The 64656-nt window shown below is 49.4% G+C and overlaps 2 protein-coding genes across 11 annotated transcripts; both read right to left on the reverse strand.

Annotated features, from left to right (window-relative positions):
- Window positions 1-26521: 26521 nt before the first annotated feature.
- On the reverse strand, window positions 26522-43738 carry KIF23 (kinesin family member 23). Of its 5 annotated transcripts, XM_037395217.1 has the most exons (24): window positions 43608-43729; window positions 43441-43510; window positions 43171-43299; window positions 41996-42101; window positions 41161-41297; window positions 40387-40496; window positions 39622-39792; window positions 38624-38665; window positions 38087-38199; window positions 37822-37943; window positions 37170-37272; window positions 36787-36866; window positions 36582-36701; window positions 35891-36050; window positions 35193-35360; window positions 34810-34967; window positions 34232-34405; window positions 33359-33532; window positions 32669-32974; window positions 30516-30746; window positions 29435-29517; window positions 29063-29141; window positions 28874-28944; window positions 26522-27315 (listed from the first exon to the last, which is right to left on the reverse strand). In XM_037395217.1, the coding sequence occupies exons 1-24, from the start codon at window positions 43616-43618 to the stop codon at window positions 27300-27302; spliced, it is 2934 nt and encodes a 977-aa protein (XP_037251114.1). In that variant the 5' UTR covers window positions 43619-43729; the 3' UTR covers window positions 26522-27299. The 5 variants fall into 5 exon arrangements, with proteins under 5 accessions (XP_037251114.1, XP_037251111.1, XP_037251110.1 ...); XM_037395214.1 differs by lacking the exon at window positions 32669-32974 and having other exon boundaries at window positions 33353-33532; window positions 43441-43507; window positions 43608-43738; XM_037395213.1 differs by lacking the exon at window positions 32669-32974 and having other exon boundaries at window positions 33353-33532; window positions 43608-43726.
- Window positions 43739-45648: 1910 nt separating this feature from the next.
- Window positions 45649-59993, reverse strand: PAQR5 (progestin and adipoQ receptor family member 5). 6 transcript variants are annotated; one of them, XM_037395692.1, is made up of 9 exons: window positions 59733-59993; window positions 59273-59350; window positions 56087-56319; window positions 55687-55814; window positions 55336-55541; window positions 54549-54675; window positions 49492-49588; window positions 48864-49005; window positions 45649-48236 (listed from the first exon to the last, which is right to left on the reverse strand). In XM_037395692.1, the coding sequence occupies exons 3-9, from the start codon at window positions 56135-56137 to the stop codon at window positions 47989-47991; spliced, it is 999 nt and encodes a 332-aa protein (XP_037251589.1). In that variant the 5' UTR covers window positions 56138-56319; window positions 59273-59350; window positions 59733-59993; the 3' UTR covers window positions 45649-47988. The 6 variants fall into 6 exon arrangements, with proteins under 6 accessions (XP_037251589.1, XP_037251592.1, XP_037251591.1 ...); XM_037395695.1 differs by lacking the exon at window positions 59273-59350 and having other exon boundaries at window positions 59870-59993; XM_037395694.1 differs by lacking the exon at window positions 59273-59350.
- Between the last annotated feature and the right edge of the window lie 4663 nt (window positions 59994-64656).

The following is a 64656-nucleotide window of genomic DNA, read 5'->3' on the forward strand; positions in this document are numbered from 1 at the left end:
GCACGATGATCTTCAGAGGCTTGGCAGAGACAGAAATTAAGGACTTGCCATCACAAACTGGAGAGTGCATCACTCTCACCCCATCTGAAGTGGCTCAGAGAAGCTGCAACTGAAGGTCTCGCATGAAAAGTGAACACCATGCGGGTGCCATATTTTTGTAGGACTGTACATTAAAGACAAATCAGCCCCAAAAGGCTCCCCTCAACCATATAACCCACGGCCCATCTTCCAGCACAGCCCAGAAGAGGCACCCGACCGCCCCACACAGACCTGCTCCCCACCAGCACGGATCTTCCAGGCTGCCCAGCTCCACCAGAATTGCCAAAACAGGATGAAGTGAAAAGAAAATACGCAAGTTCAGGAGAGTTAGGGCGGGGATAAACCAAAGGGAGACCAAGGGAGGGTTCATGCTTGGGGATAAGTGGTATAATCAGGAAGGAAATTGAAAAGGAATTCCTTGGAATAGGCGTGCTGCTAATGGGTTCCCTCTGCACCGCCAGAGCAGAGCCTCTCCCCATCTGGATCCAATGCCAGCGTTATCCCAGCACGGGTATGTGTCAGAGACAGCAAACTGCACCGAACCGCTTTGTTTTAGTCAGAGAAGTGAGCTGCACCAGCAAAAATTCAATTGGAAATTAATAAAACTGCTGGATCCCTCCAGGTTTAGCTGCAGCTCGCGGGCAGACGTGCCGAGCAGCGCGGGTCAGCGGCAGGACACCGGCAGCAGGGGCTTCCAGCCGCTCTCCCGCTGCTGGACCCCGGCCTCGCCATGCACCCGCTGCCCCTGGGGAGCTGCTGGGGTGCTGGGTGCAGCGGCACCCGAAGGGGGTGCCTGCAGTGGGACAGGTGCCGCGGGGATGCTGCAGCAGGCGGGGTGCTGGAGTCACCCCCAGAGCCGCGGCAGGGTGCGATGCGGGCTCCCCGCGGTGCCCAGGCTGGCAGGCACCCGTGCGCCGCTGCTTTGACACTCACGATCCGGGCAAAGCCGTGCCTCTGCCAGAGGTAGAGCCTTGGCATTTGCACAAGAGCAGCATTTCTAGCAGCAAAATGGCTGTTTTCCAGCATGCCATTATTTCTATTTTATAATGTTGCACAGCGGCCAAAGAATGGATCCGCAGAGTCTCTTTGGCACCAGGGAGGTTAACATTTTCCTCTTGGCACTTGTGCATTGATAGCTGTTAAGTGCAGGCTGCTCCTAGGCCAGAGATATGCCTTTCAATAATCTCTTCCTTTACCATTTCAAAGCCTCGACAATAAGTATTACTTCCTGGCAATTCCCGTTAGCAGCCCAGTACGTGCTCTGCCTGTGAGACAATACTCTCTGAGCAGGAGAAGGCTCTTCGCTGGAGTCTTGTTGTCGTTGCTGCTTTTGTGGTAAAGGCAGAATTCATCTGCTATTATATTTTCATCTCTTTGTCATCTGTTGGTATTGGAAAGCGTGCTCCCTAGGCTTGCTGGACACCACATGAGCTAGTTAATGTTAATAAAAGATTAAATTAACTACGGGATCAGCAAGGCTTTCAAGAAACATATAACATTATATTAATCCCAGACATACAGATTATTACACATATTACTGGATTTAAATATCGAATTGAAACTAGAGAAGGAAAAGGACTATGCAATATCTGAACTATCCAAGCGTGCCCATTAGCCGGCGAGGAAATAAATCCCCTCAGCCCCTGACGTTCTTGCCACTGGAGGAGCGGGGGCCAGAGCGCTGCGCTCACAGCCAGCACTGCACAGGGAGAGCCCTTTGTCTGCCATTAGGCATCGATCCAGCCCTTAATGAGGTCAACAGGAGGCTTTCCATGGGCTCCAGCAGCCTTTGGAGCTGCTCCTTCCTAACAAATCCAAAACCAAGAACCCTTAGACAAGCACAGCTTCATCAGTGGGGCAATTAAGCCCACGCCGGGAGTGGAGGAGCTGCTGCTGCCACCACCACCAGCCCACCTCCCCACAGGTGGCCAAGCTGGGGAGGACAAGCATCCAGGACCAGCATCCTTCCTCCCTTCACCCAGGGCTGGCGGCGAGCATCCCAGAGAGCATCCCAACTGCTCTGTGGGAGGAACAGGGCCAGGACGAGGAGGAGGAGGAGGAGCTGGTGCAGAGCTCTAGTTACAAGCTTGGTCCCACGTTAGGAGCCAAATCTTGATATCGAAAAACATCTAGTGCAAAACCAGCACGACACAGCTCCGAGTTAAATAGAACTCCCTGCTGCCTTAGAGCCACAGTCTTGCGGGGTCGTTCCTTGCGTTTCATGGCTTGGAGCCCTGGCTTTATTCTCGTTTGCTGTTAAGATGGTATTTCTTCTAATAAGTCTTATTTCTTCCTCTGGGCTCCCCAATGGCTCAGCCGGAGAAGCACCTGGCTCCGCACACACGGCTGGCCCAGCCTGAGCCCGTCTCCAGCTTTGCCTGCACGTTGGCTGCTGGGGGTAGGATATCCCATGAAAGGGTGAGGGAAAACGTTACCCAAATATCCACATTTACCTACAGTTATGGAGTCCTGCCTTCCCTTCTTCATGGACCACTGAAGTCAGACAGTAGCCAAAAGCATCACAAAGTGGGGTGGGGTTTCCCACCCCCCCCCCTCACTATTTTGGCTACAACTAGTGCATAAAAGATATCCAGAACATTATTAATACACCAACATTTTTTTCCTGCTTATTGTTTCAAACACACAGAATGGAGGAAACAGCATTCGAGGCTGGATTTTTGGGGGTGTAAAAGAAGCCTGATGGAGTCAGTAGGGTGAAAATGCCGAACACGCAGAGGCAGGAGGAGAGACCTGGGCTGGCCAGCACATCTTGGCCGATTTGAACGCTGGAGGTGAGCGATCGCCTTTTCATGGCACTGGATCAGCGTGGCAATTTCTCCGCCAATGAAAAAATTAATGTTGTGAGCTGTAAATGAGCTGAAACTTGGTGGTGGTCCAGAAGATGGCTTTCCATCCTTTGCCTGTGATGGATTACCCGCACAACTAACAAACAAGCATCTAAACTCCTGTGCCACACTGACATCTTATGGAAAAAGCATTTGTTACAATTGCAGAGCTGCAGGAGCTGGAGAGGCGCTTAAAGGACAGATTTTCAACATAAAGGCCTGAAATTTGTTGCACAGCTTCTCCTGACAAAACTGTTTGTTTGCCATGGTATAAGCTGTACAAAAACCTATGAAATCTGTCTGCAATTAAAGCAATATAAGGGAGACTACGGGTCCCCTCGCTGCCTAGTGCAACGTGGAGGAGGTCTTATAGCTGCAAACCTAACGCTTAACCTCCGGCTTCACTTGTTTCTCATCATTTTATATTTTAAAAATTAAAAAAAAGCATTTGCAAAAGGGTCTTTCAGTGCACTGACCTCTGCAGGAAAATACAAAATGAATTCGCTAGAAATTCATGAAGGAAACAGGAGGGAATCTTGAGTTACCAGGCACAAGATAACAACGTGCCATGGACCTTCAGCACACTAAAGCCTGCTGGCAAACAGCCACCGTGTCCTTCGCTCTGTAAAAAGACTGCGTGCGAGCAGCATCGCCAGCATGGGGGAGAGCTGAACATCACCAGGCTGCCAGTTTGCCCATCACTTTTTATAACGAGGAGATTTTTTTTTTTGCAGGGGAACAGGAATAATCTCACTGCAAGTTACGGGGAAGCTTATCTGAACCGCTTGGATTGCTTTCAAGATCACAGCTGGTGAGTAAACAAAAACAATTCCCAGTATTTAGCAAAACTGCTTCAAACAAACATCACAGAAAGCAGCCCTCCAGTTCACAGATAAAATGAGGATGCATCACCCTCAGGGGAACGCTGCCCAGCCACTTAGCCAGCCCTCCTTGCCCTCAGACCCAAGCGCTCACAAGCTTTAATGCCTTTTACCTCCCCGCCCTGTAGCAGCCAGGCACAGAGGTGGGCGGGAGGGGGCTGAGCCCCCTCCTGCAGGCAGCAAATCCCGGGGGGGCAGCTGCAGAGGCAAAGGTGCGTGGGTTGGGGTTGTGGAGATGAGAATCAGAGGGATCCTGACATGAATTTCCCTTCCTTCAAAGCACTGAGGTTTCAGCCATCGTTTCTTCTTGCACAGAACCAGCAGCCAGCTCCAGCCTTTGCTCCGAACCCCCCAGCTACACAGCTGCTGGTGGGACATGAGCAGCCCCTCACCGCCACCGCTCCCAAACGGGGGTCTGCAATCCACCTTCTGGAGCAAGCCTGGCTTCTGCAGCCAACCCCAGATTCACATGAGATGAATCCTGGGGTGTTCCCCAGGCCCCAAGAACATGCACCCCCAGATCACCCCCTACCAGCCACCTGGAAGTTCTCCCTCGACAAACCCTCCTCCCAACAAAAACTGACAATAAAAGCTTTGCTAAAATCCTGGCCCAGCTCCAACACCACCTTTCCCCCCCCCCCCCCCCCTCCTTTTTTTGCAAATGACTGCTGGGAATTAATCCTCCCAGTTACCTGCTGCGGCCACGAACAACAAGTGTCCTTTAGATAAGGTTGCTGCCACTTAATTAGCTAATATTTGCACAGCGGCAGGAAGATGTAGACAGCTTTCTCGGTGCTAAGCATCACTGTTAGGTGGGGGATGATCCATCGCCGCTCGGGCAGCAGCAGCATAGGAGTTGCAGGTGGCTGTGCTGTCTGCTGGCACCAGTATCACCCAGGAAGGGTGCTGACCCAGCAGGCTCTCCCAGCAGAAAGTTACCTACAGAAATTACATATGCCCTTTCCAGAGGCTGTGCCCAGCCATGCCCAGCACCAGGGCTCATCCTTCAAAAAATAAAGGGAGCAAGGGCAGATTAAACACAGGCTTACCAAGCCACTTCCATCCACTCAGCACCGTTGCTCACATACCTATGGCATTTCCAGGGACATCTTTGGGCTCTGCCTTAGAGAAAGAGATGATGAAGTTCAGAAGGATGCAGCTCAAAGGCAGGAGGATGCGGAGGGAGCTTCATCTCTCCCCAGACCACAGCACCAGCCCTGGCAGTGGGATGCCACATCCACAGAGCATTGCGTGTCCCAGCCCCACTGCCCACAGCAGCTCATTGCCAGAGCAATGATGTCAGGTGCAAGGCAGCAACACTCCTGGGACCTACAGCACAAATCCCATCAGCAGTGCCAGCCAGCACTGGTACCAGCACACCAGTTAATACTTCGTTAGGGACTGATCCTGCAAATATGAAGAGGAAAGGAGCAGAAAGTGAGCAGCACCAGCACTCTCGGCACAGGGATGCGGTCACTTCCCACGGCACTGGCTGTTCCTCCCTGCCAGACCATCACTGCTGCAGCCCTCAGGTGCTTCCAGCATCCGTAGACTTAGCCCCCAAGCCATTACTTGCCTTTCCTTTTGTTATTGCCACGATAACATTGCAGGCCAAAACTTGAGGGGACCGTAAACACCGCAGAGAAAAGCTGCTCATGGTAAGGCAGTCATTAAAGGTAGCCACGGCATCACCCACGTCACAGGGAGAGCAACAGAAAGAGACACACATGTGCAGAAACCCTGAGAGACAGCAGTCACACGACTGGAGCGTGAAAGACGATGGTGAGAAATCTGGGCTTTTCCCCTGCTTTGGCCCCCAAAGGGAATATCTAGGACACACTTACTGACTCAGTTTCCCACGTGCATAAAGCTTTCTCGAGGGAGCCCCATTCTCCAGGAGCAAAGGCTGCTCCCACCTCCCACAGGGATCACAGGAGCTTCAGAGCTTGGGTAATGTTCCCTGCAGAGCACAGAAACACTGGTGTAAAAGCATTAACAAGGCCATCATGTTTTTAATAAGAAAGTTAAAGAGTTGGCTTGTGGCTACCTGGGGTAGAAAAAGCTGTGCCAAGCTCCATGCCATGAGCTTCTGCTGCGTTTCGCCCTCAGCTCAGCAGAATCTTGTTCTTGCTGGCAATGCCAGAGTGCTGAGCAAATGGGTCTGGGTTGGGTTTTACATAGCAGAGAGCACTGGCACGGGGCTGCCTCCAGCAGCTGCGAGTGCTGGGTTAGCAAAGCCTCATTGTAATTGATGTGCTGGTTTGGGAACCCACAGCCCTCCAGGGAGCATGTCAAATCCACATCATCTGCCAGGTCTTACTGCTGGATCACTGCCGGGATCGCTGCTCACTTGTTTATCCCCCTGCCCACCAGCTAACCCACCTTGTGGGCTGAGATGGAGTGGTTTGAGGCCATTGCTGGGGAATTTCCACATCCTGTAGGAAACACACATGGACTTTTCTTTGCTTCTTTTGGGATGTCCTTTAAAGGCTGTCAGCCCTTCAAAGTGCCACTTTGCACCGGTTGGTGCAAAGGAGAAGGGCTCTGTACGTCCAGCTCACCAGCTGGGAAGCCATGGACCTCCCAGAAAAAGCCCCAAGGGATCAGGGCAGCTATCCTGCTGCCATCCAGCTGCCACGTAGCTGGCAGGACATTTGCTTGATGCAGGATGCTGAGTTTTGGGGAGAAGCGCCTTGTTCCTAAGGCTGTCATGTGGATGATGAGCACTACTATAACACCTGAAGCCCTGCAGCCCCTCCAGCACCAACACAATTTCCTTTCCCAAGTCAATGAGATGGTAAACCCATGTTCATCCACATCTGGCAAGCCTCCTCAGGTCTCCGCTCCAGCCCTGGCGACCTGGGATGCAGACATTCACCCATCCCAAAAAGGAGGAAAAAGAAAACACATGCAGGTTTCCACCCCACTGTGTGAAGACGCTTCCTGGCCCCTGCCAGTGCGGGTCCCTTTATAGTGATGCTTCGCTTTGTCTGGAGCTCTTGACAGGTCCAGATGGGCTCCATGTTGACACATCTGGAACGATCTACAGCACCTGGATGGGACTCAAAGGATGGTAACAGTAATTCAGCGTGACGTGGAGATGGGGTCTGGCAAACCCACCCTTACAGCTGCTCATGAGCAGGAAAACAGGTCTGCAAGGAGGGTCCCATTCCCACACCCCCACGGGAGAAGCATCAACACCCCGATTAAACAGCAGCAGCTCACACCTTGGCTGCATTAAGGGAGTGATGGAAAACACGCCTTTACTTCCGAGCACCTGTCCAGCATCCCTGTCTCACCAGGGAGCCTGGGTGTCTCCTGGGATGGTGGACACGAAGCGCAAGGGTTGGTGTTAATGTCCTGGCTGGGCCAGTGCCCTCCCTGCTGTGGGTTGGGAGGCAGCAGGACGAGCAGCCCTTTCTCCTTTTGCTTTTTGCCAGTTTTGTTTCTGCAAGGTGCTGGATTAGCAACCCGAAGCCAGCGAGGACCGGTGACAGGGTGGCAGCTGCCCAGCTCCTGCCTTTCCAGCCGGTGGCTCCCAGCTGCCGACACCTGGCTGTAGGTGATTAGCAGAAACCATCAGCCTTATTTCACACATTTTAGTCAGACGCTGACGACTTGGGGTCACAACCCCTCGCTAATGAGAGGGTTTGTGTGCCTGACCGATGCCCTGAAGCACTTGGTCCCTCACGATGCTTATTATTTCTACATGAAACTGATGCTGTGTGAGTTTTCTTACTTTTGGCAGAATTTCCTCCCTGTAAATACCAGCATTTACCAAAAGCGTTCCCGAGTGCAATGTACCCAGCATGGCTGCAGCAGCACCTTGAAGGAGAACCAGCATCGCTCGGTCGCAGCTGAGCCGAGATGCCCTGTCTCTTTTCCCTGAAAACACTGGGAGAGATTTTTAGCTCAAACCCCACGACCATGAGCAGCCTCGGTAGTCAGCCACGGAGCCTGAAACCCCTGTGCCAGGGATGGGGCAAGAGCAGCATGGGGGAGAACCCAAACAGCAATGCAGACCCCAACCAGCAATTAGTTATCTCCTTAGGTAGGCTGTGCTTTGCCAGCACTTTTGAGCATCTCTAACTTTCAGCTAAAACATTGCAACACCTATTTATAAGACTGGGGACTGTAAAAACCTAAATTCAAGCCCTGGAGCAGCTCAGCCAAGGCAACCACTGAATGCATTAGCACCTCCCTCTCAGCCAGACCACACAAACCCGGGCTGGCAGCATCTCCCCAGCCCATAACGCACTGACCACACGCACCACCTGAAAAGGCCACACTGGCTGCAGGATGCGAATCACTCCCCTGTGCTGGGGATGCAGCACCATGAACCCAGGAGCACCCCATGGAGCCTCACACCATCCGTAAGGGACCTGCCACCAAAGGCAGGCTGCAGCAAAGCATCTCTCTGCAGAGGAGAACCATCCTGAGCCACCAAGACCCGGCTGCTGCTCCCGCGCAGAGGGGTCCCTCCAAAGCACAACTCTGCAGGATTTTTTTAGCATGGGGCCACACACTTATTGGCTTGCAGTTTAGATGAGGCTGCGCTCCTTCAATGTCCTTTAAAGCACTTGCCTTCTGATTCGGAAGGGAGACTTGAAATGAAAATTAAAAGGCAAACAAAACCAGTGTCTCCACTTAAAAGCCCTTTAAAGACTTGGAAATGATTAATGTGTTTAAACTATAAACTGTAGTTGTTTTAAGAGGAGATAAATACAAGATCAAGATTTTTGACTGCACAAACAGTGCGAAAGCGTAAGTAAACAGCTGTGACAAGTTTAGCGCTCTCGTGGAGACGGAGTTCTGCAGAGGACGTGTGTGCTCCATGCCACTGCTGCAGGATTTAAAGAGGAAGCATCAGGCTGACATCAAAAAGACTGATGTGCAATTAAGCTTTTCCTTAGCCGGCTGCACTGGGACAGGTCGGAGCACCCTGCTCATCCCGGGGTCTGGGGCAGCAGAGCAGCTGAAGGTAGTTTTCAGAAAGAAGAAAGCAGAGCAGCCACACTCCCACTCTTTGGAAAGGTTGATGACTGGCAGAGCAGAGCTGGCACAGAGCTTCACTATTTGCCTGGGGGAAAGGGTCGATGGAGATGGACAACGTGCAGGGCGGCACCGGCATGCCTAGCTCAAGGCAGAACAGGCTCCTCTCCCAGCTCCCCAGGGAAAATGTCGCAACACCAAGATTAGTGGAACTTCTGCCCAAAGAGTCATTGCCAGCTTCTCCTTGCAAATCCACCCAAGCAAACACCCTGCTCCAGGTCTTGCCAGCACTAGTTCCACTCAGTCGGGGATAAAACCTGGACCAGGGTGACAGAGGAAAGCCACCTCTGCCTGGCACCTCCTGCCATCACACCAGGGGCATTTGCCTGGCAGGGGCTGGAGGGCAGGAGGTGATGCAGGTAGGCAGCAGCATGTCCCCTCTTTGATGGGAGCATGATGGCAGAGCTGCAACGCGCAGACGCATCGGCACATTCTGCTAAGCAGCTGCCAAGGCTGCTCGTCACCTTCACAATCAAACAAAAGGCACCACAAGCCAGGGAGGTCCAATGGAGGGCTGATGGACTGGAGATGTGGTGGGATGGGACAGGCAGAAGCCCCTGACCAGTGCCACAAGCACAACCCCACGTCCCCAAGAACAAAACACATTCTCAGTGGCACTGGTTGGTCTCTTTTGTATTAAATAGGCACCTGAGACAGAAAAACGTGTGTGTCTCCCACGTAGCCTTGGTGGGACCCCACTGCTCTCCTCCCCAGCCTGGCAAGCAGGAAATATTCCCCCCAGCTCTGGCAGATGGCGAGATATTCCAGGGAAGGAAGAAGGAAGAAGGAAAACAAGCAATAACAAAGCCATTTCTGCCACAGTTGAATAAAGACCCCTGAACTCCCTCCAGAAAGGGGCATCGTGTCCTCCAGGCTGGCAGCTGAACTCCGAGCCTGCTCCTGAATCATCTGAATCGCCTCAGCACCAGCTCCCTTGCTGCCTATCTTGTTCCGTAATTGAGAACTGTGCCCTGGAAACTCCGGGATTTACATTCCCGTCTTGCTCAGTATCCTGGCACAGAGATGCTGTTTTGTTCCCGGAGCCGCCGTGCTGAGCTGCTCGCCCTGCTGGGAGCACAGAGGCAGTTTTCCCCTTCAACATCTGAAGAACCCCTCACCCTCTTTTTCCCCCCTCAGGAGAAGCACTAGAGCTGCTCCATTTAGCACAGCCTGCTCCCCACGCCTGCCGTCCAAGCCTCGCCTTCTGGAGGTCCCGGTGTGCTGCGTTCATCCTGAGCTGTACCCAGGCTCTCCGGTTTGTCGTATTCTTGGTGATCCAAGACAGAGCTGCTGGGACAAAGAAAAGGCACAAAACATAAAGACCATCAGGTCTGAGCACAGAGCAACTCCTTTATCAGCTTTATCCTAAAAAGCAGGATGCCGTAGATGAAGACGGAGCCCGTACTGGAAACCCCAGTTTCATATGGGCTTCATCCACGCAGCCCATAGCGACATCCCAAAACGAGACCAGTGGGAACGCTTTTAGGCACCAGAGAATGTGTGCACACACACGGTTGCAGGGAAGGGGCTGAGGCTTGCTGTGCAGCAGGAATAATTGCATGAGCATGGTGCGAAGGAGGTGGCAGTGCCTCAGTGCGTGGAGGAAAAGGAAAGCAAACAAACATCAGAGAGCAGGGGAAGCAAAGCGATGCATCGGACTTTTCTGCTGAAAGATTCATGTTGAGTTCAATGGGCCATTTAGCAGGTAACCGTCACTTCAAACAACACGGATTATTCAGACAACAGGAGACAAGCCAGGGTAATGCTGCTCATAATCCTGTGTATGTTCAAACACTTTGACGGCTAGATAAATAGACTATTTAATTAAACCAACAAGTCATCGTTTATTTTCACATCACAATAGGTTAAATGACTTTTTATTCCCATTTTCCATATCAACAGAGCAGACTTTTTGGTAATAAAAGCTAAACTCTAATTAACAGCTGGTGTGGTTGTACTTGGCAGCATTGTGAGTAATTCAGTACAAAGCAAACACATTTACTACAAATGGCTTTTGATTGCAGAGACCAAGGTAATGGATGTTTTGCAAGCGGGTGCCAGCTACCGCCTGGTTATTGTTTCAGAGGCCTTGCGACAGGACGGAGGGTGAGGTCAGAGCGGGCATTGTCCCGGCCAGGAAGATGGAAGTGGGAAAACAGCTAAAGAATTTATAAACAGGCCCTGGGACAGGGGCAGCACCCATGGGTGCTGCTGAAACGCCTCTTGGGGAGGGCGGCTAGAGCCGGCTCTGAGCACAGTGGGGTTTCAGGAGCCCCGTGGAAGGGGGCTCCCATTAAGAAGTGAAGACACTAGGACGAGCGATCATCCCAACCTACCCGTGGACACCCAGTGCAGTCTTAATGCCAGCCCCATCCCCTGGGGCTTGGACGGTGCTCACCCAGCAGGCAGGACCACGTCCTCCCTGTCCCTGGGATGCTCCACATCAGCTTTCCGCAGCCAGAGGAACAGCCATGCCTGCCGCTGCTGCTACAAATCAACAAATGCCACTTAGGGATGGGATATAAAATCTGCCCAGCTCATCATTTCCTATCATAACCTTTTTTTTTTTCTTTTTTTTTTTTTTTTTAATTTGTTTCTTCCTCCTTTTAAATCAGCGATGCTTTAATAAGCGGCTTGCTGCTGGTAGTGCCAGTGAGGAAGGGGCTGATGCTGTCAGCACAGGAAAATAAATGGTGTGTCAGCAGCTTTACCTGCCAGCAGTGTGATTTGCAGCACCCCACATACCTCTCAACCCCGCCAGCCCTGAGGTTTATTCTAGGCATGCTGTCGGTCACGTCTACCCCTTTTTAATGTTTTTCATTATTTATGCAGAAATATTGACAACAGCTTGAAGTCCCTGGCCATAAAAATTATTTAAAATCAATCTCTCATGCTTCACTTACTGATTTCCCATTTAAACGGTCTCTCTGGTGATTTAAATACCACGTCCTCATCCAGGCCTCTGTATTGATCCGCTGCTCGGATGGAGCGGTCCCTGCACCAGGCAGAGCGTGATTTGTCCCCCCTAAGGTGGCAGCTTTCCTATAAGGTACAAGCAGATTTTCTCAAATTAAAATGGAAGGAAGGTTTATTCAGAGATGTTCTAGCAGGACTTTGACCCCCGAACTGCGGTGCAGGTGTGGAGGAGAGATGGATGCTCCCCAGGGAGCCACGTGTGCTCTCTGAAATGCAGTTTGGGTCACCTCCAGGGTAGCTGCTACATCTTTTTGGCTGGGAAGCTGGTTGAGGGGTGGATTTATTACAGTGCTGGGGAGTCAGCGACGGGGTTTTACCATCCCCTCTTACCCAAAAGCCCGTTCTTCAGCATTGCCGGTGCACTTAGCCAGCTGCGTTTGCTGGAAAGAAACTGGGACCTGACAAAACCAACAGCACTGAGTTAACAGCTATTTGGCTGGATGCAAAATTACGATGCAACAAAAAGAACCAGCATCTGCTTCCAACAGCAGCATGAAAGCAGGGTGGCTGGTGGCCCCGCTCGGTCGGGAGAGGGGGCACGGGGATGCAAAGCCCCTCCAGAACAGCAGCCCCGTGGGAAGGTGCTCCCCGAGGAGCTAAGGTGCGTGGGGAATCCAGGTTCAGCCTGGGAGCGCTTGCTCTTTGCCTTGAGCAATATTCTGAGCATTGCATGAAGAGCAGGAGGGCTTGGTCTGGAGCAGGGTCTCCCCCAGGGTCCACGTGCAGGGCTGATCCCCCTTGCACAGAGCACACTGCACTCACGCCATCAGCAGCAGCCCGTCACTGTCGGGCACAGCGATGCCCGGACCCCCACCACCTGCACCCAGGGGGTCGCGCAGCCTCATACCGGGACCTCCTGTGCTCCAAGAGCGCTGCTGGCGTCCACCAGGCCGTCATACCTGGAAAGCATCCAGTGTGCAGGGAACCTGCATATTAAACAAGGGCTTCAGCACGAGCAAATCCTTTCTTTGAAAGCAAGAAAATATGCAATGTTTTCCCTTGTTTTTAAAGGAAACGTGAGCTGATTATTTTGAGCAAGACTAGCCACAGCAACTGCATAGAGCAAAAACCACAGTCTCTAAACCCAAAAACCACTCACAACTGCCGTTCTGAGCAAAGCCAGAGGCAAGCAGCCCAGACCCCAGATGAACCCCCCTTTCCCGTGCTGAGAGCCGCCAGCATGCTTGGACCAGCTCTGGTTTTCCTAGAGGAAACCAGAAAGCTGAGAAAACCTGCAGCAGCTGAAGGGCGGCATTCAGCTGGGACGGCACAGCGTAACCCGATGGAAACCCAGACGCTGTTCCCGGCGGTGGGAATGCTTTCCGGCCCCTGCTGCTCGCTCCCGCTTTGCTGAGAGCTGGAGGAGCAGCCAGGCAGGAGCAGAGCGATAGACCTGCCCACTCCCAGGAGCGCTGCCCTGGCACAGCCTTGGGGCCACCACTCCTGTCACCCAGGCTGGCCAGGGAGATGGCACCGGGCGGGGGGACAAGCCACCGTCTGGCCAAGACTCAGGGCTTGGGCTTTAGGGCACCCAGCCTCGCAGGACCCCCTCCCCATGCAGAGGGCACCGAGGGCGGCTCCGGCTCCCAAGCGCTGCCTTCCCCAGGCACTCGCCCGGCTCTCCCAGTGCCAGCGAGACCCTCCCAAGGCAGCTGCCACGGCCAGACAGCCCTCGCTGGGACCAGGGATCATCCAGGAGACACGTCCCCCTTACTAACAACAGAAAAGTCACCTTGATGTTAAGTGGAAGCCCCGGGGGACTGCGGTAGGGAGAAGCAGCTGCCTGCGTGCATGGAGCGAGCTCTCGGCGCGGGAGCAGGTAACCTTCACGTGGGAAAAGACAAAGGCAGCAAAACAAGCAAATCCACGAAGCCGGCATTACTGACCCACCTTCCATGGAAAGCACAGAAGTGGTGGCAGCCTCAGCTCAGTGTTCCTGGTCCGTTAGGATAAGCCTATACAGCTTCATTAGGGTTATCTTAATTTCTAGTGTACATCTGAGGGGAGAGCGGGGCTCAGCTCCCCGCCCACACAATAATTCCGGCTGTTGGAAGCCCTGGCACAGGCTCATTTTGCTTGTGCCACGTGGGAGGTGGTTGCAGGGGGTGCCCCTCGCCCAGCCACCTGCTCCCCATCCTGGCAGGACACGGGGCTGAGCAGCATCATGGGGACTGCCGGGCAGTGCTCCCCCACCGCTGCAGCCAGGGAGAGAGGGATTCATCTCAGACACCCACCATGGATCATTCCAGATGCTGTATGTCAACCCTTCATGAACTCCGGCACGTCTCCGATAAGCAAAGTGCTTTTGAGCAGAGCATCTTCCACCCCAGCAATAGGTCAGCTCGGTAAAATAACCATTTATTTTCATTTTGGGCCACGCACGCTGGCTGGCAAGCCTGGCTCTGCAAGGGAGAATAACCACTGGGCTCCAGCAGGTTTGCAAGAGGCACGGCCCTGCACATGCACCCGTGCTGATCGCATTTCTGGGTTGCACAGGCTGCTTGCTTTTGCCATCCCCTGCAAAACACGAGCTATAGGAGCGCAGCACAATTCAGGACAACAAGGCATGGATTTTTGCAAAGCCCCATGAGCTTCCAAGTCAGACAAAATGTTATTTGATCGTAAAGCTCCAGTTTCCAACGCTAATGTGGAAGCAGCTGGGTGCAGCGCACACGACACGGCTCGCTGGGTCATACGGGATGGAGCTGCTCCAGGGTGAGTGGATTTGAGGAGCCTCGTTAGGGTATAATAGCAGCTTTGTGGGAAAATGGTTAGAAAGGCATTTGGAGAGCCAGCCCCTGCAGCCGAGCCGCTTGGGCTGTGCACTTGCCAGAGGTAAGCGAGCCAAGAATGCAACGGGCTGTATTAGACTTGTCATCGTGGCTGGTGCTGGGGAGCAACACGCCGTAAAGAGCCATCGCTTTTGGAAACTCTTGTTCCCAGCAGCCTTTTGGGAAAGCGCTACCAGTTCCCCTTTCCAGCCCCGCTCCCAGTCCTTCCCCACACATCGGCATCTGCCTCCACCACCCTCTCGGACCGCACAGTACCCAGCATGTGGGGCAGGGGGTATATGGTGCTGGGTGGGATGTACAGCACCACATCCTGGGATGCTTTTTCCAGGGATGCAGCCACGTAATGGAGATGTGTTCTCCACATCCAGGCCAGTCACCCAGAGAAGGGGTCATGCTCCCATCAGGGCATCTCACCAGTGCTATCCCATAGCCGTGCCCGTAAACACCTGCTGCCCGTTACAGCGGTGTCTTGAAGGATGCAAGATCAGAGGGCAGCTTTAAGCAAAGCAAGAAACCAACAGGCAGCAGCATCAACTCTCAGCGTCCCCAGGAAGAGACAGGGACCCACCGGGAAGCTGCTGCCCTGGGACGGGGCAGGGAGAAACGACCACTTGGGGTTTTTCTGGTTCACTCTCCAGCAACTGGTCCAGTTTCTGCTGACCTTGGAGGCTGCGCAAAGGGGGAATATAATTTTGTGTAGACAGTGTGGATTCCCCCTCTTCCTGCTAAACAAGCTCTTATTTCTCTTGTCACCTTTCATTAGCTCTGTTTGGTTTTGAAAACCTGCCAGGAGAGAATAAGGAGCCGCATTCAGGGCGGATTACCCAACCTCAGAAAAACAAGGCGATGCTTTCAGAGCCACATCCACTCTGCTGATGAAGAAAGGCAAACTGAACGATGAGAGACAACTCAGGGAAAGAAAAAAAAAAAAACAACCACCAACCCACCTGCATTTACTTTGTGTGACCTCGAGCTCCAACTATCGCTGGCGTAGAATAAATACAGAGGGGAGAGAAAAACACCGTGTCCTAAAGCAAACAGCAAGGACAAGCTTGATGAGAGTATTTAAGCGGTTATTAGAGAGCGCTTGATTGCAAACCTTGTAGGAGCCCCACTGAGCATGTGATGTTTGTTTTACCAGCACTTAGCAGCTGTCCTGTTAAGGAAGAGAACAAAGTGTAGGTGTTATAAAGTCAATATTGTTACAAGAAGGCGTGTGACAAAGGGCCACCGAGCTGCAGTTCAATGAAATCACTCTCGTTGGGTTTATACAGCTTAGCTGAAGTTTATATTATTTCCCCTGAATTACTTTTCCAGATGTGTATGACATAAAAGATTAAGATCATAGACCCAACGTGATTATTTCCATGGATGAGATTAATGTGTGGGTTTGGGCTGGTTTCTTTGTTTTGTTTTTGTTTTTAATCTTGACTATAAGATGGGCTTTTTGATTGAATCAAAAATGTATTCCCAAATGGCTTCACAGCCCCCCAAAGCAGCAGCCTCACTTCAGGGGGGGAGCTGCTCTCCCCCTCCCATCCCATTTTTTCCCCAATTATCTTTTAACTTGAAATTTATCCTGTTGGTTGTTGCCAAGAGGTGTATTGAGAAAAAAGGCCTCAATTCCCATTGGCATCCCCCTGAATGGCTGACTCTAAATAGCAACCTTCAGAAAAATTAAAAAAAAAAAATATATATACTTTTTTTGCACCTGGGTCATTAGAGCATTAAAGTTTCTAATTGCCCATATATCCATCCCTGGGGCAGACACCTCTGAGCTGCTAGTCCATGGAGAGGTTTTATTTTAACACTTACTTTTTGATTGCCAAATTTTTGGTGGCCTTTGCCAGAAATGATGAATTGCAGTTAAAAAAAACCCAAACAAACAAACCCCAAAAATATTCACAGTAACACCCATGCCAATAAAATGAATATTTTCCATTATGAAAATAATTCCTTGTAAAATTATGACCCAAATCCCATAGAAAAAGTCCGTCCCCCCAGCACAGCTGTGCTCCCCCCAGGCGAGGCTCCCGCCCCGAAGCCCCCCAGCTCTGCCCCATTCCTGCAGAGGCTCCAGGGTTCCCACGTTTAACCTGGAACCATTGCACAACACCCCTGAAATAAAAAAAACAAAACCACACAGCACACCTGTATTGCCTGCTTCCTTTGCAGGAACTGCTGGGGCAGAGCCCTTCCAGTTTTACATGTTTAAATTCTGCTCCGATGCTGCAGCCCCAGATTGTGCTTTCAGGAGGGAGGATTAACTTTATCCTTATTGCAGCTATTAACCTCTGCCTGCGAGGACACTGGAGGTAAATGAGTAACTTCATTTCTTGGGTAACAAGAAAATATACAATACTGTCACCAACGCACACAGAGAAGTGATTTTCTTCCCATATGTGAGAGTAAACACTTTTTTTTTGTTAAGTACATGCTGGATTTTTTTTTTTTTTTTTTTAGAATACGCTAGATTTTTTTTTTTTAAAGGAACTTCCCAGTTTTCAAATTTTCACATTTTTACCAGGCATGTGCATCCTTCTGGGGCTCGGTCTCCACTCCAGATCCACAGCCACATTTTCTAACCCATAACATTTTTTCTCCTTATAAAACCAGAGGTGTCAAACCCCGACCTTGAGAAGAAGGTGGAAATCCAGGCTCGAATCCTAACACTGCAGCCTGACCTCTTCACCTGTGTTTTATACCTCTGGAAATACCATCAGCTAAACCCTGCTTTTCCACTTAAGGACCATTTAAAGATGAAATTATCTCTAAGCTTCACCTAGAATAACACAAAGGCTTTGACATCCCAGCCCAACGTCCTTTGTGCGTGCATCCGAGGCCTCTGGACCACAGGGCTGCAGGGACCGCCCCCCCCCGCCCCGAACAGCAGCAGACAAGAAAACACGGCCCAAGAAATGGATCATTTGTTCTCATCTGAGCTTTGCTGCGTTTTCCTACCGAGCCAGTCCATCCCCCCACCCTGGTCTGCAAATAGCAGCTCTGCCTTGTTTATAAAGGCAATGTTGACATTTTGTTATAAATGGTAATGTCAATTTGATAAAGTTAATTACTTATTATTTGGAATCTAATTTGCATTGAAGGTTGAATTCATTAAAAAGCAGAACTTGTGTTTAAACATGAGGTGTCAGAAGCGGCAGGGGGGTGTGGGAGCGGGCTGGCCCAGCACCAGCACTGGGCACCCCCCACGCGTGCCGGCTCCGGCCGGGGGTGCTCCAGCCCCACTGTCAGAGGGTTTAGTAACACAACAGATGAATGTATTAACGTACCGCAGCTAAAAATTCCCAATGCAATAATGCATTCAAATAGTTCAAGCTCAAGTAAATATTTACTTTGTCTTATTTTTCAACTGAATTTCTCGAAGCAGCTGAGGAATTGTGCTTTCCAACCCTGCTCTGGTTTCAAGTCCACAGCAGAACAGCCTTCCTGCTCATGCTAATTTTAATATTGGTGTTATGTTTAATATACTTTTATTATTGCAACTTTTTCCCCCCATTGGTTCATTCTGAGGGCACATCTTCTAAACCTCAGAAACGCAAACCCTTGCAGAAGGCCCACTCTGCCAACTGTGCACCTTGATTTTCAAGCACTTATCATCCCTCCATCCCATAGCCCTGAAAATACTCAAACCAGTTGATTTTAGCGTATCGCACGCAGAGAGCCAGCATCAGACCTGCTGGCCCCTAATCCAGATCCAAAGCCACACACACGTCACCTGCCTCTCTATCTAGAGGCAAAACCACGTTTCCTAGTGAACAAATTTTCTTCCTAAACCCTCTGTACTGCTCAGACACCGTTCCTGAAGTCCACAGCGCATCCACCAAAACATTGCTCAACACTCATCTCTCCTTACGTGGCTGCCTGGGAGTAAGTTGGGGGATTCCAGCTGGAGGATACAACAAAACCAGAGCAGCCAAGCCCCCCCAAACCCCCACCTCTCCAAAACTCACCAGGCATCTTTGCAGGACCTGATCAAGCTGCCCATCCCCTGGGCTCCAGCCTGCTGCCTGCCCAGCCCTCCCTCCCTTGCCAGACCCCAGGGAGGGCTGGTCCCCCCAGGCTCGGAGCAGGGGAGGATGGAGGTAAGGAACTCCTGGTGCCCCATCACACGACAACCCTCCCCAGCACCCTAGGGCCACGCTGAGCAGCTGCAGCCAGGGTCCTGAGCAGCAGGCTGAGGTCAGGGCTGGGGGAGGCTCATTTCACCCCGAAAGCACCAAAATGCAAACAGTATATGGAAGTTGCACAGCGTGGTAAGCTTTGCAATGCTGACAGTCCACCACCTGCTGCTCCGCGTCCTGCTTTTTCCACCCACAGCCTTTCACCTGCGCACCCAAGGCCGGGGGTGCAGACACCATGGTGTCCCAAGTGCTCTTATCCTCATCACCTTGCACTGGCAGGATCCTAGTCACTGCTGTGCTGGATTTGTTATCAAACTGATTGTCACTAACATTTAAACCATCCGATTTTCCCTTTATCTCCTCCTTTAGCATTGTATCCGTTAGTCTGTAACTCCGCACCAAGATCCTTCCACCTCGTATCTTTTAGTCTGTAGCTTGCTAGAGCAAACACAGCTTCACAGGTAATAGTCATTTTAATGCGATAAATACTGCCCAACACTACACATGCATAAGGCTTAACAACCAATTAGTGCCAAACAACCACACTTAATCAGATATATTCCAATCAGTGCTGGTAGCATCATAAAAAAGCCACCAGAAGGGAGCCTGAGCTGGTCTTGAGAAAAGATGCAACCATAGCAGGGAGAAGGCATGAGATGTTCCACAGCATCACCGCCACCACTGGAGCCTGGCCAGGGACCCAGAGGAGGAGGATGCTCATCCAGGGAAGGGACCCCCTGCTTCTCCTCCAGCTGCCCAGTAGAGAGGCTTTCCCTCTCCTTTCTCTCTCCTTGTTCCACCCCACACCCCAGCATGATAGGATGCTCTTTCATCCTGCTGTTACCAGAACAGCCTCCTGCACGCACTTCGTCACTCAGTGTAAAAAAAAAGTCCTTTTTTATTTTTATAAACCAAAGCCAAAGAAGGACTTTTGCAATCATCTTTTCATTCTCGGCAGCATATAAGGATTTTACTAACAGCAGGAATGAAGGCGTGTGTACAGCTTCACGGAAAAGACAGAATAGGGTCATCCCCAAGAGGACAAAAAATACCCCAGGGGTTCAGGGCCGGGGAGCACAGCGAGGGGCTGCCATGGGACCCCAAGCCCCCTGCACTCCCCTCGCCAGGCAGACGCAGCCCGAACAGCTGCCAGGACTTGGAGCAGCGCAAGGAAAAGCCTAAATGGTTTCAAAACATTTCCAAGTACAGCAGAAGGGCCAGTTCGCTTTGAAACACAGTAGGATACAAGATTTACTAGGCAAAGCCGATGCTGCTTACTGTACGTGTTCTCTGTAAAGGTTAAAGCTCTGTGAGCCAATACGGGTTTAGGGACTTCACCGTGACCTGCTGCTCCACATGCTCATTTAATTTAATTTCTCTGGCTTTTGTCTGCAGAACACCTTCTAACCCTTTCAACAGTAAAGAGCCAAAAGCCCAAAGCTAATATTTATGCCTTAGATCTCCTTGATGATGCAATCTAGTAACAAATCACTACTTAAATAATCCAGCCATTTAATCATCCAGAAATGTGTAGAAATAAGAGGATTAGCCTTCTATCCTAGGGAATTGTATTTTACAGGCTCTAGGTTTTTTCCTAATAAAACAACAAGAGCAGCTCGCAGTATTTTAAAAATAAACCCAAGTACTCAAAGCTCCAGAACAACCGAGCTGGTGGGGCAGGAGGAGGCTTCACTACCAGCTAAAACTCCTTGCTCGCTAATTAAAGAGTTTTCATCTGAACCACAGGTTAAGTAATGCGTTTAACTCTTGCACATCCAGTTTCAGGGAGCCAACACGAACTCTTGGTGGGGGCAAACCAGGAATCAGCCTGCCACCTTTCCCTGGGAGCTAGCTCGGGGCGATCCATCCGTGCCAACGCCATCCCTGCCCCTGCAGAGCAGCTCTGACCAAAGCAAAGGACAAACTTACTTCCTACGGAAAACAACTGTGCATCCCCGAGCACCCTTTTACTCATCTTTTTATAGGCACTTCGTCCACAAAGCTGACTATAATCAGAGACAATATAATTTTAGCATGTGGGAGGATTATTTTTAACGGCATCTGAACTCAACATAAATCAAGGCAGACACTGGAGACAAATGCTATTTCTGGGAAGCAAGGAGCAGTTCGTTGGAAAAGATCGTTACTTATATGTCATTCAGGCTGCCGGAGCAGGTCCTGCCTGAAGAAGGAATGGCCACCAGCACTGCTGGGGGATGTCTGCACATAAGCATCTGCCCTGTTTATGAGGAAGGATAAAGCCCCATCCTTTGGATGCAGATGCTGCCAAGCTGTCACAGACACCAGCTGTTTTTCACATCAGCTGCCCTCCCCAGTAAGATCAATGGTTTTGCCTGAAGTAGTAAGGTTCGAGGTGATTTTCATCATCCACAAGCCTTCAGACACTGCTCCCAGCATTGTCCCCACGCAATGCCATCCCGTTCTGCCAACACAGGCTTTGCAGTCTGCCAGCGGTTCATCTGCTGCCACAATTTCGTTAGGGTTGCTTGTGCCTGCCAGGATTACTGCTTATAATTATTCACGCTGTGCCATGAACAGCAAGCCTCTCAGAAGAAAAGCAACTCTAATTTTAATTCCTTTGGGCAAGCAAAAGCTGATTCCTGCAAAAAGTCAGCTTCCAGCCTTCACTTCATACCCAGCCCTTAAGTACCACTCACAGACCATCACGGTGGATGGAGCTGTGGGAAGATGGAAGCCACCCCGCCACGGACCACCCCAGGCCAGCAAGCACTGCCCGCACCACAGAGCCACAACACAGGCCACACACGCTCTGCAATAACCAGGGTCGGACATGAGAGAGAAGACCACAAAAGGGAGTGGAAAATAGAAAACAGTTCACTGGAGAAAGTAGATTAAAAGCAAAAATAATCACTAAAAAGCAAGCATATCCCAAGCAGCCAGCAGTGGCTGTCCTTTGATCCCAGCCTGTATTTTGGGGGATGCAGTGTTCGGAGCCAGATGAATTCCTGCATCCCTGTTATGTGCTGAGCAAGGTCTGACAGAGACGGGGCAGCTGCAGAACCCCAGAGTTGCCCATCACAGGTCAGCGCCTGCCCCTGCAGCCCATCCTGCCTCCCCATCACACAGCCAGGACCAGGCAGCAGCACGGAGAGCCCTGGCTCTCGTCCCTTCGGGCAGCGCCGCTTGGCGAGCACAGCCAACGCATAGATGGTCTGCGATGACTCCGAGGCAGAAGCTGACTCCCAGCCCAGCCAGCCTCCGTTACCCCCTAGACAGTCAGGGGTTTTGGCCATGCCTTTGATCCCTCTCTGCAAATAGCTTCCACCAGGCAACGCAGGAGGATCAGGAGACTGACAGTCCCCGGGTGAGTGGCCAGGCTGAGAACAGCTGTAGCCACGCAGGTCAGGGTCAGAGCATGTCAGCATGCAAGTGTGAAGCACGCACAGGAGCTGCCAGGTCCAAAAGCAAACGGGCTCCTCCATATCAGCTTTTTCCTCCCCTTCCCTCTGGCAGCCTGCCCAGCGCACAGCCCGGGTTCAGCCAGAACACTTTTCACAGCAGCAGAGCGCAGGCACTTTTTTTTTTTTTTTTGTGAGGCACTTGGCAAAAAGAGCAGGCAGGCTAGCGAGGCAGGCGGTAAAACCCCGTTAACTTCACTGGGAAGAGTTCAGCTAATTCTGCAGGCTTCTGGGACTGACATCCTTAGCAGTGATTCACTGCTGCAGACACAGAGAGGCAGAACACGACCTGGAAGACCAGTGTCCTGAACTTTCGTACCCGATCTCAACCTGTTCTCCACCGCGGACTTTGGAACAGCCCCGGATCAAGACCAGCTCCACTCCAGCTCGCTGTATCTACATTTTCAGGGTTGAGCCTGCATATTATTCTTCTGCTTTTCATTACTCAGCAGATGCTGCAGCCAATTAATGCCAAGAACATCCAAGCAACACAGGCAACAGAGTCCAGAGCCTTCACCTTTTGCCAGTAGGAAACTGACAATCTGGAGCTGGCAGGGGGGTCAGGCAGCGTTAACAGCAGACTTCAGCCTTGTGGCTGGAATTGTTACCTCAAAAGGTAAACATGAATTCAGTTCTCTATTCCCGACAAATGCTAAGGAACTAAAACACAAGCAAACTGACTAAGATTCCTGTCACCAGGCTTGCTCACAGAGCAAGCTCATCACCTTCCAGAGAGAAAAGCAGCTGACTGGAAGTGCAGAAATTTTGCAGGCTTCCCTACGTGAAGCAGAAATCACAGAAACGAGCCTCAGAACAGAAGCGCTAAAGCGCTGTTTTCACCAGCGGGCTATGAGCCTTCACAGCACGGCATGATGCATCACACACGAGTATGGTATGATCCTGTTGGCCGACAGGACTGCCGGAAACAAGAAGGACCTGCAATGAACCCTGTTTAAATGAAGAAAATCACTAATCACACGAATTGTCGTGCCTTTACATCACACTGGTTACTTTGTTTGCATGTAGAACTGAACTCTCCTTGGCAACAGGTTCAAACATTCCAGCAGGCAGGCGAGTGGGTGCTGCCACTTCCAAGCCCAGAGCAAACAGATCCTGAGCAAACATCCCTGCTGCCAACAGCGAGACCCCAGGACGCCCTTGGGTGTAGAGCCTCTGTTCTATAAACTGCTACAAGCCCAATAAAGTGCTCTATTATTAGGCAATAAATTCAGAGCTAACTACCCCCCAAAAGCTTGCCCACTAGAAATTTGAACTTTGAGTTACTCCATCGGGCTACTTCCTTACCGGCTCGCAGGAAGCATTAGCTGCAACCAGTGCAAGGCTCAAGGGAATCATAAAGGAAAGTATACATGCTCTGCAAAGAAAAAAAAAAAGCTGAATTTCCGAAGATGAAAATTTTTCCCAAAAGCCCACGTGCTTCAGAAAGGCTTTTCCATCCTCACTGACAGCAGACTAGTGGGAGCCGGCCCTGGCCAACATCAAGCAGGCAGCCTCGTTCAGCTATTTCACAGAGGAACGTTGGTACAGGCAACCCTCCTACTGCGTGCTGCTGTTTGTTTTAATGCTTCCCACTGAATGTCGATGGAGACTAAAGAACAAGTACACAAAGATACCCACAATAAATGCCAGTCCTTGTTAGCCAAGTAAATTGTGTGCTTAGCTAAGTCTTGGAGGAATCTTTGCAGAGTAAACACTGCCAGTACTATGTGCGAGAGTAAATATGTGAAGAAGACGCAAAGACATGAGGGATGACTTCAGAGGAATGTGGCTGAGTGGCACCAAACGCAACTCTGCTGATGGAAAAGCATTGCTAGACCTGGGCTAGGAGTGATGGAAAAGCGTTGCTAGACCTGGGCTAGGAGTGATGGAAAAGCGTTGCTAGACCTGGGCTAGGAGTGATGGAAAAGCGTTGCTAGACCTGGGCTAGGAGTGATGGAAAAGCATTGCTAGACCTGGGCTAGGAGTGAATGGAAAAGCATTGCTAGACCTGGGCTAGGAAGCCGAGCTCGATGGGCACCTCCAGCCCCTCCTGCATTGCTGCCGCAGAGCCCCCCTGCCTCCCCCTCCCCAAGCTAACGGGCTTCACGAGCGGAGCCCCAGCCCCCATCCCAGTCCTGCTTCTCTCCAAACACAAACCCAGGGCAGCTCACAAAGCTCGTTCTCACTCATTAGGTTTCAATCTTTAAAGCTATCTATGGCACTCATCGCAGGAGGGAATAATGGCATTTGAGTAAATAAAGATGTAACCAAGGAAGATGGGAGGGCGTCGCAGCATGGCACACGGGTGGTGACCAGCCAAGACATCAAGCCAGGAGGAGCGGCCCAGCCTTCACCCAGCCCTGAAATTGTGCTCAGAGGCACAAAGCAGCACAGATAGCCCAGCCACAGGCCTCCAGGGCAGCTGAGGCACACCAGAACGAAACATAAGCTCCAGAGTAGTCGTTACCATGCTGCCACCTTCCTCACAGCACCGGCAAGGACAGACACCCTCCTTAGCAAGGTCTCCTATTTGCACTTTTGATTAACCTTTATAATAGGACAAAGGGGCTGCAGCAACTATTTCTCTGTGCTTAACGGCTTTCTCCTTCAAAACAAGAAGTTTCTGAGCAAAGCTGTTGCAAAAACATTATGCATCAAAATACAGAACTTGGCAAGGACCGAGAAATAACACTTTGGCCACGCATCCCTTGCCACCAGCGATACAAACCCCAGCATTTTGAAAGCAAATTCAGAATGCCTTTCACATTGCATTCGAAGCAACCCAGTCGAAGCCACATCCTGTAGCTAAATACTTTCCTTTACAAAGTTCTCAGCATCAGTTTCTCATGTCTCCCTCCCAGGTTTCCCCAGTAACACTTTCAGTAAGACTTCACGCTGATGACAGGCTGATTGAATCCAAATCAAAGAGACAATGCATTTGACAGCTGGCTCATCATTAATGGTGAATTATTTTAGTGTATGTGAAGGAGTTAATTTAAATGCCAGAAGTAGGAATACGGCCTTATTTCAGCTTCTTTCGTTATTTCTGTTGGCTGCCCTTTCTATCCCTATCCTCCCATAAAGGCAAAAGGCAGGAAGATGGGTGGCCACAGGGAAGCCACTGCACGGGTTAGGGGTTTCCCAAGGCTCAGCAGCACGGAAAGGAGGAATTCCCTCCCCAGGCGGAGGGCAAAGCCTGCCTCAGCACAGGGCAGGGCAGAGGGCTCAGCCCCAGCCCCGATGGTTATTTCACACCATCTAGTGGCACCAGCTCACCGCGCAGCCACAGCCCTGCCGCTTCCCAGCGCCCCGTCACCAGGCAGCAAGGGATTTGCCCCTTGAGCTCACAGAACCATCGAATCGTACAATCATTACGGCTGGAAAAGACTTTTACCATCACTAAGCCCAACCGTTAACGCAGCACAGCCAAGCCCACCACTAAACCACGTCCCTAAGCGCCACATCCACACGTCTTTTAAACACCTCCAGGGACAGCGACCCCCTCGCTTCCCTGGGCAGCCTGGCCCAACACCAAGTTCACAGAAGGCTCCGTTTCTTCAGGCTTCCCCCCCTCCCCCCAATTTCTTCTTCTGTTTGCCACTTACGACATTAGCCATATTCTAAGACATTGCATTTAACTAGTCGGGCAGTAAATAAAAGCAAAACTGTACTTCACCAGCACCCTGACCACACGTTTAACAGGTGCCTGCCTGCCACGCAGAGCTCTCTGCTCAGAGCTTTCTGAAGCAGCTTTTCTTGTCTCCCAGACTAAAGCAAAAAGCCTCCGAAACCATTAAGCAGCACTGCCTGCTCCAGACAGTAGAATAATGCTCTACCTCACGCTTTCTCAGAGTGATTATGATCAAGCCTGCTCTTAGCGAGGTGAACGCTAAGCCTACCAGGGGCCAGCCATTACTGCCTCTGTACAGCTTTTGCTCCAGCTGTGGGCCTCTGACCTGCAGAAAAGATGGTGTTTCTTTAAGACTATAAGCCTCTTCATAGACCGCCTGAAAATACATTTATTTATACCTATAGGTATCAACTACAAGCCACAAACAGGCACTCATGTGCCTCGTGTGCTTAAAAAAAACGTCCAAAGCTTCAATACCTTTTAATGAGGCAGTCACTCAAAATGGAACCAGCTACCCTTCAAAAGAAATTTGCAGACATGAAAAAAAGATATGTTTTGGACAACCTTAAACGTCCAAGCAGATTCCTTGGTTTAAAGTTCTGAAGTATCCCAAAAGGTGCATTCATTCACAGGCCTTTGCACAAGACACAGTCAAGATGCTGTGGTGCTTACCTTAGGGGCGTGCTAAGCTACAGAAACTAACAAGAATACACTTAGCAAAAGACATTGAATAAATGTATTTATTTAAACGTGTTTGCAGAGTAACACATAGAAAGCTCTCACCATAACTCTGAGCAAATTACCTTTTACCCCTATCTACAGATGTAAAATGTAATTATTTACTTGCAATACAAAATAAAGTAGGTCTGATGTCATCACCATTACTCATCATATCAGTATTCTTGCTTCATTACTATGAAGGTTTGAAGACTGAAGTGTTTTCACAAGCTGACTTACATATTAAATAATCAAAAGAAACTTCTACAAAGAAATCCGTATTACCAAACTGTTGCTATTTATAATAAAATATGAAATGGCATAGAAACACTCTTAAAGTGCGTTACTCCATCTAAATAAATAGCAGCATTTATGCCTCTTCAGAACAGAGGACCTGTCAAGGAAAGGATAAGTGACCAGAACAGAAGTATTTTGAACTATAAAAAGCTGAAAAAAACACGCAAGGCAAAAGCCTTGTCTCATTAGCCTATAAAGATACAGCTTAATAACAAGGGCTTCATACACACAAGACAGGTGTTCTTCAGAAGTCCGGAGGACACAATGGCAGAACCCCCGTACATCTATTTAAGATATACACACCCACACATATGCTTCTTTGGGACTGCACGGAGTATCTCCCATTTAACCATTGCCTAGCACAGGCCATTATATAAAATATAAGCCTGTAGTAATAACAAAGCAATTTTTATCAAGTTTATCACTGGCAGCAGATATTACATCAGTTTGATAAAATCAAGAGGTTTCCAACGCAGTACATTAAGTTCATGGTTTTCTTCGCCTAAAAAAAGGAAAGAAAAAAGTCACAAGCAAGTTTCAGTTTTTACACAGCAGCAGTTTTCCCTAACAGTAGTCGGTAGCCTATTTACCTATTCTGCTGTATACGCAAGTCTCACATACCTCCCAAGAAATGCAACGACACAAGAAAACAAAGAGCTTATTTATCAGAAACACTTGTATTTTGCTTTCTTTTTTAGGCAGCCGTGAGCATAAAATAAAGTTTTGTTTAAATTATTAAATAAGTGAAAACAAATACAAGCTCCAACTTGCACAAGCGAACTAAAGGATTCGCTACAACGTTACAAGGCTGTAGGAAGGCTGCAAGTAGCAGTAGCCACCCTGAGCACATTCCAGTTTCTAATGAGATGTAATAAAGTACATGCTAACATGACGAAAGGCAGGTATTTGTCACCTAATCTGAAAGGGGGATTACAGAGTTCAGACACTCCAAAACACCCTTTCACCATAGTTCTAAACTTTTTGGATTCCAAATGCAGTAAGTTTAGTAAGTTAGTTGATTTTGGCTTCACAGAAACCTGTTTACCTCTCCAGCCCTCTCTCCCGCCTGTCAACATGTCTTGCAAACCTGCAAATTTTCTGTCCCTGAGCTGAACAGGTGCTAACAGTGCCATGGAAGTCACCTATCCACAAGAGGCCAAATCTGGATATTGATTTCTGTTCTGCAACACCTAGTTTAACAAAACTATCTTATCTGAAGCATTTCATTTGTCACTGAAGCGTTTTGTTACATGTGAGGCTCAAATATCGGCACTAGCCTTACAAACTGCAGGATCATTTGGGCTTTTTGCTAGGAATTGGGACTTCCAATCTGGTAAAGCTTGCATTTATGTGTGCAGCCGCCACTGATCCTGCCACGTTAGGGAATGATAAGACAGCCCGAAGATTCCACTGTTATCTATGCATTTGAAAAAGAGGCAAATTTCTTCCAGCATGACTAAAGCCCATGCTTCCTTAGTAGATGCCTCGACAATTACACAGCAGGTAGCAGCTTTAATATTAGCAATTCAAGTTATATATGTACATATACGCTCAAGTATACCATTAGGGAGTCCCTATGGTTGCCTTAGTTCCCTACTCCATATTGTAACTTTAATTTAAATTTACCTAAACATACAAAAATGAGTATTCTTTACTACACCAGCATCTAATAACAGCTAGGGGACAGAAGAGGGAATACAGCTTAGTACTTTGTCACTGCCACCCCTCACCCTATTCCACTCTGGACCTGTCAGGCATCTTACGGTTCCCAGCTTTTTAGCCAAGATAGCACAAGATCAAACTTGACATTCTTCTCACTGCACTAAATGCCAGATTTCTATCCAGAAGACAAGTTAATAATTCTGCTTATCCATCCTGTCACCAGTTTCCAACACTGAATAAGCCTGCTTATCTTACAGTATTAAAGAGGTATGCACACCAAATCTAAAGCGGGAAGGGCAGCAAGGTCAAGGGAGGGAAGAAAAAAAAAGTTCTCTCACTGTAGATGTTATCAGGAAAGAGAATGCAATACCCCGGCTACAAAGGAGAGATGCACTTACTTGGGCTGAGCATGATGCTGATATCCAGGTCCAAGAGCTGACCCTGCCCTCATCTCCAGTGCCACAGAACACTGAGAAGACACAGAAAAATCAGTCTCTGTTGCTAACCCCCAGCCCAGCTATCAGCATTACCCCAAACGCTCATCCCGACCAAGCACAAGATGCCCCCCTTCTTCTGTTTTGGCTTACTCTGGTTTCTACATCAGTGCATTCAGAGTCCGCAGCATCCTCGGGTGGTTCAGGATTGGGAGATGATCTTCGCTTTCGACTGCAAGAGGAGTACCCGGAAAGAGTTACAAGCATCACATACTTTAGCAGATTCTTGTACACAAGAGAATGCATTTTATACTTCCTAAATAAATACTTTGCTCTCAGCAGCAGTCCGGCCTTAAAAGCAGCTACAGTATGTATAAACCTCTCCAAGTTACTTTTGCATGATTTCAAAGTTAGATGCGACAACTTCCTGCTCAATCACATTTGGACCTAAAGCGGTTACACAGGCACTGCTGGAGTTATGCATCTCCAGCAGTGTCAGAACCTGAAATTAAGGCCACAACTCACCCAGTTGGAGATTCTTGCTTCAAAGTCTCTATTTCTGTGAACTGCACAGCCTGTCCACCACCTCTGGTTTTGAACACATCACCCTGAAAAGCAAAAGCAATTAACAAGGTACAGTCACTGGGTTAGTACAATAGCTACAGCACTGGTTTTCACAACTGCCATTTCCTTGCAGGTTAGTAGCCAGCAAGCACGTGTGCAAATACAGCATCCCCCCCATTATATATCTTATTATACACAGGACAATAAAGAGCAAACATCATCTACCCTGATGATCATGCAAGACACCCACAGAGCAGTCTAAGACAAAAATTTCTATATGATATTGACAACTAAGTAATACCACTGAACTGACGTCATAGGCTTAGTTTCAACAGTTCCATTCCACAGCATGAACAGGTACGTTGTCAGCTATGCAAGACTTTGCTTTTGGAAACGTCGCTACCTACAAGGTTACCTTACAGAAGTGAAGGCTTTTTTAAAACTTAAAAAGAAAAAAAGGCAATATTGGAAAAATGAACCAAATCACAAAGAGCTCTCAATTTGCCTTAGATAAATACAGTCAAGTGTTTTGGGACACAAACATTGCAAGCATTCAAAGCCTAGGCTGTCTCACCAACTTGCTTGTCAGCTGACTACTAGAAATTATGTCCTGGAGCATTCGAGCATCCATCACTGCAGCACGCTCACCCATACCACTAGTGGAAATCAAATAACATGACTCCAACAAGACTGACTCCACAGGAGCAGCTGCAGCCACAAGTCTATGAAGCTTTCGCTACATGTAGATTATTGCATTTTACTAGAGGAAAGAAACCAACTTAATTATTTTCAAGGAATATGGTGACCAAGATAAACGATTACACGCTTGTTTATATGAAGTAACGATAAAGTTCAAGAACAATATTTTCAGACTCTAAAAGCTCCCTTGAATCCAGCTACACAAAACTTTCAAATGAAATCTCTTAGCAGACCGAGTCAAAGGTACCCTTTTGCAAGCCAGTAAGCCTGTAGCACAAATACATTGCCAGAAATAGGTTTTGACAGGATTATCACAAGTTTACGATGAAGGCGTTTGCTTTACCTTAATTAGTTTTGTTTCAATCTCCCCATCAGAGGCTAGCTCCTGGTGCGTCAGCATATACTTGTCACACTTAGCTAGTGCCTTTTCACTTGCAGCCGCTACTGTGATGGCATGAGGGACATGTGGCTGCATGACTGTTTCAGTGGGCAGGTTAGAAGGTGGCTTATGATCTACCCATCTCTCCCCAGCTGAGCGTGACCGTCTGTGTCTGGGACGAACTGGAGGTGCACTCTGATCAGGGTGGAAGAGAATCAGAAGAAATCAACACGCTGTAAATCTTTCAGAGGGAATCATTAGCAGAAGTAAACTGTGCAGGTCTGGTTAAGATGTATCTGTATGAAGATCAAAGCTTCGCTCCTAAAGTGCTTTCAGAGTGAATCCTGAAAGGCACCCTTACCAAGAGCCTTGCATAAAATTATTAATGGATAATTTCCGTGCCAATTCCTACTTCCTGTAATTTTTAGCTAAGTGTTATCCAATCTGTTGCATTCCATACCCAATAAAGATATCCTCCTTGAGGAAACTTTACATTTGGTAATGCCTCTCCAGAGTTTCCAAATCAAAACAGATTGCTATGAACATATTAACCAACCAGAAAAAAAGATAAATTTATGTTTCCATGGATTCATTCATGAAGCAAAATGTATTTGAGGTAGCAAAGCAAGCAGACCAAGCATGAATTTCCAACATCTCTAAAAGGATGCAAGACCCTGTAACACTCCTGAGTAAACAGAGCAGAGAAAGGATCCCCCGTGCTAGTGCTTCTGAACTCAGCTGCTGGAAATCCATGAGAAACGATTGATGTTCACGTGTTTTTATTTTTCGAACGTGAATGCTATTGTCAGTTGCTCAGGAAAATGAGAACATTCTGAGAACTTGTTCAAAAGCCGGTGTCCCTTCAAGATCTTTGAATGGGCTTTTGAAAGAGTATTTGTAGACCCTCTCTGCTACATTTACACACTAGTTTTTGAGATCTCTGAATCCTGGTGAGGTTACACAACCCAAACTTGGGAACACAAATCCCATCTACTGCATTTTCAGGTGATTAGCACCAATTAGGATTTCTTTCACCAGTAGACATGAGATTGGCTGTACCCTTTACAGGCAAGCCTCTTACAAGTCTAAAGCAGCTCTTAAAAACTAAACATATATAGGGGAAGGTGGCTTTTGCCAAAAATCTTCCATAAAAAAATGAATTTCAATACTTCTCCCCACCTTTTAGCGAGCAAGTACTTATTTTTTTGATGTTTTTTTGAAACAGTTCTGCCAAGGTACCTTAGAAGTTATGTTCTAAGGAGAGGGCACACTACCACCGGTCACATTTTACTGTGGCAGAAACCACACCCCTCGCTCTGCTGACATCGATTCATGTATTAGTTAACTAGAACAGCATTTTCTTAAAAGCATCTCCCTTACTTCTAAGGGCCAGCAGGAAATTTCGAGGACACTCTCCAAAATGAATCATGCCATGACAAGCTTTCCTCCTCCCAAGAAGCTCTCTCAAGAAGCGGGGGTTGTACAATTCTCTTTGATTTACCTGAGCCACTGCAACAGTGCTATAACATGACAGACGCCACCGATAAACATTTGCACGCATTAGTTCAATGAAAAAAACCCCAGTCCCCAACCTGTAAGGAAAGCCCCCAGTTTTAACACAGATGTGAAAATTAGGGAAGAGACTATTCAAAGAGAGTTCAAGTTAACAGTCACATGAGTGAGATGTTTGTCCAAGCGCTATTTCCAGTAGACATTTGCAGATATGGCTGATAAGACCACCTTTTAACCTGCCCAAACAGACTACGGTAAATTGCAGGCTGCAAGACAGATTCAAGGAGACAGACACAAGTTAAATCAAAAGGACATTCATAGCTAGAGAAAAAGTCTAGCTAGGTTCAGAGTTCCTTACAAGCACTATCTACATGCCAGCAAGAAATACACACGCTGCTTTTAAGGAGTTTCTAAACATCGAGTTAAGAAGTCAAGAAAGTAAGCAGCGAGACTCAGTTTGGAAACAGTATTGTCCTATGCAAAACACATTTAGGGGAAAGCTCCAGTCTGCATTAGGTATGCTCAATATAAGAGAGCAGCTCTAATGAGGTTTTGAGCCAGACTACACATCACTACATTTAGCTTTTGACAGGAGCAGCACTAACCCTGCAGCATCGATCCTCTTCTACTTCTAGCTCATCTCTATGCCTCGGAACCTCAATGACTCCAGTCCAGCACACCCCTCGCCTTCTGCTTGAGTTCTTATAGTCTCTACTTTGTTCTGGTTCTTGGTGTCTACTCCTTGCATTAGAAGTGCCACCGGTAATCTTGTACGAAGGGGTTTTCTGCTCCCATTCAATAACACAGGATACCACAGAAATGCTGCTACAAGAATTATAATGCCTATGCACCTGCTGGCTGCTCACGAGCTGCTGGCTGTTAGGGACCTGAGTAGTAAGGTTACTAGAAGGCTAGAGAGAACGGGAAAGAAGTTAGTGAACATACAGAACTGTCAATTTGTAAGGCAATAAAACAATGAACACTGACAATGTGCAAAGTGCCAATTCAGCTATTCAAGCTTAAAGTTTTGGAGAGGTATTGTGTTGCAGTGACAGCATTAAGAATCGGGTATTCTTCCAGCACCAGTAGCCTTAGAAGGTAGAAGCACGAATAAAGATCACCGACTGATAAATACAACAAGAGACAAAGAATTCAAAGCAAGTTTAAGTTACCTAGATTCTGTGCTTGGGAACTAATTTCTAGCCACTAAAAATAAGTAGCCTGCACTTTAGTTTGCTCTTCTAAATATGCTTTTCCCTAAATCAGGAGGTGTTTCAAAGGCCACTTACTGGTACTGGTGAAGGAGACACTGATCTCTGAACAGGCTTCTCTCTGTCTCTCTCCCGCGAAGGCCTCTCTGGCTTTTCATTTTTTGGTTCAGTAACAATGGCCTTCAGTTGCTTCAGTTTTTCATCTTTCACCCAAAGTTTGTTCTGCATTTCCAGCTGCTTTGCTGCTACACGACGCTCCTACAAAGACAAGCAAGGAAAAGCATGAAGTACCTTACACAAAAGCACAAATAAGTGTGCTGAAAGTTTGAAGAGAATTGTATATTCCACATGGAACGAAATTCCTCCCCACTGAGATAGAAGCTGTTGGAAATAACCACACATCAAGCTAAAGAAAGACTTCCCAGATTATAAAATAATACCATGTTTAATGCCACAATCATTTTGCTTCCTAATTTATGACAAATGGGAACATGTCTAACCAGTTTTATCAATGATCTTGTAGTAGTAAACGGTCCTGCAGTAGTAAAAGGTAATCCTGCAGATTTCCTTCCCTTATCACTTGTCAAGTGCATAGCTGAATAGGAGTTTACATGAGATAAACGGGAAATTCTGACAGTAGGCTTCCAGAGACAACTGACAGAAGAGAATCACTCCTTAGAGTGCCACAAACCCAAAAGAACAAATTCTACGTATTGAAGTGACACAGTGCTTAAGAGAGCTGCTCTAGCTGCATCAGAAGTCCTTGATGAATTTATCATACCTTACTACATTTATAAAAAGTTAAGTTCAAAATGTCCGTTAAGCCCATAATTAAAAGCTGAACATCTCCATTCTTAACGTTACTACTGTATAAAAACACTCAGGACAAACAAGCTGTCCAGCTTCCCCCAGCACTGCTCCATTACTCATTTCTAACGGATATGGCAGTACACTTACACACTCCTTCTCCCATTTCATGGCTGTTTCTGCCACCACGCCTTGCAATCGTGCCTCCAGCCGACGCTTGTCGGAAGCCTGACGTTGCAATTTCTGGCTCTTGCTTTCTAGTTCTTGCTGAAGATTACGCTTGTCATCTTCATAAATTGTGGTAGTTTTCTCCAAAATCTCAATCTGGAGGAAGAGAGGAAGGAATTGGCTATGCTGCTTAGAAGCGCAACCGTCTAAGCCCAGAATTGCTAGTTATATCTGACTTAACATATACTAGAATATATTAGCTGATGTACAAATATATCCAGGTAAATAGTCCACACTGCAAACAGTTTAAGAGATTTTACAACTTTTTTATAAGTTGTCCTTCTTAATGTTCTAAGAAAATCCTCACCTCGTAAGAAAGCCAAAAAGCTAAGTGTTCAGTAAAGCTCCCCTAAAAATACTACTTTTTTTTAGAATGATTTTAGAAACAAAATCTTGTTTCTAATATTCATCTTGTAAGCAACTTCTGATGTCAAGAAGCTTGCCAAACAGTACATAGAAAATACATTTTGTGCTTAGCTTTAGACAAGGAAAAAACTGACCTTGTATTCCAGAGTTTTAATTTTCTTCTCCAGGCGTTCTAGCTCCATTTTCTGTCCTGCTATTGTTTTTTCTTTTTCAGACAGTTTTCCTTGAATATAGTTTTCCTTGGATACAACACTGGAGTCAAATTCTTGTAGCGCTGTTTTAAATGCAAGCACTGCAAGAGAATTGATATATTTCATCTTCTCACTGCATCTCTGTAATATCAAAAGCAGTTCTGTTTTTATCCTATCAGTTTTACACTACCAGCTATTTCATTACCTCAGAAAAGGTTTTTTAAATGATCAGTCTAGACAACATACTTTTGTGTTGGTAAAGAGATGCTTTGAGTAGTAATAATGACACAAAATATCTAGCTCTGCACTAATGTTCAAATTCTTACCATTTTTGCCAAACTCCTTTAACAACATTTGTCGCATTTTATGGCGTTTTTCCAGGACTTCAATAAGCCTTGGAAGTGTTTGATCATCATTAACATCCAATAATTCACATGAAGGCAACGGTGGAAAGTTCTGCAAAAACATTTCTGTAACAGATTGCTCTTCTGTTTCTGTAAGATTTAGAGCCAAGAAAGTCTGTCAGCAAGCTACAGAACAGAAAAATCCCATTTGACAATGCTCAGTCACAGATCATTCATTCCACAGTATCACGAAGCAGACAGAACTTAAAATAATTAATGAGAACTAGACGTTTTCAGCAGAGATGACAGTCTTGAGAAAAAAATTAAAGGTGACGTTCTCAATTCATTGCTTTATAATAGCTCCAGGCAACTCCCGATTTCTAAAGTAGGCGTTAAGCATTCAAAAACATCAAAGCACCATCCTCAGCACAACTTCCTTTCAGGAGCTGCATTAACAGGACCATGAATTCAACTGATCTCCAATAAGAAAGAATCACTTTGAGACTTACCCAGGCAGGCAACACTGCAGTATGAGCAGAGCAGTACCAGCTGCAGAGAAGGCTCACAACCAACAGTTAAGTGAAGTTCCTTTTGCACATTCAAGCCTCAAATAATTTGTTTCAAAATACCTTACAGGAAAAAACCCCTGTGCTGTAATCACCTAGCATTCCAGTATTTACCTCCATTTTTCGGGCCACCCCGCAGCTCCAATTTCTGCGAGAGCTCCTCCCTGAAGGCCTGATTCCTAAAGCGCCGGCCCGGCGTTAAACCACAGAGTGGTCTGTCCACAGGTCTGGCAACTTCCACTTCCTGGGTCATTTCTGCAAAGCGCATGACTTGCTACAAAAGAACAAAACCAAGTTTAACAAAACTAACCAGACGCAGTCCAATGTAAGTTTAAAAGTGATATTTTAGGTCAATAAAAGTGTTAGAGAAGACATTATCAAGCTATAATCTCTGGTAGTTTCCAACTAGATAGCTTGGGATTCTGAAGTGGAGCATCCAGAAACTTTCCCAGTAAAACCTCCCCAACTTCAGCCCCGAAGGAACTGTGAAACAGACTGTGCAGACAGCTGAAGTTTCTGCAAGTACTGTCACAGGAGGGATTAAGCACCTAAATAGGACTATTTGGACCTCTGTAAATAAGAGAAACCTTTCTTATTTTACAAGCAGCAGTTGTACTTTTTAAGAATAAAACCCAAGACTTGTAGGGCACATTTGCCCTACAATATTATACTTGATTATCTGAAGTGCACAAGCAACAAAGATTATCATTCCTCTCATCTACTAAAGTACAAGAATTCAGTGACAAACAAACGAAAAAAAAAAAAAAAAAAGGAGGGAATGAGGCAAGATCTGCAAGAAAGTTACCAAGCTTTCCTCGTAGTCCTCAGCTTTAGGATTAACGCACACAATCATACGCACTTTTCCTTCACCATCAAAGTAGTTCTTGAAGAGATGAGTCAGTTTGGAATCTCTGTATGGAACCATCTTAAAATAAAGCACACGAAAGATCTAGTAAGCTTTCATTACACCAGATCATCATCAGAAGACAATTAGATAATGGGCTGCATACCTTATTTGTTCCATACATCTGGTTTTCCCGCAGAACTTCAATACATGTTCTTAAAGTCATTAATGACTGATTAATATTACCTTAAAAAAAACCCACAAGACAAAAAATTCTGTAAGCAGCCATTTGGATCATGTTCCCAAATTACTTAGCAGTTTACTCAAGAACAAATTGCTTGGACTTAAGTTGTATTTGTTACAGATAACTGCTTTAATGAACTGAAGCATCAGAATAAGTGCTACTAAAAACTTCCAGTTTCCAAACTGGAGGATTTGAGATCATCAAATCAGACAACTGAACACTGTAACAGAACACGTCAGTTCTTCCTATGATAGTCTTTAATACGAGCACGTAGAATTACCAGGCTGTCCAAAGGTGGTACATACCTGCTTCTCGCAGCCTGTTCCCTTCAGCTTTTGTTCTATTTGTTCTTTCACTTCCAGCCAGATCAACTAAAGACAGCTGGCTTAAAGTGATTTGTTCTTTCTCCTGTTAAAGAAAACAAATTATGTTAGGCTAATGATTAGCTCTATGTTCCTTCCAATAGAGTAAAGGGAACACCCCCTGCCCCCCAAACCTAAACCAGCATGCACACTTAAAAATAATGCGCGTTGTGCCTTTCATTTAAAGTCTGACTGCATTTTTACAGCCCTTAATGTAAGAAGCTGTGCACCAACGGCTTTTCTTGTAAGTTTCGCAGATCCCTTGTCTTGGGCCACAAGTTATGTCTGCACTCATTCAGATTCTCCAAGTTTTAGATCTTAAATAGTTTTTGCTCAAAAGCAGCAGAGGCTAAAACCTAAAGGAATAAGCAGCTTCACCCGCCATTTAATGCCCCATTTTCATTATGAAAAGATCAATTCTGAGAAAGACTCAAAAATTTAAATAATTTTAACTTCTGCCAAAGTGAAATTTCTAACCCTCAAGACACAGTAACTGTTTCAGTAGGCCATGCTGTCAGGTTCACCACCTTTTCTAACCTAAATATACATGCTTAACACACACAGCTCTCCTTTAACAGCCGGCCCCACAATTCACCTGTAGCACGTTATCTCCATCTGCATCCAGGGGTGCCTGAGCCAACTTGATTATAAAAACACCATGAGAGCGACTAGATTCTCGATTCAGCTGAGTGTGTGCAATACGCCTCTTCTTTTGACCTGTTCAGAAGAAAAATAATCCCTCCAAAAACCTGTTTTATTTAACAAACTTGCCACCTGGCAAAGACCAATCTGCTTTCAGCATGATAGCGTGAAGAATTACATATCTGTACCAAATTTAAGTAGTTAATTTGAAGATTTACCTCTCCAAAACACTTCAAAAGCTTCTTCTGTAGATTTCACCTCTACTTCTGTGCATCCTGTGACATACATGTTGTGATTCTGGTCTTCGCGAAGCATTTTGGACTGTGGAGGTCTTAAAGACAAAGGGCAAATGAAAGAAAAAAAAGCCAACAATAAAACTGAGTGGAGTTTTTTGTACAACAATGCATGCCATGCAAATTTTTTTTTGTTTAAGTACAAAATTCAGAATGAATATGTCAATTATCCATACAGCAGATGGAAGAGGAAGTGCAGGTACACGGACACATACTCAGCCAAGATTAGTTACACTTCAGCTACTGCTTTAATTTAGAAGCTACATTTAATTGCAATTCTTATCGGAAATTATGGGTTTGGATGGCAGCTACTGTTTTTCTACATGCATACAGAAGCAAGATGGCTTCAACAGTGTTCTATATTTGCTAGTAAAGCAAGAAGAGAGAGGGAGTTAGTGTCTTTTCTGCTTCTACTAAAAACTTCACTTTTCAATATTGGGAATACTATGCTCATGCACATACATAAAGTCACCATTTCGCACAGGAGTGTTGCAATTGTTCCACCTACCAAAAAACCAGGGTTAAAAAAAAATTAAGTCATTTAGCTCGCGTCTACAATCTTTTCACATATACACTGTAGCTTCCATAAACAGAAATAATCCAAGGTTCCTCATCAGCTGATTTTTGGGTATAAGCACAAACACTAAACCAAATAATTTTATTTTTCTTTAAAAAGCATTCACAGGTATTCAAACCCCTTTTCAAATCAGTACCCTGGAGACAGCTCTTGACATTTCAGAGACAGAGCATGGTTTGCTCTAGTCTTTGCAAATCATCCAGTTCTTTAACACATGTGCTGATGGACAGGCATAGGGCTTTCTTTAATGGATTTAGAGTTTTTTTAAAAAATCTATTCAAAGTCTCATCTGCAGACTTTTTTCTGTCTCAAGATTTACCAATTTTAGACATCAGCCAAATACACACCTTTCTAAAAAATACCCAGAATTTCATTTACGAGACAATTCACTTCTGTTTTCATGGAAACTACTGACATAAGTGAAATAATAGGCAAATTTGCATTAGCTATAAAGCAACAAGAAAACAGCAGCTTTCACCCAATACACTGTTTCCAGGACAAATAATGTCAGCTGTGGAACAGCTTACTCTTCAAGCTATAGTCGCTCTAAGAACAGTACTCACAGAAAAGCATGAACAGACTTAGAATCTCAGTGGGATACAGTAACACAACACACTCCCTAACAAATAAAATATTTGCTTATTAATCTCCCATTATAACGAGGAAGGGAGCATCAAGTCTTAGCAGCAACAAAACCACCACCAGTACTGGGCACACTTAAATACTATAGTCTGGACCCCTTTGCCACCACCTTTTTCACGTGGCTTGTTTAAGTGATTCCCATGAATTGAACTAGACTTGCCAAGATTACAGCTGCAAAGACATATTGCAGTTCCTACAAAAGTGTAACTGAAGTAGCAGTAACGGTATTCATAACACTAACTTTGGTTTTATAGGCTCAAAGGGAGCTTCCTCCAGCAGGTCATATATGTAGTTGTTGTAGATCTCGATATAGGAGACAAAGACACTGTAGACATTATCTTCATCAACCTCTTCCACTTTGCAGTGATCTTGAACATTGATCATATCAGCAAATTCTGGATCTATTTGTCGCCTGTTAAACACACACAGTAAGCGATTGCAGCATCCACAGACAGCTAACACATCAGACAGAGACCACACAGTTAAAAAGCAAATCTACGTACAGATAGTATGATGTGAGTATAGAAATGCTCACACTAGCATTCTACAATTCACACCACAATCAGTCACATTACATTAAAAAAAAGCATTCTGAAAAGTTTAAGCAGATGAAGTTTCATCTGACACCACCGTACTCTGCTGCAGTAAGAAATGCCTCGCAAAATTCCTGCACAGTCAACACTTCTATCCTCCAGTCAGCAATCTCACTATTTCACAAAATATCCAAGTTTAACTTCACAGTACTCCTACTCAAAGTCACAGCACTTTACTCATGGGTTAACTGGTACAAAAAATAGACTCCCGTTGCCTGATTTTAAGTCTTCTAATCTAAATACTTAACCATCCGATTGCTCAAACCACATGAAATATACTAACTTTCCATTAATATTTTTCTTTATTTTTTTCAAGGGAAGGATAAAGAGACCATGATTAAGCTAAAACCAAAACAACAGAGTAACATTTATATTAATTAAATTCATTCTGCCTGTTAACAATAGTTACTTACTTGCCAGATGGAATTTTTGGAACAGGCATGGCATCTCTTTTCTGGCGCTCTAATAGAGCATCTACTTCACACTGAACATCCACACCATTCTTGTCATCAAGCTTAAAAACCTGGAGTAGTGAATATATTTGGACAATATAATGACAAAAACTAGAGAACAGAAGGTGTTGGCCAGCAAAACAAATTAGTTGATTAAGCTGTCTGGCGACTAACAAATACCATGCCCCTCACTAACACTTGATCTGCTGGCTAATGCAAAGTAGATCTGACAGAAAACAGATATTTCCAAGAAAACAACATTTTGCAGAAGCTACCAAGCTAGTATGCTACCAAGGAAAAGACTTCCGGTATTATTTCAAATATATTTAGATACCAAAAATCCAGAGATGTTTGACCATGAGGAAAGCCTTGCATCTCCTGTATTATTTTAGATATGGTTTCCTTTGGCTTTTGTATCTTTGGCTAGATCTCATTCCCTAACTCAAAAAAAACCCCAAAAAACCAAGAGAGGAAGCTTCCACAGTAGTTAATTAAAGAATGAGCAACAATTATAAGGATAGCCAAACCATACATCTTCACAAAATGTCCATCCTAGCTACTATGCCTGTGTCCTTGGCCCTGCTCTTCAAATCTCAAGGGGGTGGGTTCTGTTTGGTTGAAGTGCTCCAGCCATATGAGTAGACAGGAGATAAACACTTTGAACAGAACATTTTATCTAGTGGTTTTAGGCTGTTATAAGCAACAGCATGGAGAATTCACTGCAAGACTACTCACAAATCGCTTGGCCTGGAATGGTCCTATGCTGTTGAAGATCATATCCAAACACCGTGGGAGGAGCCCTCCATCACCAGGAGAACCCGTCATGGTGTGAGTTTTCCCGCTGCCTGTCACACCATATGTAAAAAGGAGACCTAGGAGGGACAGGAGATTTATGTAATCATGCTCGCTGTCTCAAAGAAAAGCTCAGTTATAATCACATGCCCTGTCTTTCCTGGGTCAAACATATTTGGAAAAAAACAATGACTCCTTTTGAACAATTAACAGTAAACCATTCCAGCCCATCAAAAGCCACTGCCGTTGCTAGTGTTTGCATCTATCACCAATAGTCGCTTCAACTACAGCTGACAGTAGCTATCATCCTCTCTGGGGAGACTGCATTTGGAAGCCAAAAAATGGAAGGAATTCGCCAAGTCCCAGGTGTAGAGGGCTGATTTGTTACGACTGTTACTCAGGAGTCTGACATAAGCCAGATATTTCAAGGACCATGATATCAAACCCTACATAGTGATTACTGTAGTCAGTCTTTAGGTGGTAATCATCACTTTCTGCAGAAAAAAAGCTTCTCCAGTTAATGGCGTACAAAAAGATTAAACCGTGACACAAGTAACATTCGAGTCATAATGAAGGTAAATAGGTTTAAAAGTAATGAAAGGCAAGAAGAGCTTCCAAGGATGTTGTACAGGGGAGCTGAACCACAACCTTCCATTGCAAACAAGATACACGTTTTTAGTTAGACAAGCTAAGAAACCTTGAAAGACATGAAATCATAGCAATATAAGAAACTGTACAGTAGAGGTGCAGAGAAGTCGTAGAGAACAAAATTGCTTACCATTTTTCCCATGAATGAGATCTTCCACTAGAGGTTTAGCCACCACGTCAAAAAGCTCCTTCTGAGCAACAAGGGTGCCAAACACTTCTTTAAATGAATATTGCGTCTGAAGAAGAGAAGATACATCATCCTAAACATTAAGTTTGCCTGTCCAGAAGTCCATTGCTTCATCCATTAGAACTGCTTTCTATCGGTTTACCAGAATGATAAAAGATTCTGCTTTAGGATTATACCAGTGTTTGAACCTGGGCAGTTGCTCCAATTTAACTATTCTGAGAATAAGATGTGTATAAAGAAGAGCAACAACAGTCTCATTTTCACAGAGGTTAAGTCCAGAAATAACCAAAACAATCACAAAGCCCAGTTACTAGAGAATATCACAATTTACAGTTTCAAGCTCAAATTTATTTGAGCTCCTACCATAAAATACGCAAGCATTGAGCAAACGGACACCTACAATGGCCAAAGTCAAGTTGTTACGGCATTTAATCATTTTGTTTTAAGCTTGTGTCTTTTTCCAGTCTAGCCTCAATTTCCAGTCATAGGTTTTCAATATGCTTTTTTTTGGGATAAATTTAATCACTTTTCAATCAAAACACCTACTTATGTAAATATTTGAATTTCAAGGTTCTGAGCAAAGGTTTGTTTACCAAATTTTTAATCAATCTTTGCTTATTTTATTTAAGCCTCACTTTGTATACACAGCCTACAGCTCGGCCCCCGTCCTATACTATAAATAGGGAAACACTGCTTTTTGCCCGACTTCAACCGTTATTTCATCCGTGTCTGGCTTAGCTTAGAGCTGGTGCCTTTCAATCAGCCCTACATGAAGAAGTCCTTCACTCTAAATATTCGCCAGGTTTGCTTTTGCTCCTTTTACCCTCTTCCTCCACCTTGTAGAAGAAGCCTCTTCATATATGAACAATATACTTGATGGCTAAGGAAATGGTGCCTTTTTGCTCTAGATGGGTTTCTGGTTTTGAAAACCCACTTTTCTGAAAGCACAAACCAATTTGCACCCTGCAAGAGACACTGCAAGCCAGGGGAAAACATCGACCGCAGGGAAAAGGCGCCCAGTCCCCGCTTCCAGGCTGGAAGGCAGCCCCTTAGCTGAGCACTGCCCCACGGTGGGCACACGCGTGGATACGGGGCCCCACCGACCCCCAGGCCGTTACCTCCCGGTACTCCCCGTTGCGGAATATCCTGTATCTGTCGGGCGGGTGGATCTGCACGGTGGTCTCGTTGATCACCTCGATGCAGCCCTCCTGGTCCGGGCCGCTGAGCGGCCGCACCCTGCAGTACACCTGCGGGGAGAGGGCGGGCAGCGGGGGGACCGGGCCCGTCACCCCTCAGCGCAGCCCCGGGGGGCGGCGGCGGCGAGCCCAGCCCCCAGGGCCCCCTCCCCGGTGCTCCGGCGCCGCCGGGCCCCGCGCCCCCGCACTCACCCCCACCGGGTCCTTCAGGCTGGGGTGGGACGGCTTCTTCGGCGCCGGGCGCCGCGGCGTCCTGGCTCTACTGGGAGAAGGGGGAGGCGTGAGAGGCGGCCCCGGGCCAGGCCAGGCCAGGCCGGGCCGGGCCGGGCCGAGCCGGGCGTGTGGGGGAAGCGACTTACACCGCCTTCATGCCGCGTGTGGCCGGGTATCACGATCGAGACGGTCGCGCCCGAGGCAGACGCCACCGCCCGAGCTCCGCGCTGCCTCCAACGAGCGGCCCGCGCGCGCGCGGAGATTCAAATGCAACGTATCAGCGCTCGCAGCCCCGCCGACGTCATCACGCCGCGCGCTGTCGCTGTACGGCGCCGCCGGCCGCCAGCGTTGCCACGGCGACGCCAACGGGCGCGGCCCGGAGCGCCAGCGCCCCCCGGTGGGCCCGGCGGACCCGCACTCGCGGCACGGCGGGACCCGCGCCCGGCGGGAGTGGCCGGAGCCCCGGGGCCTCGCTGAGGCCTGCTGCCATCCCCGGGGGCCGCGCTGGGGGCACTGCCGCCCGGGCGGGCCCAGGGCCGGGCCCGCAGGCTGGGGGCGCGGCGCTGCCGCAGGGAGAAGGCTGAAGCAGCCGCGGGGGCTCTGGGTGCCCCGCGGGGCAGCGGGAAGGCGACCTCCACCCCCGGGGCTGCTTTTCCACCCGCTGCTCGCCTGAGGCAGCTGGGGGCAGCGGGTGGCTGCGGTGCCGGGCCCGGGCTCCAGGCCCGGCCAGGCCACGGCAGCCCCCGCCCGGGAGGCCCGGGATGTGTCTGGTCTCGTATTTGTTTTATCAGCTCGGTTCAAGTAAAGGCTGAGGCTCGGGGAATGCGCTGTAACCCGGCAATTCTGCTGTGCCAGGCCCTCCCTGTTGCAAAGCCGCTACCTGCCTGGAGGTAAATTAGTTAATTCCTGTAGGAGATGCTTAGCGGTGGAAAACAAAGCCTGGAATGTGAAGTTTAGACACCCATGAAAAACCCGGCCAAACAAGTCTATTGAAAGACCTAACTTCCAGACAAGGAAATGCATTTCTAATTCCAGTGGGGAAACTGGGGTGAAGGGTGAAGTAACTGGGGTGTTAACCCTGGGTAGCAGTTCTAGAGGTGTCCAGCGGGTTGAACTCCTCTCTTAAATCACAGACTCCAGTCAAGTCTCAGTTTTAGTGCAAGTTAACCAAATCAAGTAAGCTTACCCTCTTAAGGGAAAAAAAAAAAAAAAAAGGAAGAAAGAAGATCCAGAGAAATCCCAACCCTTTTATTCTTTACTGTGACTGCTATCAGGAGAAGCCAGTGTCCTGGGCCAACCTTAATTTTTGAACAGTGTTTTAAAATACACTGAAACGGAAGAATTTCTTAAGTTCTCATAACATATCAAGGATACAAATGGTCAAGATCAAACGGACCTACCCAGGAGCAGAAACAGAGACCCACGTGCAGTCCCACTGCCACGGAGCGCCTCGCAAGGCACGACCATCCTCACCCTGCACCCTGAAACTGCTAAGGTGGGGCTGCCACCCTAAAAACCAGACTGAATTCCCAAACAGTGTCTGAAGCTGCACTTCCCACAGCAAAAAACTCCACTCACACTTCCGCTGACTGCCACAGCAGCGGCTTGCTTCTCGTGGATCCCAGACCACTTAGGACTTAAATGAAACCCAGCATACTGATACCCACCTGGAAAATGATACACGCAGGATGGATGATAGGACGGTTCAGTGTCATCGCAGGAGGAGAGGCGTTTTAACAAGCAAGCTAACGATTCGCACACGGGTGCCTTTCCCAAGACTGAAGGTACAGCCAGTCAGACAACAACGCCTGCCTCGACTGGGGAGCTGTTCCGGAAGACAGTCCTAACTCCTGCTACAGTCATGTTCATACCCTCATTCCAGTTTATTTAAAGCCACATTGTGTGTTATAGTTTTCTGGAAACAGACGTGTATTTTGGATTAAGCGTTATTCAGGAATATTCAGATTCACCTTTTACCTTAACCAAGGGAACCTGATAGACCTAAAAATCTGCTGTATCTGCACAGTTCATCAGCGCAGTAAAATCTGCCTGGCTGAAGAGGAGATAAGTGATGATCTCTGGGATTTGGTCATAAAGTTAATGGGTTTGTTTGGGATTTGCTCCAGACTGGGCACAGACACACACTGAAACAACGTGTTTCAACAAATAAATATCCTGTATTATTTATTTGTAACAATTTGACACAGAATTTTTATTTCTTTATGTGAATAAAATTTAGTACATTGAGTAGATTTTTGAAGGCCTGTCTCCAACTGAAGAAGAAATCTGGCTGACCCGTGCTGCTTCGAGGTCATTCACTTGTTCAGTGTGTAAAGTATGTGCCAGACAAAGGGTCCATGCAAGGCACTGCAGGATCCAAAGGGATTATGGTAGTGTATAATATGGTGCTGCATTTTTTTATGTAGTTTTCCTACAAATAATGTCACCTGAGGAAGATGAGAGGAATTCCCAAATTCAAAAGTTAAATGGCCAAGAAGAAAACAATTCATGTAAATTTTACAGACTCTTCAATCATGCTTTGCACGCAGAGCCAGATTCCTTTCTGGTCACACGAGTACACAAGGTAAATAAGCTTTGCAATTATTAGCAATTATCTCCGAAGTGATTAATTTTCACAGACAGTATTTTTATGAAACTATACAAATCAGGTTAGCATATATCAGTGCGATAGTTATATTAGTTTTCTCTTTCAATGAATTAAAACTGTTGAATAAACAATTACGTTCCAGTGCTCATAAATATTAACATAAATCTTGGTCAGCTTTCAAAAGAAAGCTATTTTTCAAAAGACTTATTTGTCCCATAATATATTTAACGAGCCGTTGTATTGTCACTCAAAAGTGCATCAATTATACCTTGACAGAGGCAATTATACACAAAACAAATTATACACCCGTATGATTATCAGGAAGCTTGATAATATTCCCTAGCAGTAATCTTTGCATCACGTGTTCCTGTACCTCCTGCGTGGCGTTGGGTAAATCCAACATGACAGCCTCGTGGCTGGAGCCACCTGCCGAGCTCCCCCACGGGCTGCCTCCCCCTCGCCCGCACCAGGCTGAGGCCTCCAGGCTCTCACCAGGCCTCTCTGCTTCTGCTTCTAAAATCCAGATGCAGCAGCAAGGGAAAGCAAGGTGAGCAGAGGTCTAACTCTGGAAAGGCTTTAAAATTAGAGGTTTTGATCCCCCGTGCATTACCAGCTCAGCTGTTCTGCAGTCCTGCCTTTCACCTAACAATGCCCCTGTCCCTACACTGTACAGACTCCCACTTCTTGCTCAGCTGATGTTTTATTCTCCCCAGACACCCCCATCTTATTCACTCATGACAAGAAAAACATTATTCTACTCGAGTGGGACCAGAAAATAGAGAGCTTCAGAGGTGACACATCTACCACCAGTCACACACTCAGACCAAGTGTCCATCTAGCCCAGTATCGTGCCTCCAGGAACACCCGGGAGAGGATGCCTCGGCGTGGCAGTCATGAATTTCTCAGCCACTGCCCTCAACAAGGTGTCAAACACCTTTTCTGAATAGCACGGCTTCACAGCCGTGTTAAACACTTGACACAAAACAGTGCTTTTAAGGAAATCCACGTCATCACCTCGTGGGTGCAGGGAAGATATTTCTTCCTCTGTTTACGTTTGATGCTACAAACAAGTTTAGAGAAGGAGCTCAACTGCGACTGCAGGACGGAGTTGTCTGGTGCAAGGGGGGAAGGACGGTGCCCCCACACCCTGTGCTTGGGGCTGTGTCAGCCACCGAGCACTTGCATCACCCACACAGTCGGGAGCTCAGCTCTTCCATGGGAATTAAAATCCCAGGACTTACCTACGTGAATTGGACCCCAAAAAAAGCTTTTCTGGAGGAATGTCACATGGAGAGTTCTTCCAGAATAACTCCTTCCAGGTAATGATTAAAAATAGCTGAATTTAAAATGTAGGCAAACTCTAGTCTCTCTCAATCCCCATCTGTCAGGCACTTGGGTTTAGCATAAGGCTGTGTAACATGGATATTTGAGGTTTTAAAATAATGCCACTTTCAAGGTGAAAACCTTAGTTAGGGGGCCCCTGGGAGAGCCCTTGCTCGTGCCTTCGCCGAGGAAGCTTGGCTATCGGTCTAAACTGGTGACAAGGACATCTGTGTCACCAGATGACCGGCATTACCCACGTCCACTTGCCTCCCCGATTCCTCTGTAAGGCAGACCTGATGAATGCCTATTGCTTTGGAAAGTATTAGCACTTATCTCCCTTTTACAGAAAAAGTTAAGATTATTTTAAATATTTCTTCTGGTGAAATGGCAACTTGATTAAAAGCATTTCATAATCTGTTCCTAGCTTTAAAGCTAAATGTACAAAAACCAGTGCAATATGTTTTGCTCTTGAGAAAATTTTGAATAAATATTTCCTCAGAGAGCATAGGCAAATAAACTCCTCCTCATCCATACCATACATGTATTGTTTAGGGTCTTTCTTGTGGAGCAGCATAAATACTATCTAGACCCGAAGCCTAATGCCCGTGTGGTTTTTCTCTCTGCAGAGGCTCTGGCATGAAGCTCAGGGACATCGAGCAGAGCCCGATGACAGCAAGGCTCACGGCCATGCAGATGCCCATCGACCCGAGAGTCTGCAGGGAGGAGGGAAGCAGCGAGGTGGGCAGGAGCCGGTCACGGCGCTCAGACATGTCCATCATGATGGCCTCCATCTGGAAGTGCGTGCCAATGATCCCACAGACGTGGAAAACTTGGTGGCTGTGCCCTGCAACAAAGCCAAAAGCCAAGAAACTCCCTGGGCTTCATTAAACCACCACTGTGAGGGCTCAGCGGACCTTCTGCCTAGCATCCATTGCCTTTAAATATTTATTCTGCTAATTACTGTGGCTTTTATCATTGTACCACCAGAGCCCAGCGATCTTCCTCTCCAAAATGCAGCTGGCTCTAATGGAAATGAGGGATGTGAGCTCGCTGCTGCGGTCCTGGCACAGGCAGCATGCTAAACAGCACCGTGCTTGTGCACAGCGTGGCGAGGGGAACGGGGAAAACCCTGGTGCGGCCAGGACTGCCATCCATCCTCCTTGGTGGCTGCTCCTACAGTGCCCTGACATGGCACTGTGAAGCACCGTTGTGCCACAGGTGAGGGTTTTTTGCATGAGAAATGAGTGCTTTGTGGTCATGAAACCCTCTGTGAAACAATTTGGAAACAGCATGCTTCCGGAGTTGCTCCCACTTTACCTAGGCAGGAGACTGCTGTATCTCGTATGTAAAACTACATTTCAGATTTCCAGCAGGGAATATATTATAACCTCTGGGAGTCACGCATGCATTAATGCGCTTTCTTCCTGAAAATAATGAGAAAACAATGCCAGCTCACCCTTTGGGCACTTACCAATATAATCAAAGTGTCCTGGCGCAAGCCTCTCTGGCAGATGGCTAGCAAAGATGAAGCAAGTGAGGAAGGCAAAGACGGTGTGCTTGTAGTGGACCAGGATCGCAGCCTCTGTGCAGCTCTCCGCCGCGCACAGGTAGAACTGCAGCAGCAGAGAGGGGTCCGCACAGGGTTCCATGCAAGGGAGAGAGGAGAACAACACATTTCTAAAGGAGGCAGCACTGTTCCCTGAGCCCCCATCGCCTCTGGCATCACCCAACAGAAGAGCTGTCGCTTCCATTTCATGCAAATCCAAGCCCCACACCTCCTGCCCTTAGACCTCACTGCAACAAAATTCCCACCCTGTTCCAGTTTAGGAACTAGAAAACTTGCAGCTTTCACAGGCAGTAATATTGCAGCGTGGGCAAAGTTTGAGTGCAGGGCTTTGAAGTGGAAGGAATCTGCCTGTCAATAGGTGCAGGAAAAAATAACCAAATCTCTTTTCCTGCCGGAGTTTGTTTTGCTTTAAAAAAATAAAAGCTGGCATATTTTCCCAAATATTTTCAGACTAAGACAAAGCAGCAGATATTTCCAACCCTGCAGCACACCAATGTCTTGGTGCTGTGAATATGGGCTGTGGGAGGCGTACCCTGTAGAAGAGAGGGATGCTGTCGAAGAGGTACGGGTACACGAAGGCCAGGGTGCGGGAAGCCTTGCTGAACCTGGGCCTCTCCGCCTCCAGAAACCTAGAGGAAAACAGAGAAGGTATCTCACATGGCACGGCACGGCACATTAGGTTAACGTAAGCGCTGAATTCTGTTTGCCAGTTGTCTGCTGGGGACTGTGGATTGCAGAATATAGACTGCACATACATCCTCCCACGGATAACTGTGAATTCAGCCAGAGTAGCGCAGGTTTTGTCTGCTGAGAGTATTAAGGCTGTGACCAACCTCAGCTCACGTGGCTGAACCTTCCCTGACCAAACCTTGAGCCGGGGCAGGAAAGATTTAAGGACCACCCTCCCCTGTCCTATTCTCTGGCTCTTGCAGGTGCATCTCTGCAGCTCTGAGAACAATCTTTTTTATACTGTCCTGGCACGGGTGATTTTGCTTCTTTTACCATTGCTCATTAACTGTTACCCATCAGCAGCTAGGAACAGAGCTGGTCTTTAAACAGCTGCTTCCCCTGCAGTTGTTTTTAACTGAGTTTTCACTCTTGATTTTGAATCCCAGCTTTCTGAGCATGGCAATCAAGGAGAATACATCTGCCTTGGTTTGGAAGGCTTTGTAGGCAATGCAGCACCCAGGCTGTGATTGTCACTGTTTGTTAATTAAGCTGTATTGCAGCTTATGTCTGAAATGCATGAAATGTCGCAGCATCCTTCTTTTTTACATCCTGCCAAGACTTTGTGATTGTCATTTCAGAGAATGCATGGAGAGAGTTACTGAGATCACAAACTAAATTAATTAAACAAGTTACTTTTTAATGACATCACCATTATAATGGAAGAAGCAGCCTGTTGGTTATAATCACACCGTATGTGAGGAGGAAAGTGTATGTCTGGACAGGGAACACTATTCTGCATTTTGTTCCCCAGGAAATCATGCTGCTGAAATGTAGGACATACTTTGCAGCCACAAAATAATTGACCATCCAGGTCCCCCAAAAAAACATTCTAAACCCTGGAGCTGCGTCGCAAGCCCTGCGCCAAGCCCCAAGCCTGCTCTGGCTGCATGGGGACATGCACAACCCAAACAAAACCTGGAGACGGAAAGCCCAGGAGAGCCTCGAAGAAGCCTAGCAGCACACGCTGGCCTAGCCGCCAGCCATCCTGCCCCATGCAGCATCTCCAGCTGCCCGCAGCAAGACCGGCACAGGCACCATGCCCCACACCAACCCTTGCCCCTCCGGCGTGGGGGCAGCTGCGGGACAGCAAGGTGGGCATCAGGATGGGCCCTACCACGAGGAGGGCTCCAGCAGCAAGCCCATCACCCTGCCCTCCCATTGCAGCCACAGGAGCTCCAAAGTAGGAACAGAAAACTTCTCCCTCCGATGCTTCCCTGCTGGGAAAGACCAACTTTTACAGGGTATTAGCCCACTGTGGAAACAGGGAGATGAACTTGAGCAGAATTACAACAGACCTACCCACAGAGCAGAAGGGCTTTATCAATATGGCCCAAAATACAGGTTGAAACCCCCACAATTCAAGTTATACTCAAGAGCCACTGACTGATAAGGGCTTTCATCTTGCTCGTCCTCAGTTTAGCCATCCACCGTGGCTTGTGGCTTGCTCAGAAGACATCACGATGATGCTGGAGAAGCCTCCTGCTCTATTTTCCCCTGTATTTCTGCATGATTCCTGCTGTATTTTCTGACCATGGTTTCACCTGCCCAGTGCTGTTCTCCCATCCCGCTCACCTGCTGCTGCGCGGTGCTGCGCTCACCCTTGTCACGCATCTTCCTGCTCCTTCGGCCACGCACCGCTCCAACCTGCCCCGCTCTGTTGTCAAAACAGAGCCACCATATCACAGCCTGGGCACGTGGCCAGACGCACGGTGACCCTGGGGACAGTGCCCTATTCACGCAGGATGGCGTGAAGTGTAGCAGAGTTAAAGCATACTCTGTTTTCATCGTGAAAAGCACGTACAGGTTTTTCTGCTTTTGCGGGGATGTCTGCAGGGAGATGCCAAATCCTCAAGAACGAAAGAAACCTTTCGTGCAGCTGCTTATCATCGGGGTGGGGGGATGCAGGCGGATGCTCGCTATTTCAGTGCTACAGGGGTACCTAGCGCTACGTAAAGGATAAACATACTTATTTCAGTCCGTCTGCATGTGTTTCCCTGTATGGCATTTCAGTGTTCTCAGCGCACAGGATGCAAAAACCAACCAACAAAAATCTTACTGTTGACTCATCAACCAGCCATCTAGGATTGGAATTTTTTCCAGTGAATTTGGTAAAACTTGCTGCAGTAGCTTAGCAAATGCCTTTCTTCAGATGCCCCACTGCAAGTCCCTGCCTTCATCATGTTGATGCATCCTCCTCTGCATTAACCCCTGCTCCTGTCGACCTCCATGGGGTGCATCAAGAGGCTGGGCACACTCTGCTGCTGCGTCCGGCCGTGCTGCAGAAGCTCAGCCAGGTTCTGGTAGTGCTGACAGCCTGAGCACGAACCAGCTCCGAACCAGAGAGGTGTGTTGCCAGCCTCTCCCCTCGAGTGGCCGCAGTGCCAGACAGCCAGTGACCCTCCCGGCTCCTCAAGCCAGCCCTGCCCAGGGTGCGGTTGGTGGAGCAGCCCTGACAGCATTGCCGGGTGGCTGCTGAGCCTGTGCCGGGCTGGGCAGGTCCCCTCCGAGTGCACCTGGCGCGGGAGCATCACCACCCATTGCACAATTCGGTTTCGGGTCCACTCCTGTCCACCCCCCCCACTTGGATGGACATTTTGGCTGGTGTGACTCAGCCGAGGATGACACCAAAGTGAACACAACCAGTGAGCAGCACCCTGCGGTGGGAAACAGGGCGGCCCAGGTGCTGGTGGTTTCACAGGGGTCTCAGGGCTGGCCAGCCCTGCTGCCTCCCCATCCCCAACCCACCAGCTGTGGCTCAGGCACCGCGTGGTGCAAGCCAGGTGCAAGCCACTTGTGCAAACCGGGGAAGCGCTGTGGCAGAGGCAGGTGCAAAACCATGCACCCTCATCCTCTGCAGCCCCACCAGTCTTGCTCTGCAAGAGAACAGACAGGAGAGGTGGGCGGCTGGGGGCTGCCCACGCAGCTGAGATACTCACAGGTGCGGGCATGTGGAGGGGACACTGGCATCCCAGCCTGCGGGGCACCGTTCCCATGGCTACCGTGGTCCCCAGAGGTGACCCAGCCTGTGCAGGGTGCGGGATGAATTACAGGGGCTCATTCTGTGCTCACCAGCCTGGGGGTAAACCGGCAGCATTGCTGGCCCACACTGGGACGGTATATTCAGCATTCCTCCTCACCCAGGAATGTTTTCTGGATTTTTTTTTTTTTATTTTTAAGCCTAATTTGATGGATTTACTACTTCTTTAATGAAAATTACTGAGACAACAGGAATTGCTATTCTATCACATAGCAATAGTTGCATGTTTTTCACATACCTTTACTTACAGTTTTGTAGCAGAGAGATGCTGACAATTAAATTTGCAGACCAAGAATTTTTTTTTAAACAATCCAAATTAATCTGGAACTGATCTCAAGTTGCTGATATTTCCTAAATGTTATCTTCAAGTGGTAAGTACTAGGATTAGCACATGGTCAGTGAGCTTCGTTTGCTAAGCCCATCTAATAAGACAATAAAGAGACGCACAGGACAAAAATAAGAGGGGGAAAAGAGACAAAAAGAAAGAGAAAGGAATGAGGAATATAAGGAAAAAATAGCAAGTCCCAGCTGGCATCATCCACTGAGTGAGCCAAGAAAGATCCTTGAGTTTGCATTACTGCTTAGTAATAGCAAGGACAGGTCCAAATCTTCCACCCCAGGGAGTTACTCCAGCGAGTAACCCTCAGATCAAAAGGTGAGTAAATCCCCCCGTACTCAACAGACACTTAAATGAGCCAAATTTGCAGGATCCGTAAGGAATACCGAGAGCTCAGCACTCCCTCTCTCAGGAAGACACGGCGATGCTCAGCTGCATCCCACCCTGTGGCAGCCCCTCTCCTGCAGCAGAGCCAGCCGGGCAGTGTGATTTCTTCCTGCTGTGTTTGTCAGGACATAGGAGAATCTTCCTCCCTGCTGAGGCAGCATCATCAAAACACAGCCCTGTGCCGGGGGGGTCCTGGGGGCTGCCCGGGCCATGCCCAAAGGCCTCCCAGGGTTATGTGATGTCACGACAGGCGACCACATGCCAAAGAGCAACCACATGCTGAAGACACACCAAAATACAAAGACACCCCAAAACAGAAGGAAGGGATAATGCCAAACGATTCACGCTGCTTGTGAAAACAGGAATTGTACATTTTGCAAAGCGAACTGCATGTCGTCGTAATGGCAGACATGAGTGCTTTACAAACACAGCCTTCAGGGAGGTATCTACCATGAGTTAAATAAAAACCAAACCAGCTAGAGATCATGGCATGCATCACTGGAAATCAGCCAAGTGGTTTAAACATTTGAGATATTCCAAACAAATTGTCTAATGCCATTCAGGAACAAAATACAGCACACGCAATGCTGCTCATGCTTTAAAAATTAAGCAATTGACTGCAAGAATGCTGAGGTTCCTCCTCTGCAAATTTGTTGCCCGCACCTATAAACACACACACGCTCGCACACATATAAACACGCACACACAGCACTTAGGCTGATACATGCCTTTGGCACGACCATGCTCATGTATAAACCCAAACACGTGCTTAAATGTTGGGTGCAGAGGAACCCACCCCTTTTTGCAAGTTATGTTAGAAAAAACAATGGCCAAAAAAAGGTGGATATTTTCCTGCCAGGCACGCACCATACAAAATCACCTTTTGAACTTTCAAAAATTAAAGCTACTTCACTTGTTTTGCATTTTTGGTTGTCAAACTCTCCTAGTGCTAACATGCAACATGTTTCCCAAACCAAAAATCCCCTTCTTCCCCTTCCTGAACTTAAGGCTTGTATTGTTACAATACAGAAAGCCTTTATTAATAATACTAATTAATGATTATGCTGTAGCAATCATGGCAGATAAAGCAGAAGCTTACCTGGAATAGCAGGACAGACTGGTGCTAATGACAGTGTTAAAGACTGCAATGGGGACGTAGCAGTGGTGGAAAGTGCTGTTGACCCATTCTGCTGGGAAAATGTACGCTGAGTACGCCAGCGCAGACCCTGGAAATACAGGAGGTGCCCAGTTAGTTCCCGGTCCCACCAGGACCCTCAGCATCCTCCTGGGCCCAGCTGTGAACCTGCGAATTGGCGCTGGGCACTCTTAGGGAAGGGAGATATGAGCAAAGGTAGAAGAGCAGCTCAGTTAAGGGGAGCATCGGGCAGACACCCCAACAGCCAGCTCCAGCAGACACCTTTCCATGAGGAACTGGAGGCGTGTTGTGCCATGCTAAGATCCCAGCTGCTGCTACGGCTGCTTACCCTGGGCTTGCTCCCCAGCGAGGTGCCACCAACTTCACTGACAGCACTTGTCTTTAGTGTGGGTTGTTTTCATTATTCTATTTACTACAAAGACTGAAGAGCATCACACAGCCAAGCCTCCATCCCGGGGCTGCCCGGTACCAAACCCAGCCCCAAATTATTATTTATGGTGGTGTTGGAGATGCTTCACAGTCCCTCCCAAGCACCAGGCTGTAGGGAGGAGGAAGAGGAGGCGCGGAAACTACATACAAACAGCCACTGTCCCCACTTGTCCCATGGGTACAAGCCATCTGAGCACCCAGGGTTCAGCCCTGTCCCTGGTGTCACCCTGTGCTTCAGCTCCTGCTGCCCCAGGGAAGTGCCAGCGACTGACACCCCACCAAAACCTCTGCCCGTCCTTACCCAGGCTGTACATGCTGAGAGCTGCGTAATCAAAGAAGTAGCAGATGTGCCGGGCACGGGTGGACATGGTGCTGAAGGTGTGGGCGCAGCTGGAGGCGAGGGGGTAGATGCAGCAAGTCAGCAGGTAAGCGAGGAGGGGCCAGGCGTGGGGGTCCTCCTGGCCCCCCGGCCCTCGCAGCCGCCCCACCAGGGTCCATACGAAGTACCTGTGGGATGGAGGAAGGTGAGCATCGTGCCCTCGCGTGTCCCTCGTCCCTGCTTCCCTAGCCTTGCTCCCCCCTCCTTGCTCCCCTGGCCTTGCTTCTACCACCTTCTCCCGTGGGTGCTAAAGACCCGCAGCACGGTACCTACCAGGCAGGCACAAAATGTGTCCAGATATTCAGGGTCTCGTTGGTCATTTGGAAGACGCTGAGGAGGCAGTCTGCTGCTGAGCTTCTTGGAGGGCGATACCCAAAGAGGATCCCCTGCTCCTGGTAGCCCTGCAAGGCAAGGACTGGCACTGGGGGCAGTCAGAAGAGAAGGAAGGACAGATCGGAGGAGAAGGAAGAACAGATCGGAGGAGAAGGAAGGTTGCCAAAAGGAGGGTGCCCATAATTCAGGACCCAGGACCCTGCTGTGAGGACAGAGTCATGTCCCTTCCATGGGAGGTGATCTCAGGGAAGGGGCGGCCACCCCGACACGCTGCTCCCACTTGTCACCTCCCAAAACCCCACCAAGCCTCGGACTTAGGGAAGAAAAACTCCTCTCTGACCTTAGGCACTTGGTTGATGCTGAGCAGCCGGGGTAACTTCAGGCTCAGCATCGTGTGGGTTGGGGCTCCGGCTCCGAGGGACGTTTTCGGCTCAGCTTCCCTGGGGATGAGCCCCGGCAGTGCCTCACACCCCGCCTGGCCACATCTCACACCCCGCCGGGGAAACGATGGGATGGGGAAGGGGCTGCCCAGTGGCAGCTGAAGCGATGCTCCCTGGGCTCAGGACAGGTGGCCTGGGGGAGACAAGCATTGGTGGGGATGTGGCAGAGTGTCACCATGCAAGGTCCCAGACCCATATGTGCAAACACCTCCTGGGGTGTTCCTGTGGCATGGGGAGGGGAGACAGCATCCACCCCTGCAGGGGATGTTGGGCTCCCTCTCTACCACCCATACCCTAAAGGGCAGGGGGAGAAGGACAGCATGTCCCTGTGTCTACTGCCCAGAGGGACTGAAACTCCCTGTTATCACCCCAATCGAGCTAGGGGTGATGTGGGAACAGCGCTTGTGTCCCCAGAGCACCCCAAGGTTGCACAGAAAGCCCTGAGCATGCGCTGGGGGTCTGTGGGGTACAGGCAGGTCCCCTCAGGGCAGCAGCGAGGACTTGGGGTCCCAGGCAGCACCTGGGCTGGTTCACCTCCGCCTGCTCCCCATCGAACATCCCAGTGCTACAGTGCAGCCCCTCCAGCCCCAGTGTCTCCATCTCTTACCCGCTAACACCTTTGGCAGTGCTGCTTCTCCCCCTCCCCCTCCACCTCTGGTCTGTGAAATTAAGGTGGGAAAAAAAATTATTTCCTGCACCCTCCTGCAAGGGACCGCCTGGCCTGGGGGAAGCAGGGCGGGAGGGGACCCCGAGGCTCGGTGTGCTGGGTCAGCTTGGTCACACAGGCATGTCACTTGGAAACCAGCAGACTGGTCCCCCCACGTTTCTGAGAGATGTCTGCAACCCTCCAGCCCACGGAGCCAGAAGGAAGAGCCTCCGCATCCTCCAGAGAGCCGCTCCCGGGATGGCATTTCGGTTGCCTCAGCCATCCCATAACTTCACACTGAGACACACCAAAATTCAGCCTTCGGCACACATTGCCAGTGCTGACAGACTTGCCAGTCCCATGTAAACCACCTCGCTGCCCTTTCCCAGCCCCCAGCCCCTGGCATTACTCTTTGCCTTCTCCTTCTCTTCCTCCCCGCCCAGACTCCCCCTCCCCGCACGGCCAAGCAGCTCCGGTGCAAACCAACATGGGCAACGCGCCACGGGCCACCGTGCACGGGGAGCGCCCGGAGAGAGGGAGGTGGCTGGGAGGTGGTTAGCAAAAGGGAAAAAATTAACGAGGCAAGAGAGCAATAAACCCAACGTAAAAAAAAAATTGGAAATGGCTTTAGTTAAAGATTAAATCAGAAGCTTTTTCTTGTCTGTTGAACTATAAGCATGCCGCCTCAAAGCTACCCAGAGCCTGCAGCAGCCTTCCTTGATGCCCGTTGGTATTCCTGAACTTCTCTGTGGTGGAAAGCGGACCTGAACCCTGCGGTGGTTTCCAGAGCCTCGGGACCCAGCTGGAGGGCAGGGGGCGAGGGCTGCCCTTGGTTATTTGCATGCTCCAAAAATCAAGGGCAGCCTGGCACCGAGCTCTGACCCCCACACGCCTGATACAAACACAAGTGAGGGCGATGATGGGATGGAACAAAAATAATGTCTCTTATCTCAGTAAAGGCGAGGAAGCCGCACAAGCCCTTCACAGAGGCACACTATGGGGTGTGGGAGCCCTGATTTGCAAAGAGCCTTTGGAGGGGAGCCTGAGCTGGGCGCGCTGGGGTGCAGCCCAGAGGGACCGTGTCCAGAGCCAGGAGCTGGCCCCCTCGTGCCCCGCACCGGGCTGCCTCCGCCGGGGGACGTGGGAAGCACCGGGCCCAGGCTTAACCAAGAACTTGTATTTTTAAGAGCAAAATGAGTCAGCGGAGCTGCGGGGAGCAGCAGCAGCCCGGGCACACCCTGCAGTCCCGTGTTTTCCTCCTCCTCCTTCGGTGGAGTTTTTCCACCCGGGGAGCAGTGCTCCCGTGGCAGTGGCGTGGGACCAGAGGTGGGGGCATGTCACAGCCGTGACCTCTGCAAACGGCTCCTTTGCAAACAGCATGTCACCGACTCCGCAGGCTCACCCGACTGGCTGCAAACACACCTCTTCCTCCTCCTCCCCCCCCCCCTCCTCCTCCTCCCCCCCCCACGGCCACGCACAGAGCCCCGTGGGGATGCCAGGCACCACAGGCTTCAGGTCCAGCCCGGCAGCCTTTGTTTGTGCCAGGTTCACCCAGGGAAGGTTCCTCCCTGGCACCAGTTTTCACCCTTAAAAGCTGTGGTTTGTCGTTGGTGACAGGAGCCCAGACATGTCCCCTGTCACCCCATCACTGTCCCACCACCACATGCACGGACTGGGCTCCAGCGAGCGCGGCCGCAGCGGCTCTCCCCTCGGCACAGCTCTCCCTGCCAGCACCAGCCAGCAGCCGGTGTCTTTCAATGGAGGGAGAAATATTTTAGCTGTTAATCATTGACTTTTATGACTTTCTTACGGCAGTGCAAGGAGACAGACGAGTTGAACTGCAAAACTAGCAGCTGGGCTCCTTGAGTGCTCAGCACCGGCGTCAGCAGCATGGGACATGCCAAGACCTTTTCCAGCAGAACAACAGAGGCTTTGTAGGAGGTTGTTATTGCTGCGGGTGGCTGCTGGTATCTGCTCGGGATCTGAGACGAGCAGGCAGCTCCAAGCAATACGCAGAAGCTTAAGGCTTTCTGAAATCAGTGTGTCTCAGGCACGTGTTGGAGCTGTTTGCCAGACCCAGCGCTTTTATCCGTCCTCCTTGGGGGACGCCCGCGCCGCTGTGCCTTGTCCCGCTCCTAAACCGCTGCCCAGTAAAACTTCCATAAACTCCACAAACACCCAGCACCGCCACCAGCTGCTGGTGCTGTAGGAGGGCAGTGAAAAAGCAACGGACTGCCGGCCCTGCCGCCCCATCCATCCCTGCCACACGCAGCTCTTCCCCACCTTCATCTTTTCACGGCGCGTGCGAAAGACTCCCAGCCTCCCAGCACGGACCCACGGGCGAGCTCATGCTGTGTAAACCCTCAGCATCCCCGGGGCAGCGATGAAAAGCAGCGAGCCCGACTGATCCAGGGGATAAAGCTGAGCGGCCGGTACTTACGGCGCTGCTCCTGGGAGTGGGGCTGGGTCGGATGCTGCGTTATCGCCGGCGCTGGCTCCGGGTGAACGTATTACTCATCTGTGTACAAACACAGCCCACATGGCTGAGCCTGGCCGGGCGTAGGCAGCCAAGCAAGCGGGCTGGGGCAGGTTTGCCAAAGCTGGCAGGAGGGCAGAGAAGCTCTGCCCAAAGCCCTGCTTGCCCCCCGCACCCGGCAGGATGGGTCCCGCACCCCGGCTGGGCTCGGCGGGAAGGACGCGGCGGAGGTCAGCCCCGCCGGCTGCTTTCCCAGATTAGGAGCAAATTAATTCTGGCTCGTCTTTGAGTGGAACAGGAAAAAGGCAACAAAATAAAACCGGAAATAACTGTGGCCAAACGCTCTCCGATCGTGCTCTGGATTAGCTTCGGCCGGGCTGCAAGGAAGTGGAATAAGGGCAGGAAAAAATATTAACTCACAGACCTCCCTGCGCATCTTCAGCTCCCAGGCCCCACCGGAAAACACCCGAAACTTGCTTAACTGTCTCCACGGAGACTGTAAAGCTCAAACTCTCATGTAGATGAAGAGGGAGGTGCTCCCAAACTGGAGAGAGTTCTTACATCATTCCCAGCTGGACGGAGGACCACAGCTGGCCCGTCATGGGGGTCCCCTCGGTCACCACGGAGCAGGAGCCACTGGCTCTCCCCGCACCTGCACCGGCTGCAAAACCCAGCATTTCCCCTTCTACCCCGCTAAAGCCACCGGTTTTACTGCGACGGTTGGTAAAGTGTTGCACAATATTGGAACAGTGGTAGATCGCGAACCACGAGGGATGCACGAGCATTGCTCCTGTATAATTAAGTAGTTGGAGGAACTGGAGCCAGGCGTAATGCGCTGCCCACGGGTCACGGGGAGAAGCACTAAAGGGCATTTGAAATCAGGGCTGGTGAATGTGCAGCACTATCCTGCATTCTAATTGTAAGGGAAAGTCTCTTGACAGCAATTTCTGGGTGTAAGGCTGTTAACCCTTCCCTGCCAGCACTGCAGCACGGCTTCCCCTCGGACAACGGCTTCCCAGGGCTCTGCCGTCTCCTCTGGGGTGCCGTTCCCACCAGGAGGGATGCCCCAGGGCTGAGGTCATGCCCCATTTCCCAGTGTCGGAGCCTTGCTGGCTGACCCCGGGATGGGGGGGGGGGCGGATGTGGGGATTTGCAGCAATGGGCCCAGTAACAGGTTCCTTAACAACGCAACCCCCGTGCAGAGGGTCAGATCCTGCCAGCAAAACCCAGACCCCGTGGTCACGACTTCTGCTACCACGAAATCCAACCCTGGCAGCAAAGAGGAGCTTGCGGTGTTCTTGCCCTGGCAGGGATGAGCTGGGGATGCAGGGATGGATGCAGGGATGGATGTGTGCCACTGGAAGCCAATGCTTACGCTCCAGCGCTAGCCCACGCAGGGCGGGGTTTATAAACATCCCTGCTATTTGGATGAAGAAAATAAAGCCATCCCCAGGCAGTGCAAGGAAGACAATTTCATCACAGCTCTGCTCGGAGGAGGGGCTGCATCATGGATAACCGGGTGCCTCTGGGTCACCCACAGCTCCTGCAACGTTTTTCCTCCCTGCTGGCAAATTGGCACAAAACAAGGATTTTGTGGGCATGGGACAGGTGAGGCCGTGGCCGGGCTGGGCACACGCATGTCTGCATCCAGCTGCATGGCAGGGGTCAGCATTGGGAGATTGTCACCAACTTCATTCCCTCGCAGCCCCCGTCCCCGCAGGACTACGGGCCAGGAGAGCAGCGAGCAGGAGGAAAGTGCTGCCTCTCTGCCCACCCCATGCATCTGGCACTGAGCGTGTGTTTTAAACCATCTCGTGGGCTCTTCTTTCCTCCGAACCATTGCCCGCAGAGGCCAAGATGTAGATTTACTCTACTTACCCCCTCGCCTGCACAAGTTTATGAGCTAGAGCCAGTCAAATGAGGTGGAAAGGATGAAGTCTGCTACTGTGCTGTAATAAAACCATGAAAAACTTTAAAATTAGTCCTGATTGTTTTCACACAATCGCTGACACAAACCCATCAAATAATCCATCCACATTTATTTGCACTGGCGGCTTGTGCACCAGCACCAGCTCTGCCTGGCAGCAGCGGAGGAGAGATTTTATACCCAAGTACTTCGACCCTGCTTTGGGCATGACCTCCAGCCCGAGGCAGGACTTTCTTCCCAGTGCCGTGCCCGTGTACAAGCAGCCTGGAAAACCTCGTGTTTCCAAACCCAGTGTTATCAGTGCCTGCGAAGGTTGTGCCAGCCTCATGGTGCCTCCAGTGCAACCGGTGCAATGAGTTTCAAACCAGTGGAAACTTCCCAGCACTGAATGGCTAAAGCCCAGCTACGGTTTTTGCAGCAAAATAGGAACTGAGCTGAAGTACAACCAAGCCAGCAGGATGTCCCGGGGGCCTGGAAACCAGCAGCGAGCACAAATCAGCCAAGAGCTTCTGCTGGCTCTTGCTCCTGGGGTCAAAGCACTGGGAAAAGGCACTTTGGGGAAGCTCCCAGCTGCACGGCTCAGCTGCCCCCCAGGGAGCTGTGCTCTGGGTAAAGGTCTTGCCGGCACGGCACCAAGGCAGTGCGAGGTGGAGGGTGCTGCTGGAGCACCTGCACCTTCAGTGAAGGTCCGTGCAGCCCAAAATCCTGTGGGGTGATGTGCAAGCGGGACATCCAGCCCTGCATCGGTGCGAATGCCCGGGTGGTTCTAACAGGGGAGGCAGAGATGCTGGGCTCAGTATCCCAACCACTCTTCCCGAGCTTCGCCGCTAGCACATGTTTGCCAAGGGCTGACCACAATCCACCCCAGCAGCATCAAGCTCCATCCCAGCATACAGCCTGAAGCCCAGCTCCCCAGCAGCTCTGCTTTTACTGAGGGTGTTAAAAGCCAGAGGATGAAAAATGAAAAATCGGTATGTGAGTGTTGGCCGGATCCTGCTGCCCTGCTCTGTCATTGATGGAGAAGGGCGTGAGCTGCGTGCAGGGAGCACTGCTGATGTGAGGGGGGTCACGGCAGCTCTCGGTGCATGCTGTGGGCAAGGGGTGCCCATGGGAAAGCCCCAGACAGGGTGCCCAGTGCAGATTTTGGGGGGCCCTGCAAGCAACTGCTGGGAACTGGTGGCTGAGCGGTGCCAGCAGAGACGTCCCGTGGCTCACGATAGGGACAGTGCTGGCTCCGCTGCTCTGACACCAGCCCTGGAACACCACACGGCCTGGGGAGCACTGCGCACACACACAGCCCTCCGCATCATCCATCCCCCAAGCTGTGTGCCGACACAGCCCCATGCAGATGTGCACACCCACCCCCAGATGTGCCCTGCACCTCCCCGTGCAGCTGTGAGCATGCAGCCCCTGCACAGCCCAGGGACAGCCTGGGGACAGCCACCACCCAAGGGGCAGGGGATGCTGCTGACCCTCATGCATGGGAGCAGAGCAGAAGCCGTGCCGTAGGTGCCAGCACTCATCCCACCCTCAGTCACAGTGGCGCATGGGTCCGGGCTGCACCCCCTGCACCTGCCAGCACAGCGCACTCTGGTTTTAATCACCCTCCGTTTTTTATTTGACTTACAACTGAGCAGCAAGAGCATAAAGGTGACTTTTCCCAGCTGGCTGTACCCCAGAAACACAACCTCTGTTTGCTGAACTGCAGACAAACATCCGCCCTCAAAAAAACGAATGACTCAGTGGGAGCTGCGGGGCCCAGCGGCGCACCCAGTGCCACCAGTAAAGCCCCTCCAGGCTGGGGAGAGCCAGGGGCACGCTGCAGCCATGGGGCACGCTGCAGCCACGGGCACGCTGCAGCCATGGGGCACGCTGCAGCCACGGGGCACGCTGCAGCCACGGGCACGCTGCAGCCATGGGGCACGCTGCAGCCATGGGTACGCTGCAGCAACGGGCACGCTGCAGCCATGGGGCACGCTGCAGCCATGGGGCACGCTGCAGCCATGGGGCACGCTGCAGCCACGGGGCACGCTGCAGCCATGGGGCACGCTGCAGCCATGGGTACGCTGCAGCCACGGGCACGCTGCAGCCATGGGGCACGCTGCAGCCACCGGCACGTTGCAGCCACGGGCACGCTGCAGCCACGGGGCACGCTGCAGCCACTGGCACGTTGCAGCCACGGGCACACTGCAGCCATGGGGCACGCTGCAGCCATGGGGCACGCTGCAGCCACTGGCACGTTGCAGCCACGGGCACGCTGCAGCCATGAGGCACGCTGCAGCCATGGGGCACGCTGCAGCCATGGGGCACGCTGCAGCAACGGGCACGATGCAGCCATGGGGCACGCTGCAGCCATGGGGCACGCTGCAGCAACGGGCACGATGCAGCCATGGGGCACGCTGCAGCCACGGGCACGCTGCAGCCATGGGGCACGCTGCAGCCACTGGGCACCCCAGCCTCAGGCCTGGAAGCTGCAGCACCCGCAGCAGCCGGGACAGGCAGTCCTGACCTTGCAAAGCTGGGCACGGACGTGTGCGGGGTTGACGGCAATGTGCTCCGAGCAAGTATTCTTTCTGCTTTTTTTTTTTTTTTTTATTATTATTCAAATTAACTCGAGAGTCTGGGTGCAGCCTTTCCCAAAATTTCTGTCGAGGGGTGAAGACCAAGCGCGGGTAGGGTTGCCCCCACCCAGAAACATCCGAGTAGGTGAAAGTCATTGCTGGGCGGACCGAGGAGCATCCCTGGCCCTGCAGGTGCTGTGGGTGGGGCTCAGGACACAGCTCCCCACAGAGCCAGGAGCCAGCATGGACAGAGCCAATCCTCGGAGCCGTCACCCTTCCCCTGCCCAAAGCCTGGTGGCGTGGCCCCATCAGTCCCCCACCATTCCTGGGCAATGGGGTCCACAGTGCCCAGCACGGCAGCGAGCGGGTCCACCAGCTGGTCCTGAGCCCCTGTGCCAGATCCTGGGGGGTCACCGTGGCCAGAGGGAGCCTGGTCTCCTGTTCTCCTACAAAGGGACGGGCCTGGCTCATCCGTCCTCTCTTGGGCAAGTTACCTGGCGAGGAGCCGCTCCCGGAGCCAGGGGACTTCCCAGGCAGCCTCCGAACCCCACAGCACCACCACGGAGCCACTAACAGGAGGTGCAAAGGGAGAACTGGTTAATATTTAATTTAGCCCTAAACCCGCATGTTTAATTGCACACATTTAATTCTTTGCCATGTTATTCATGGTCTACCGCAAGCACCGCCTCTTCAATGCAAACCTCACCAGGAGCCAACCCGGCACATCCAGCTCCCGCAGCCCTGCAGGGCCTGATCCTGCTGTGCCCCAGCACCTGGCGCAGAGCAGCTCAGCACTGTGGACGCCCAAGGAGGACGAGGGCTCCCACCACAACTCTGCCTGCGCTCCGGCAGCAGGATCT

Source organism: Falco rusticolus, chromosome 7 (assembly GCF_015220075.1).
Source record: "Falco rusticolus isolate bFalRus1 chromosome 7, bFalRus1.pri, whole genome shotgun sequence".
Lineage (NCBI taxonomy): Eukaryota > Metazoa > Chordata > Aves > Falconiformes > Falconidae > Falco > Falco rusticolus.

Excerpts from the sequence above, each read along its gene's own strand:
- KIF23 (XM_037395217.1), bottom strand. Across the intron at positions 38,200-38,623 it reads GTGCGAAATGGTGACTTTAT|ACCTCCACAGTCCAAAATGC; the intron begins GTATGTGCATGA and ends TTTGTCTTTAAG. Across the intron at positions 29,518-30,515 it reads TTGAAACAAAACTAATTAAG|GGTGATGTGTTCAAAACCAG; the intron begins GTAAAGCAAACG and ends TTTGCTTTTCAG.
- PAQR5 (XM_037395695.1), bottom strand. The coding sequence starts at position 56,137 with ATGCTGAGCCTGAAGTTACCCCGGCTGCTCAGCATCAACCAAGTGCCT. Across the intron at positions 55,815-56,086 it reads GCATCAACCAAGTGCCTAAG|GGCTACCAGGAGCAGGGGAT; the intron begins GTCAGAGAGGAG and ends CTTGCCTTGCAG. Across the intron at positions 49,006-49,491 it reads GCATCCCTCTCTTCTACAGG|TTCTACCTGTGCGCGGCGGA; the intron begins GTACGCCTCCCA and ends CTGCTGCTGCAG.